Source organism: Agrilus planipennis, unplaced genomic scaffold (genome assembly GCF_000699045.2).
Source record: "Agrilus planipennis isolate EAB-ADULT unplaced genomic scaffold, Apla_2.0 scaffold30, whole genome shotgun sequence".
Classification (NCBI taxonomy): Eukaryota; Metazoa; Arthropoda; class Insecta; order Coleoptera; family Buprestidae; genus Agrilus; species Agrilus planipennis.
The window spans coordinates 195,599-260,493 of record NW_020438923.1 but is presented as its reverse complement, the minus strand read 5'-3'; the positions used below and the strand labels follow the sequence as shown (position 1 = coordinate 260,493).

At 36.0% G+C, this 64,895-nt stretch overlaps 3 protein-coding genes across 3 annotated transcripts; all 3 read left to right on the top strand.

The window, feature by feature from the left end:
- Positions 1-4,189: 4,189 nt before the first annotated feature.
- Positions 4,190-35,306, top strand: LOC108732359 (apyrase-like). The gene is made up of 9 exons (XM_018463121.1): positions 4,190-4,422; positions 19,423-19,645; positions 22,888-23,085; positions 27,383-27,590; positions 28,789-28,989; positions 29,744-29,898; positions 31,201-31,288; positions 32,797-32,925; positions 34,905-35,306. Exons 1-9 carry the CDS (start codon positions 4,280-4,282, stop codon positions 35,294-35,296), a joined length of 1,737 nt encoding a protein of 578 aa, XP_018318623.1. The 5' UTR covers positions 4,190-4,279; the 3' UTR covers positions 35,297-35,306.
- Positions 35,307-37,069: 1,763 nt separating this feature from the next.
- On the top strand, positions 37,070-48,695 carry LOC108732365 (apyrase-like). The gene is made up of 8 exons (XM_018463130.1): positions 37,070-37,245; positions 39,174-39,396; positions 40,890-41,087; positions 42,660-42,867; positions 44,131-44,328; positions 44,392-44,549; positions 48,117-48,198; positions 48,606-48,695. The coding sequence occupies exons 1-8, from the start codon at positions 37,118-37,120 to the stop codon at positions 48,629-48,631; spliced, it is 1,221 nt and encodes a 406-aa protein (XP_018318632.1). The 5' UTR covers positions 37,070-37,117; the 3' UTR covers positions 48,632-48,695.
- On the top strand, positions 48,636-50,733 carry LOC108732367 (collagen alpha-1(XVII) chain-like). Its single transcript, XM_018463131.1, has 2 exons — positions 48,636-48,737; positions 50,119-50,733. Exon 2 carries the CDS (start codon positions 50,145-50,147, stop codon positions 50,553-50,555), a length of 411 nt encoding a protein of 136 aa, XP_018318633.1. The 5' UTR covers positions 48,636-48,737; positions 50,119-50,144; the 3' UTR covers positions 50,556-50,733.
- Positions 50,734-64,895: the final 14,162 nt, after the last annotated feature.

Here is a 64,895-nt window from a genome sequence, read left to right as displayed (position 1 = left end):
AAAACAAATATTTATTTGACACTGTTAGAGCTGAAGAAGAGTAAAGTAAATGAAGGTTGATTTAGAACTGAAGAATATAGAATTTGAATAATTTAGGAAAGTTATGAAGGTGGAGCTAAGGGTTGTAGATAAAAGAAGGGAACCAATAGTAAGAAAATATGATTTGAAAACTGCTGAAGATAGAAAATATAGAATTAAGTTGTTGAACCCAAATCACCGAAGAAACCCCTCATAAAATAGCAATTAGGACGGATAGCAAAGTACAGACGTCATGCGGTTAGTACGCGAAGTTGAAATGTTAATAGGGATTATAGGAAAGTACAGTAATAAAAGTTATTGGAACAGATGGATAGAATACAAAAGCTTTAGAAGATAATGTTGAGAAATATTTACACAGAAAAGGAATATCATACAAAAGTTTTACATATTTATACAACGATATTATATGTACAGGGTGCTCTAATTTATGTTGGTCGCTACACATTGAATTTCTTTCAAATTATCTCATTAATTACAATGATTATACATTAGCTCGATGATTCTGCGGCCTATACTCTTAGATACGTGGCGTCGCTGTTGGTGCTGTTAGCCCCTTGTATCATAGTGGTATATTACTAGTATGTAAAACCAGGGGGCTCGGGTTCGATTCCCAGCAAGGGAGCGACAGCGATAACAATTTTTCCTCATTAATTAGAGGTTATCTGTAGTGGGTAAAACTAATTCAAAAATACATTCAATTTAATGAAGTGAATTAAAGAAATGCGATTTTTAAGGAAAAATGAGGAAGTTTTGATACGTAGGTCAAAATCGCTCTTGTCCGATATTATTCTTAGTGGAACACGTTCCGCTTGTGGACTCTTAATATAAATGGAAGTAGGTACTAATTATACAATGAAATTAACATTTACGAAAAAATTATTCAGTAATAGTTAGATAACGGTCTTGTAAATCTTGTCGCTTCTGTCCCAACTCGCCGAGTCAAACGAATCTCCAAGAAAGTCTCCAACGGTACCTGCTACATTCCATATTTGGTCACTGGGTCATTGACTTTCTGTTGTTCCACTTCTCAAAAGATGATTGTAAAGAAAAACAACTTATCACTATTAGCAAGGTCAAATGTTCTGTCTTACCTGCCTATACTCCGTCCACATTTAGAATTGATCGTCAAACTTAAACAAACACGCTCGCACCATCACAGAGTAGTAGGTACGTGGACAACAGTCTTTATTGGTCAGTCTACGCATACCGAAATTTTCCAGGATCGCATTCAGTCGTTAAGGGCATCTTGATATATTTTCTAATAGTTATGATATCACTGGTGCGACCTTTAAAGTCCACACGAAAAACTCCCAGTACAGGAGGCAATTACCAATTGCTAGTACAGATATACAATATCTGTTATTGGACAAAAATATCTATTTTCATATAGTACCTAACCTAATCTAACCTAAATATCTTATTTATTTCAAAGTATCGAGTTATATCAGAACTAATTAGACCAGATCAATATTTTTCAAAAATTTCCAGAATTTACTGATTTTCAGTCTTTTTGTTTAAACAAAAGAACGACTCGACTGAATTTTATGTAATCCTTTTCGAATCATATTGCCGTTAAAGTAGTTGTCTTGTATCAATGATTTTCTTAGAAAATTTTTAAACTTTGCACAAATATAATTTTTGCGTACAATGGTGTACGGAGAAATTTTTTTGATCGTCTAGAACCGAAGATCGAGTTGCAAGCCGAAATTTCGAGTTGCAAGTCGAACTTTCGAGTGACAAGTCGAACTTTCTAGTTACAAGTCGAAATTTCGAGTGACGAATCGAGTGACAAGTCGAAATTTCGAGTTACAAGTCAAAATTTCGAGTTACAAGTCGAAATTAGAAAAAAAATATGTTTGGTCCTTCTACGCCTTCGTATTTTTGAGTTATAAAAAATTTTTGAAAAAAGCCCGCATTATTACGTTTTTAAATATTGTCAGGTGTTCTATTACATCAATAACGATATTTTAATTTTATTTTACATTCATGAAGATTATCAGATAATTGTAAAGAAGATTAGTCGTCTTTCCAACCAAAGCTATTAGAATCTGCTTCTGATGAACAAAACAAAATTCAGGTGAATAGAAAGCTATATATACACATGAATATTAAAAATACAATGCATAGGTACGAGATAGCTAGTCATCCAGTAATATCGCGATGGTACTTTAGAAATTAACTGAATAATCCGCTATTTGCCAATTTTCAGAAAATTCGAAATATCTCGAAAACTACTAATTTTTAAGATAGAGTTGTATAATTAAAGTCGATTTAAAAAGGTTCGCTGAATCTAAAAATTTCATAAAAAATATAGCATTCCATTTAAGATAATTTGGTTGATGTCGACTTCCGGTATAACCGGAAGTGACCCACCATTGCAATCTGATGATATCTTAATTAGGAAGAGAGTTATCTTTTAGGTTATTTGCTGCATTTCCAAGTCTCTAGTGGTACTTTTAGTTTAAAAACTTTTAATGAATGGGTTAATAAGTGAATAACCGTACCTATATATTTATCTAAATGACCTGCTTGAAATAAATATTTATATATAGGGTGTTCCACCTAAGGCGGCATCGTCCATAACTCCGTTATTATACATTTAATAAAAACCATGTTCTTATAAGTGGTCCGGAATCATATGGTGCATATACAGAAAATATTTTTAATCATACAGGGTGTTCCATATCTTCTGAACGCTACCTAACTTCGTTATTTTAAATGGAAAACCTTACACATCTGTACATTTTTGGTTTCTTTGATTAATTTTAGGTCAACTTTATTAAGGGTTACCTATACCCATCTCTCGAGTCGCCTTCAATAAAACGAAATCACTTCTATGCTCGGGGACGGATAATTTAGAATTTCGAAAAAGATTGTTAAAGGTGTACATACCTTTGCAAAGGCAGAATTTTCATTTGGAGCGCAGCTGTACGGGTGCGAAACATGGACGGTGGGCACGGCGGAAAATAAAAGGTTAGATGCATTGGAAATGTGGTGTTCCAGGTGAATGATGAGGATACCGATAGAGAAGGTTAGAAATATTAGAAAGAATAGGAAAGCAGAAGACTCTATGGAAGTCAATATGAAATAGCGCGATAAGTTGGTAGCATGAAGATCTAGTCAGAGAATTCTCGTTTTAGGGAAATAGATAGGAAAGAGTGAAAGTGCGTGTCCAACCAGTCCTAGGACTGACAACCTTATGATGATGATGATGCCACCCATCTCTACTAGATTTTGAGATATTCAGCTGTTTCATTTTTAAAAAACAGGATTTCAGCTTTCTGAATGAGACCAAACAGCATCTAAACCATAAAAGCTAAAAATATTTACCTCTAATAATTTTCCAGAAAACAGATTATTCTATAATTAAAACCTTATGTCAATAGAAAGGGCTTTTAATTTCGTATCGAATGGCATCTTTTAATATGGGTCATTTCATTTGAAAAAAAAATCTGTCAAAAGTAAGTTTGAGCTTTGAAGTTCTGCATAACGTAAGCATTTTAGCTCATAGCAAAAAAGTTACGATAATTCATGCTAAAACAAACTGCAAGTTTTTAGCTTTTATGGTTTAGATGCTATATGGTCTCATTCAAAGAGCTGAAATCGTGTTCATTTTTTTAAAAAACATTTGAATACCATCTCAAAAACTAGTAGAGATGGGTATAGGGAACTATTAATAATAATCTAAAGTTAATCAAAGAAACCAAAATTTAAAAATATATAAAGTGTTCCATTTAAAATAACGTATTTAGGTTGCGTCCAGAAGAAATGGAACACCCTGTATAACTGTAAATATTTTCTGTATATGCATCATATGATTTCGGACCACTTCTATATAGACATGTTTTTTATTAAATGTATAATAACAGAGTTATGGATTAAACCGCCTTAGGTGGAACAACCTGTATATAATCAAATCGATAATTTTTATGCAAACATGAAAATTCCATTGTAAGGTAAAGAAAATATAGAAAAGTACTTAATGGTGCTATAAAAATATTTCATCGTGCTACCTTTAACAAACAATACCTTTTTAAATTATGATAAGACGTCAGTATAGATAAACAATTTATTGTGTGCGACAAATTCCTTCTGGATATTGTTAGTTTCTTATCTGCATATAGATAAACTATATTTTCTACTTTTCATTATCAGTTAGGTGCACTTCCAGTGATACATAGTACGCACCAGAGTAGGTTATGTGACAAGTTCATTTTTCGCGATTTAAATAACGACCAACATGTCAATTATAAACTTTATATTACAATTAGTATTGGTGGTACCAGTTCTTAGTCATGTGGTAAAGGTTCCCTCTTCGCTAACTAACAAAATCGACGAAGGCTTTAATATATCTGTCATTCATCTTAACGATTTTCACGCAAGGTATGACAAGTTCTTTTTAACCGACGAAAAAAGGAGGAGGTTTTTTTTATATATGATGACGCATAACTTTTTACAGAGTAGTCCGATAATGATATTTTTTTTTATCGGAAAGGGTATACCCCAAGTTTGATCCCACATAAATTTGGAAAAAAAATTCCAGCCCTAAGGGTAGGAAAACAGGGGATGATTGTTGATTGTTGTTCACTCACTGATTGTAATGTACGACCACGCATAACTTTTGACAAAATAGTCCGATCTTGATAATTTTTTTTTATTTGAAAGGGTATACCCCGAAGTTGGTCTCATATAAATTTGGAAAAAAATTCCAACCCTAAGGGTAGGAAAACAGGGGATGGTTTATAGTAGGGAAATAATAGTAGTAGTAGTAGTATTAATAGTGGTAGTAATTAGTAGATAATAGCCACAAAAAATTATAAAATAAAAACTTTTTAACAAAAAAAATTAAACCGCCGAAAAAGCTGAAAAACACAAAATAAACGTTTATTTTATTAACCTTAATAAGTAAGTTCTTCAACTAATGTATGTATACCTAAGTAGTGCTGAGTCGGTGCTAAACAATCAATAAACAAAGATCTCTAAATTACCTTAAATTTAAAGAAATAATCAAATAAAATTAACAATGCAATGGTTCCCTGGGTTCCTACATTTCTACTTTTACATCCAAAATAATATTTATATTGGCTTGTATTTTACTGGTCAGTTTTTTAACCTTTTCTTTTGTCGGTTCTTAAATATTAATTTCCAATATTTATATACGAAAGCTGCAGACAGCCTAACCTTACCTTACCTAAGCAGTAAATAGTTAATGGACTAAGCAAGATGAAAGAGAGGGTTTTCTAGTTCCTCAAAGATTGAGTAGCGAATCATTCAAGTAGTATTCGTTTCAGGAAGTTAGAGATATGCCCCTTCCCTCTATTAGGATGCGCCGTAGCATAATTCAAAATTCAATCATATTTGTCTGCGGAGCTCATTTCTCCACCGATCATCGAGAGCGAGAACTAGGCCAAATTGTACAGTACCATTTGCAAAATTATTTAAACTGCCTCGTTAAAATTTAAGTATATGCTTCATTTAATAGAATATTTAGCCAAAAATAATAACAAGTGAATTAACTTAACGTTCTATACACCTATAAAACTTTTGCTTTGTTATCTATTGTTAATTCATATACATTTTTGTTTTAAGAAATTGCTAAACATTTTCGTCTACTACTGTACAGTTCTAGCCGATCTCCTAAGACCGGCCATCGAGAGCTCTCCTCGTTCGAGCTTGTTCCAACTATTTCTGTCTTGCTCACGCCTAGTGTGTATTCTCCGATTTTCGTGCAGATTCATTCAAGGTTACAATTCTAACAAATTGAAATGGACTATATTAATTTTGGATTGTAGCGGAAAGGTATTCAATGATTGGTTAATCGTTTTACGTTCGATAAGGCTGATCAATAAAAAAAATTGACAATTATACCTGTCGTACTTATATAAGTATAGGTTGAATTTTGTTTCTGTCTGCTGGGTTTGCATACCACGGGCGTTGCAACGTATTGACGATTTTTAACTAATTTATTTAGGAAACAAGACGTCTAGAGAGATTATAGTGATAATAAACATTAACTTGAAACTAACCTTCTATTCTCTACATACGAGATCTGTTCAAAAAGTATGGCGAATTTTGTGTTTTTGCAAAAATTATTTACTTATTCAAGAATATCTATTTTGTACCCTTTCAAGTAATCCCCACCCGATATTTTACACTTCTGTCAACGTTTTTCCCAATCTTCGAAGCACTTCAAAAAATCATTTTTGTGATCTTGTTCAGCTCTTCCTTCGATGCCGTCTTTATATCTTCTTAATCGTAGCGTAGCGTCGTCCTCACATGGACCTCTTCAATTTTGGGAACAAGAAAAGTCACAGGGGGCCAGATTTGGGGAATGCGGTGGCTGTACCATTATTATTGTGTTGTTTTTGACCAAAAATGCGCATACAGGCAACAATGTGTGGGCAGGGGTATTATCATGGTGCAAAAGTAAATTTTTATTCATCCACAAATCCGCGTTTCTGCACGCCCCTGCAATTGAAGAAAACTGTAAGCAAAATCTTCACATTCGACCTACTATAATTTGATGTGCTTTTTACGATCTTGGCTCGTGCGGCACCTTCCATTGCGATAATTGAGCTTTGGTTTTCACGTCTTAACCATAAACCCATGATTCGTCACCAGTTATGACCCTCTGGAGGAAATTTGGGTTGACAGCTCCTTAGCAATGTTAGTGCGATACTGTTTTTGGTCGAAATTGAGCAATTTTGGTAAGAATTTCGCGACAACCAGTCTCATGCCGAAATCATTGGTAAAAATCGAATGGTAGGAGCCAATCGATAAGTTTATGTCCTCAGCAACTTCTCTAACGGTGCTTCGACGATTGGCCAATACTATTTTCTTCACTTCATCAATGTTTTCTTTGTTGTTGTCGTGCTCGGGCATCTGACACGCTCATAGCCGTTCACATCTTCTCGGCCCTCCTGAGAACATTTTGTACCATCGATAAACGTTGCTTAGGTCCAAAGTAGTTTGATCATGTGTCACAGTTAACAATTGGAATGCGTCCGCGCACTAAATTTTCTTTTTCATACAAGATTTGATACAGATTATTTGGTACGTTTTTTGGAATAGACAAAAATCGAAGCCGAGCCGAAAGCAAAATACGTGCAAGCAATGCAGCAGTCACAAATTAACTGAATAATCAACATGGCCGAACTTGTCGGTATAAGTGAGAGACATGAGTACCAACATGACTCCACAAAAAAAATCGAAACTCGAATATACGTAACCCGCGGAAATTCAAAATTCACGATACTTTTTGAACAGACCTCATATTGCCTCAAATTAAGTTTGAAAAATTGTTGGTACTGTCACAACACTCGCTTGGAATAGAAGCCGCACCCCCTGGTACCAGTACTCTACTGCTTAGCTATGACAGGTCAAGTAGACTTATTTAATGGGGTTCCCCAAAAATTAATCGTCGTACCACAATAACAGTTCTTTCATTCGCCAGTTGTATAGAACAGAATAAAATGGAATTCTGTAGATTAAAACTGAAAACTAAGTAAAGCACTAAAACTTAAAATTCTCCTAAAAACTTTTACGAACCTAAAACACGTTTCGTCATTTTAAAATTATCCTCAGTTAGAGACTAAATTAATCTGCATTTGTATACTCAAAAATAACAGTTATTGTCTCAAAAACAATAGGCATCCTTCAAGCAACCACCAGAATGCATTTAGAATTGGAGATCGCGTGCGAACGTTGCACACTGTAATATAGGTTAAGGACAAAGGTGTAGCAAATTTTTTTTCAGTATTTGCATCCATAAACATTTACAGCATTATTTCGAGTCATCATACTACAATAAAATCTGACCCTGGCCTTCTCTTTTAAAGCATGCACGTTTTCCGTATCCAAGGAACATTGTGTATCACTCAACCATCTCACTTTTTCTTTATAACTTAAAGCTGGCCTCTCGCGCATCCTTGTCTAGTGTATTATCTATAAATAATTGTATCAACACAGGGATAAAAGAGTGGATTTTCACGTAAGGTATAGAGGCACGCCTAATCGAGTGACATGGTTTAGAGCCTAAAGGCTTTAGCATTTAGGGGGACACTGGTTTGATTCCGAGTCCGTCTGCCCTCGTCTAATTTTTTCCATGGTTTCCCCCGATAATTTAGGCAAATCGTAGGGTGCCCATAAATTTTCACTCTCTTCAGTCTTCATTTCGTCCGTCTCGTGTTTTTCACCCCAATCACCATCCACCCATTCCCACGATTACTTAAGAGATGTAATGAGGATCTTCCAGCGTAGACCAGAGATATTACCCGTCCACCAGCACTAGTAACTGATGGGAATAAAACATCCAAAAATTTTAAGGTTTTGAGTTTAGACATGCCTCAATTTAAATCCAAGAAGCCTTGTGCCGAAATAATGATATTGATGTCATCGATTCATTGAACAAACGGTTCTTTATTTTTGAGCATTGAAGTTTATTTTGTTAATAGTTTAACACAGTTTACGTTGATATCTTTAATTTTTAGAACTCAAGAATTTGCTTCTTCCTTCTAGAATTCACATCTTTGTTTTTTTTTTTGAATTTTCAGAATATACCGTACACTTTATGCCGAGTTTATTCCTAAAGTATTAGAGTTTCCTTTGTTAATATGTTTATATTAATATCCTTATCCTTCAACTACCCCTTTTCGACTATTCTCACCACCATACCGATCCCTTCCCTGACAAGAATGCTCTACGACCCCAAATTAGTTCTTGTTATATTACAGCCGCGTAATAAAAATTGTCGTATATAATTTATTCAGGTGTGTCTTACCACCTTGTACTAATTAGGAGCCGCCCCTAATTATTGGACTAACAATCGGATTCTGATTGTTTGGATTAATATATTTTACTTATTTGCTATTCATACCATTTATTTTTAGTTAATTGATTTTTTCATTGGTATGTTATTGTTCAAAAAACGAAAGTAATCTGTCTGTGATATTTATTAATAAGATAGTCTGATGACAGCCCTAGTTTCCATACCCCTCTTTCTTCTCTATCTCCTCAAAATGACGCTGACCATCGTATGGACAGTCAAATCTTCTTTTAATTTGATTTCCAAATACATCAGTAACGCTAAGTTGGTTTGTTAATTTCAGGTTAAGTTGGTTTATATTTATTTAAATGTTATTATGAACAACATTAGAGATTTCGTGAAATTATGAATTAGGTGACATCATTGCGACACGCACATTCTTATTAACTTCCGTAAACAAAATCTTACTACACATATAGTGCAAACAACTGGGATAGGTACCACAAAGTTTTACCTTCCCATTTTCTGTGTGTTACAAATGATTATTGATTTTTCTATTTTCAATTACCAAATTTAAAAACATTCTTCATCATCATCATCATAAGGTCATCAGTCCTAAGACTGGTTGGACACGTACCTCCACTTTTTCCTATCCTGAATTAAACTTCGCATTTCCCTTAAACTAGAACATCCCACATCCTTAACTATTTGTGAACAGATATCTAATCTACCCGACTGGAAATTAGTTCAGAGAACCCGGATTATGACCAGATGCGGATCAGATTTTCCGTAATACGGGCATCTGATCAGTTTCTGATCAGAGTACAGTACTTTATCCGTTGATCCACCGATCTGATCAGTTTCTGATCAGAGTACAGTACTCTATCTGTTGATCCACTGATCTGATCAGTTTCTGATCAGAGCACAGTATTCTATCTGTTGATCCACCCATCTCATCAGTTTCTGATCAGAGTACAGTACTCTATCCGTTGATCCACCGATCTGATCAGTTTCTGATCAGAGTACAGTACTCTATCCGTTGATCCACCGATCTGATCAGTTTCTGATCAGAGTACAGTACTCCATTTCTTGATCTTGTCATCCGATCAGAAATTGATCAGCGCACAGTACTCTATCTGTTGATCCAACCATCTGATCAGAAATTGATCAGCGCACAGTACTCTATCTGTTGATCCAACCATCTGATCAGAAATTGATCATAGTAGAGTATCCTATCCCTTAATCCAGTCATCTGACCAATTTCTTATCACAATCTAATGCTACAAATTCTATTACGGTTTTGGTACAATCTTTAAATCAAGATCGTATCCGATGTTCTGAACTGGATCATAATACAAAATTTATATTTTACCTAATTTATTCTGTATGCAATGGGTCCAGCATGGATCTTTGAAACGGATCCGTCGTGGATTTTAGAAACGAATCCGTCATGGATCTTAGAAACAGATCCGATATGGATTTTTCAAATGGATCCTGTGTTGATCATATATGGCGTGACGATTTGCCATCATACCCGGATCAGAAAGCCTGATTTATTTCTGATCAATCTTCAGGCAATTCTGATCTGCATCGGATCCAATCCACTAACTAATTTCCAGTTGGTTACGTCTACCTCTACCCCTCCTAACTTCCGTTTCTGCCTCTAATATGTCTCTAACTAGACCTTCATGGTTGAGAAGATGTCCTACTAACCTATCTTGCCAATTTCTTATTGACTTCCATAGAGTCCTCTGCTCTTCTATTCTTAAACGTTCTTAAATAAATAATAATAATTATTGATGACACGTGATTGCTAATTCATCGCTACGGAAAATTTCTAGAAGACGATTTGCTCCAGCAAGGCTTAAAGAGAAAGTAGTTTTTGTATTGACATTGCTGAGTAGAAGATATTGAAAAGAACTCTCCAGAATATAATTGTATACAGTATCCATACACATAAACACTCGTTGTGTGTCCGTTTCAAATCATCTTTTGTGTATGCGTAGGTGCGTACCTGCTTGTTAAAATGTCCTCCAAAATAACAGTAAACAATAAATATTAACTAAGAATAACGCGTATCGTCAGCAGTTTTTTGCGCTATTCACGTTGTCTAATTTCGGTAGGTTATTATGTATGACTTGCTTTTTTTCATAGAATTTTTACCTCTGAAACTACTTCTGATAGGTAAAAAATTGTCACCTTATAATATATATCTGCTGTTGTATTTATTTTTTGAAATCGAAATCAAATATTAAAAAAATGATACCTATTGTAAACTTCCAACATTAATTTATACAGGGTGTCTCACAGTACCAACACATTAGAATATTTCGGAAACTATTTCGATTTCAATTTTGAAAAATTTTTACAAATGATTATTAATTTTTGGATCTCATCAGCGCGTCGTAGGCAGCTCCAACAGAACACAGATTAGTTTCAGCAAGTAGATATCCATATTTTTAAATGGACCTTGTTGGAGCATACGTAATCCTCAAATGTAGCATCGTACTACAGATGGCGCTCACCACGCCACTTGTGGTATTTTCTAAAACGCGCTGTTAAGACAGCAGGTAAAGGTTGGTCTGTGTTCTGTCGGGCTGCCGACGACGCGCTGATGAGGTCCAAAAAGATCGAAATCGCGATCTGCGTCTGGCAGTTTCGACAGAATACAGACCACTTCGAATTATTTTGTTCGATTATGGTAACGTGCCTATCACGTTGAGGTGAGCTACGCCGGGATTAGTTTCAGCAGGTAGATATCCATATTTTTAAATGGACCTTGTTAGAGCATACGTAATCCTCAAATGTAGAATCGTACTACAGATGGCGCTCACCACGCCATTTGTTTTTATTATGGTTTTGAATTCTACTTATGATTTTATGTAGACTTTTATAAGGCTTCCCTACTTCTAAAATTTACCCTCAAGCTTCCCGTCTGTGCTTCCAAAGTAGGTTAATTTCTTACAGGATATTAGATGGCGGATTTGATTAACTTTAAACAATCTTAAGTCCATTTTTTCAAAAGATATACCCTGTATGTATTTTTCATAGCCTTATGCAGAATTTTATTCTCTTACGAATGGTACTAGTTTCCCCATATCAATCTCTAATTTTTAAATTATTTACTGCTGTTTGTAAAAGCAACTAAAATCGTTTAATTTTATACAAAGGTGACTGTAAAATTCTTAGCAAAACTTCAAAACAACTAAGGTAACTTAATTGTTGTCACTTAAGCACCCATAGTGACAGTTCATAATTAAGTATTTTGATTCTTAGTGTCAATTATTGAATATAAGATCGAGAGGATTAACCACCCCTACTGTAAAGAGGGAGATATATACATACAATAATAGCAAATAGCTCAATAGGGCATTGAAAAGTTCCCAACTAAACTGCTACGAAATAAAAGAATATGACCTCGACAACATCGACTTCATTCATGTTGCCTTTTCTTTCCATAACCTTTTGACCTTAAGCAACAAACCAAGAAGTCATCGGTTACTACATTTATTAGGCATGTTCTTTGCATATTGAAAAGATTACTGATGTGCGATTTTTTATTAACATTTTTACGTTTAACAATCTCTAAAATTTCATTTCATTTGATTAAAATTGTGATTGCGATTTAATAAATGTTTGGTGTAGTTACAACCAATACAATTTTATTTGGACAAAGTTTTTATTTTATGTTCATTAATTATAAAAATTACTAGAAATTTAGTCCATATAATACACGTAACAAGAGATCATGAAATTTCGTAAATGCCTGATTGATTTTTGTTTCCATCTGCGCATATATTTTTGTTATTTCTATTTAATTTGTTTAATGAATATTGCTGGTATAAAATTCCCCACTGTAATCAGACCTTTTCAGTATTTTTTATATCTATATCTATTTTATCTATTGTGCAATAGGTAAATATCGCATTGAATGTGATCGATTCGTTCTCATCGATATCGTTTATATCTTTGATGGATTTTAAAATAGAAAAAGTTGAATTCCATTTAATTAATTTTCATTTTTAATTTGAAAATGTTAACAACGAACAATTGTTTTAAATACTTCTATTGTCACATGGGTAACCCGTAATAATTGAGAAAATTAATTAACGTAAATTATTTAAAACTGAAAATCAACTAGGTAATTAATATCTATATATTTTTAATATATATTTCTGTAGATTTCTTGTAGATATAAAAAAATGAATTTATCAGAGACGTTAAGAAGTTTGTAAATTGTAATTTTGTAATTAATGTTTAAAAATAACTAGTCGTAATAAATTATAGATTCCTACAACAAAAAATTTAATTGGTTGCCTCTTGCTCGGTCGTCACGTACGCTTTGCCAGACATTGACAAAAACCAATAATGCTTTTAAATCTTTCATGGAATAACCTAATAAATATAGGTGATACTCAATATTTATTTTCTATTAAGCATGTTATTAAAGAGATTGCTTAAAGCTATCAATAAATTGTACGCATGTTGATTTAATTTTCTGTTACCTTGGAAATGTCTGATATATTAGAATTTTTAGATTAAATATATAGATAATGTTCTGTGTTAGAAAGACATCTTCTAGTTTATATTTTAAACGTAAATTCTTACGATTTGCTAGACTATTATTATCCGGAAAAGTATAAAGCGCTTTTTTCGAAATTATTTTTCATTTTTGTTTTATTAAAAAGCAGCTTAAAACCAATTTAGTGAATTCCAGTCTGTTCGAGTCCTATTCATCAATTCGTTTCACTCAAAATTCAGGTTCTTTTTGACGTCTGCTTTTTTCAAATAATAGTTTCTTTCAGAATCAAAATCTTTTGTTTCGATTTCGAGAAGGGTTTCTTTTGTGCCTATGCGTAAAAATAGTGCTAAGGATGGCACTGTAATGAATCTAAAGATTAAAAGAGTACACAAATTGATCAGGGTTGACAGCAAAAAGACTGTCATAAATTCATGTATTGTCTCACTCGGAAGTCTCGGAGACTCTACCAGAGTCACCCCTATTTGTAATGACCAAAGAAGCTTGTCATCCATAATATTTAGGAAGGAACTCCTACACTCCACCACCTTTATTTACATATTCAAGTTTATTTAAGTCGTAGTTTTTAGTTTCTAAGAGAATTCGGATCATTAAGAAGAGATCATGTAATGCGAAGAGAAATCCATATAATTCAAAGACAGATTCATACAATTTCAAACACAGATCACATAATGCAGACAGCAAGATAATTTTATATAAACAAATTGGATGTATATAGTGTAAATTAAGGTATACAGTAGATGTAAGTTCAAGATAAAATTCCAAACAAATTAAACGTCTATGCGTACTCATCTCAATAACGAGTAGCACCGCTAATTAGTTATGGTGATGCTGCTTTATTCTGCACTAAAAATAGGTAGCAGCACAAAGTAAAATACAGTCACATACAATGAATTACAATCTGAACTTCGGACAAATGATAGTTTAGGGAAATATATTCAGAAAACCAGCCATTGTTGTCTTCTATGTAGTATAACGATGGACGCAGACATCGCCGGAGGGGAAAAGCCAGGATTTCAATTCTTAAATGAAAACGAATTGCTTAAAGTAATTTCCAGCTTTTTCAGTATTATTTGCAAGTGCGACGTTTCTTGATTTCCTTATGACTGGCGTATGTATAACACTTACTCCCCGTATTGTGGGTGTCATCTTTACTTTTTGAAATAAACCCAAAGAAGACTAGAAATAGTAGCAGAAAATTACTTAGAGTACTGTAATGTTAGTGGGTTTAACAAAATTTACCTCTAAGACTGATAACGACAAAAACTATTTATTTACACTAATTATTAAAGAACTTAAAAACACTATTAAATTATTACTAAACTTAGGTTTTGAATTTTTCTATTTATTTACACTACTATTGATATATCACTATTCACTGCGCTATTTATTTCACTGCTATCACTGTTAATTTATTTCTAGATTCACTTCTTCTTTATTTCTACTTCTCCCTCGACGATCGTCTCTTCCTTTAAATACTCTTTTGTTTACTTTCGGGAACTTTCTCGAAACGTCCGGAAGAGTTTCTTTTTCGTTGAACTGTTTAATTGTTTTCCCAGAACGCAGGTACGACAGACACATTTACAAATATATGAAGAAAGGCGCCCGCGGCAAGTCGGCGAATCCATAAGCCGCTCACACACACGTATGCCCGATCGCACACAAACACGCTCGTGCTCGCTACAGTACAATGCGCACAAATGTAGTGCACATTTGTTTAAAAAGAAGACAAGAAAATTTTGTTAACATTTTCCTGCCTTCATGCACGCGCACTTTTTAAATGTCAATGTTGTATGTTGTATATTCTCCAATAAGAAATCTAAATAATACCATTTATCAACCCATTTCAAGGTTGAATTTTATTTGCCATTAGTATATTGACGAACCTTACCAATTAATGGTTTTATTGAATATAACAATTCATTAAACGGCTGTCAGATGGTAAAACTGAAAAACGGTTAATAAATTACCTACCTATTATAAACTGTTACATGAATGAAAAGTAATGATTAATGACCAATTATTGACTAATTACACAAATTAATAAATAACATGGTACTACAATACACCATCTAAAAACAAAAAAATATTGTCCGCAACGCACTTTTGCACTTTTCTTCACAAAATTAGGAGACAGGTGGCGCACGAAATTTCTTACAAAAAGTCCCGCAAAAAACTAAGTAAGTGGTTAAATATTTGACACTCCAATCACCTACTTCTTCTTCTTATTTTACTTATGTTTTCTTTCCAATATTTTAACGTAGATGTAATTTGCGTATTTTAGCTTGTCACTTCACATATATAAAAGACTTTTACAACCTTGTACATACGGGCTCCGTTCAAAAAGTATGGTGAATTTTGAATTTCCGCGGGTTACGTATATTCGATTTTCAATTTTTTTTGTGGCCTTGTGTTGGTACTCATGTCTCTCACTTAGACTGACAAGTTCGGCCATGTTGAATGTTCAGTTAATTTTTGACAGCTACTTTCCTTGCACGTTTCTGGCTCGTCTTCGATTTTTGCCTATTCCAAAAAATAAACCAATGAATCTGTATCAAATTTTGCATGGAAAACAAAACTAAGTGCCTGGACACATTCCGAATGTTGACTGTGGCATATGGTGAAGCTACTTTGGCTCGAAGAAACGTTTATAGACGGTAAAATATGTTCTCAGAGAGCCGAGAAGGTGTGAACGACGAAAAGCGTGTCGGACACCAGACGAACACATTGATCAAGTAAAGAAAACAGTATTGGCCAATCGTCGAATCACCGTTGTTGAGGACCTAAACATATCGGCTGACTCCTGGAATTCGATTTTTATATATCATTTGGGTATGAGACGGGTCGTTGCGAAATTCGTACCAAAATTGCTCAATTTTGACCAAAAACAGCATCACATTAACATTGCTAAGGAGCTGTTGGACTCTAACCGCGAAGATCCAAATTTTCTCTAGAGGATCATAACTGATGTCGAATCATAGGTTTATGGTTATGACGTGGAAACCAAAGCTCATTCATCCCAATAGAAGCTGCTGCACGATCCAAGACCGAAAAAAGAGCTCCAAGTTAGGTTGAATGTGAAGACTTTGCTTGCGGTTTTCTTTGATTGCAGGGGCGTGGTGCATCATGAGTTCTTGTCACAGGATAAAACTGTCAATGAGGAATATTACCTGCAGATAATGCGTAATTTGTGCGAAGCAATCAGCGAGAAACGCTCTCGGATTTGTTGAAGAACAAAAATTGACTTTTGGACCATGATAACGCCCCTGCTCACACATTGTTGCTTGTGTGCAAATTTTTGACCAAAACCACACTAATATTGTCGCAGCCATTGTATTCCTCAGATCTGGACCCTCGAGGCTTTTTCTTGTTCCCGAGGCTGAAGAAGCCTATGAAGGGACGACGCTACACTACCATTGAGAAGATAAAGACGGCATCGAAGGAGCTGAGAAAGATCACAAAAAATAATTTTTTTGAAATACTTCAAGGATTGGAAAAATCGTTCGCACAAGTGTGTAATATCTGGTGGGGATTATTTTGAAGGGGGCAAAACAGATATTCATGAATGAATAAATAATTTTTGAAAAAACACAAAATTCGCGATACTTTTTGGACAGACCTCAGAATAGAAAATCAAGGTGACAAGCAAAGACAATTTAGTTGAGCAGTAGATTCTATAGCTTCATTAAGACGTCTATGCTAGGATGCTCTCGCATGTACCTAATGCAAATGTTATAAATATAAGATCGATGCAGATGTTGAAACCGTTGAATTTTGTCATGTTTCAAAAGAAATTAGTGACTTTTGTTTCTTAATACGCTTTAATTTTGTTATGTAAGTATCTAAATGAAACTATGCCCATTAAAATCGAATTTTAATGTTGCTCTTTCCTACACGTTACCATTCAGTAAAAGTAACCGGAAAATTATGTGAAAGTATACGGGTTGTCTCACAAGAATTAAGAAATTGGACACTGAGCCACAGTGTGGTGAAACAGTTGTTGTGTTTACAGTAAAAATATTTATTGAAACCACTTGTGCTTTTAGTTCTGCTAACTAAGGATAACTTTCAACATGTAACAGCTTTAGCCAATAATTGCATATGCTATAGTTAAAACCAGCTTTTAGATAGAATTCGTTTTCTCTAGTTAGAACTACTAGTTTTTACTAAATGCCTTTGTTAAAACTAAAATTAACTGATGCTCAAAATTTAATATCAGTTAAAACTACTTCTTACTAGACAAAACGCGTTTTTCCGAAACGAGTCCGCTAAAACTGTTCCGACTGAAGTTAAAGTTCATCGCAACTTCTTCAGATGGTTGTGTTCTGTTAACTTGTTTGATTATTTTATTTACTTTTAATTAATATTGTCACCTTCGGAACTACTTTATGTCGATGTTCCCTAAAATGTTCCTCTAGTGTACGATTATTATTTTTACTAGGTACATATCTCTGTGTCCTAGATCTTATAATAAATATTTTTAAAACNGGTGGCAAAAGTAGGCAGTTTTAGGTATAAAGATTGCAGCCCTCATTCTTCAGTATTCCTATCAGGGGCGTAGATTAAATATTTAAAAATAGGGATCAGTGAGCAAGTAATAGACAACAAGATTCCTTGAATCACTTAGGCAAATGATGGGACAATAGATAATATCTAGTGTACGATTATTATTTTTACTAGGTACATATCTCTGTGTCCTAGATCTTATAATAAATATTTTTAAAACTATATTTTGTTTTCAATCCCAAATTAGTTTTTGTAGTGCTAATTTTAACTAAAGCTCAGAGTGACAACTAGTTTTATTATTAGAAAATCAAATGTATCAGTGGTAAATTCTAGTTTTGAGTAGGCACTTCTAGTTCTATAAAGACATTTAGTAAAAACTAGTTCTAATTAGGGAAACCGCGTTCTATCTAAAAATAATAAGAAAAATCATAAAGCATCAAACTTTTAATTGATGTAGGGAAATAAGAGAATATAAACGAACTTCTCTTTGACTAGTTATTTACTAGTTTACTTAACAACTATACTCTTCATTGTATTCGATTCGCTCATTTATACGCCTCCGGAATACTCTTGAGCATTTCTTGAAATTTCCTTTTGTGTTCACATTTTTGTCCATTGTATAATAGTTTAGTTGTCCAAATATTTGTAGCTAAATATGAATCTGGCCTCAGAATTACTGCATTACGTCAATATCTCGAGCTAACATAACCCCAAAATCCAAAAAAATACGATTTTTAGTCTCCCCTATAGCAGATAATAATATCCGCTGAAGTCGAGTCTGACACAATTTTTTTTAGAAAATTACACTTTTGAAAAATCTCTGCATCAAAATCCTAAGATGATGGTAATTTGACTTCTTTGGCTTTGAAATACAAATATCTTGACGTTTCTGAGAGTTAAGACGCTTCTCAGTAATCAGCCTAGTGTTACACTCTTAAGCAGTGTTCCTTCTTAAATCCCGCATAATTGATCTTACCTTTAACCTTATTGTTAGTCCAAAGCAGCAAGAACAAAACAAATATTTACATAAAAATAACTGAGAACAGAAAAAGGCAAATAAACCAGCTCGACCTTTCGGCTTAGAACATAGCATAGAATTCGTCAGGACACTGGTTCAATTCCGAGTATGACTACCCATGATTTGCTAAAATTTCCTTGGATCATTTATACAAATGCTGATGATAATCATTCCATTCTTTAGCCTTCATTTCGTCCATCTTGTTCATCTCTTCCTAATCACTACCAACCCATCTCTACGATTCCTGAAAGGAGGTTAAAGTGGGCCTTCTGCCCCACGCTTTCGTTTTTCACTGGAATGTAGGTGGAAAGTACCGTCTGCCCACCAGCGTTAGTAATCGATGATTGTGAGAATAAAAAACGCAAATTCTTGTTTTTACCTGAGGGTCACCCCATATAGCTCCAGAGTCTAACAATAACCCAAGTAGCCAAAACCAGCAATATTATTAAAAACTAATACCAAACAACCAAACATCACAAAAGTGCAATTTTTAATTTTATTAAAGTAATTCGATGGTATCACCATCTTCTCACTAGAAATTCTGTTTGATTTCAGATTTGACGAGGTAAACCAAAATTCTGTGACATGTGCAAATGGAGAAAGTAATTGTATTGGTGGCATTGCAAGAGTGTACTCAGTTGTGACGCAACTACTTCAAGAAAGACCAAATTCAATTTTTCTTAATGCCGGTGACAATTACCAAGGAACGTTGTGGTACAATATTTTTAAATGGAACGTTACTCAAGAATTTCTTAACAGAATTCCAACAGATGCCTACGTAAGGAGCGTAATTGTCTCGTTTTCCCATGTTTGATCAAAATCGAAAATAGAAGTTTATTTAAACTTAAACAAAAAGGTTTAGCGCCGTTTTAGTTCAAAGTTTAAATAATGAGTTATTCAAGAAATAAACCGCTGAACAATGCTTCGTTTTCTCCGGTGCTGGCCTAAGTGGCTATAAAAGAAAAAAACGTTAAATTTATACCCCATAAGCGTTTTAAATCCCGTAACATCATAAATCATATGCACAAAATGATTAAAATTAAAAAATTATTAGGACAACAAGGCGTATGTTTGGAGCGCGGCGCTGTACGGGTGCGAAACACAGACGGTGAGCGCGGCAGAAACGAAAAGGTTAGAAACGTTCGAAATTTGGTGTTACCGGCGAATGATGCGGATGCCGTGGATAAAGAAGGTTAAAAATGAAGATGTATTAGAAAGAATAGGAGATCAGAGGACTGCATGAAAGTCAATAAAACATAGGCGAGATAGGTTGATAGGACAGCTTCTCAAGCATGAAGGTCTAGTCAGACACATATTATAGGCAGAAACGGGAGTTAGGTTAGGTTAGGTTAGTAGAGGTAGATTTAAATTAGATTACTGTTCGCAAATAGTTAAGGATGTGGGTTGTTCTAGTTTTAGGGAAATGCGAAGATTAACTCAAGATAGCAAGGAGTGGACGTGCGTGTCTAAGTCTTAGGACTGACGAGTAATGAGGACAACAAACTACAATTTCAGTAGTTCTGACAATTTTTTGAGAACTAACAGCGATATTATTCATTGGGTTTTAGTGATTAAAAGTGAAAACCCTTTTATCAGAAAATCACATCCATTTTCGTAAAAAAATTACTTTCGCAAAGAACAATAAATAATTTGAAAATACTAGAAGATAAATATAGGGAGCCGCAGTACCATTCGAAAGAAAATAAAATTCAGCATAAGGCAATGAAAATATATACAGGGTGTTCTATTTAAAAAAATAGACTAACGATTGTTTGATGTTAACCAAATCCGCCATTAAATATCCCGATATGTAATTAATCCACTTTGAAAATATGGACGGGTAGCTTCAGGGAATAGGTATCTCTCCCAAGAATATTGTTACATTAGCTTTCTTACTGTAAAATAGGCTCTCTTTTCCGCCACCTACTGCTCTGTTAATTTTTTTTTTAATTAATATTTCAAAAACCCTAAATTTTAGAATTAGGAAAGCCTTATGAAAATTTACCTAAAATAATAAGTAGAAGAAACTGTCATAATATACAAGGTGTTCCGGTATAACCGGAACTGCTCATTTAGTAAAAACTAGTTCTAATTAGGGAAACCGCGTTCTATCTAAAAATAATAAGAAAAATCATAAAGCATCAAAGTTTTAATTGATGTAGGGAAATAAGAGAATATAAACGAACTTCTCTTTGACTAGTTATTTACTAGTTTACTTAACAACTATACTCTTCATTGTATTCGATTCNAATTTTAGAATTAGGAAAGCCTTATGAAAATTTACCTAAAATAATAAGTAGAAGAAACTGTCATAATATACAAGGTGTTCCGGTATAACCGGAACTGCTACATAGATGTCGTTATTTTAATTTAGGAGAGTATACCCAATAAATCTATTGTAAAAATTTTCAAAATTTAAATCGAAATATTCTAATGGGCGGTCACCGTGAGACATCCTGTATGTATAAATTTTGATTCTCATTTTAACAGTGGCTTGCCGTCTTGGTTATTAAATAAGTGAATATTGAATGTAGTTTTCTTTTAAACGAGCATTTCTCACTACCTTTCCAAACATCCTTTAAATGTAAAAATTAAATTTATCAAGAAATTGATAGATACGAACAGACATCGTACGAAGATAGCGGTTAAATAACATAAGTTATGATGAGTAGACCTATTTACTCCAACCTTATGCAACACAATATGCATTGATATTCTATAGTATTCTTACAGTTACAGTAAAATTCAATTTGTTTAACAAATAATAATATTATTTTGCTTTATCGATAAATGCATATACTTTTAAGTACTTGTGATTGTAACTTATCCAGTACAATTGTTATTCTAATCGTAAATTACTACCGCGGCCGACATTTGGAATAGGAATGCAATTACAATATATAATGTACACAGTAGTTTTTATTATTTAAGAAATAACTAACAACCAAACAAGGCATTGGAGCATTTCCCTTTTTTATATTTTAATAATGCAAATAATCTATAACCTATAACCAATAAACCTACATCTCCTTCTAACTTTTGCTTCTTATCCTTCTTATTTCTTTTATATCATAGTTCTACAACGAAAAATCGCTGGAGATACATATAAAGCAAAGATAGCGTGTGTCAAATCGTTTTAAACAAAATGGTTCACTTTTCAAAAATCTAAGAAGATTGTGTGTTATGTATATCGTATTATCATAGCGTTAATGGTGTAAAAGACAATTACCTACTGATATCCTTTTCTCATTTGTTTCTGTTGATATTTTTGTTATCTGTATAATACTCTATCGACTAAATCTCCCCATCTCTTCTATTCTCCATTCTTCACTTAATATTTAACCACTGGATAAATCAAAGCCGGCAGGACTAATTTCTTTTTAGCCTTGAGAAAGACCCGCAATTGAAGGCGAAACATTGGTTGTTGTTTTATGATAAATAAAATACCTAAAGATAACCCCTGTCGGCTTTGATTCTTTTCCTGTGAAAAGTCCTTTCCCTGGTGTAGCAGTCTACCATTCACTTTAAAATTTTCCTAATCTCATTTATCCGTGTATTCGTTGGTCTTTCTTTTTTTCCTGTTTCAGTTACTCGAGTTTCCCATAATTTCCTTACTTGTCTCTTACCATTCATTTCATTCACACATCCGAATCACGTCAACTGATTTTGCTCTATAATATTTTGTACTGGATGTATTCCTAGTTCCTGCTGAATATCTGTGTTTCTTATTCTGCCTAATTTAGTCTCTTTGGGATATCATCTTCATTGTTTGTAACTTACTTTTTTAACATATTGATAAAACTGATTATCTGACTTCCTAAATACTAAAAATCCCACTTCTTCTAATCTTTCGTCTCCTATCTTTACATTCGCTCTTTCCCTACATATAACAACACTTCCCAATATATTATCTGTTTAAGACGCCGGATACTTTTACACTTGATTTCCTATTTCATTAAGTATACGTGTGCCTTTAAAAATTTTAAATATATACGCTTCTAACTTTTATTTATTCCTTAGACGATTGGAAATCATGATTTTGATGATGCTATAGCCGGTTTGGTACCGTTTCTTAAAATGCTAAATGCACCTGTTGTGGTGGCTAATATTGATGCCAGCGATGAGCCAGATATGCAAGGCTTGCTCAATAAAAGTATTGTCATCAATAGAAATGGTATTAGAATTGGCATTATAGGTGTTATCCTACAAACCACTCCGGTAAGTGATTAAATTTTTGTTAATTTGTCTCACCACTTATTAAAGAATATTGTCGCGTATTTAAACACCTCACACTAGAACTACTATTTGCTGTCCAATTAACACTTCTATTATTAATTAGTTATCAATTCACCATTATATGAATACTTTGTCACTTGTTCGCTTTGTATCACCACGTAACTCGAACTCGTACCCCCTAACTCGAATTCGCGGCAACTACTTTTACAAAGGCTGGCCATGTTCTAGAATGATCCAGTATATGCTGTATAGAAACCGGGTCTTGTTTGTAACCTTGTATGTTGGGATGCCTATACGCATGTGACTGTATTATAGGAGGTTCTATCTAAGGGAAAGTTTGACGTCTGTGAACAAAACCTTCATTAATTGTTCAGGAATGTATATTTTAAGAATAATGCTGTCTAAATGTAACGCATCACACAAACGGCACTCATTTAAACGAAAAGTAAAATTCCTCATGGCACTTACACATGCAGTTATTTCGTGATATATATGTTAGGCCCGAAGACCGAAAATGCTCGCGTTCTGGCTGCCTTCGAACGCACAGAACGCGTTTTGGCTGTTTTTAAACGCTCGCAACGCGTTCTGGTAACTGTTAAACAGTCGGAATGCGTTTTGTCAATTGTTGAACGCTCACAACGCGTTCTTAATGTTCGACTCGTATTATTTGCCGCTTTCTACCTGCGTACAATGAGATTTATATTGTAGGTACTTATAAAACAAATGAATTTCAATCCATTTTTCAGTTTTTAGGAAACAATTCAATTATTGACAATTATAATTAGATACCAAAGATGTGTTCGGTTTTTCTCGCCGAATCATTTCAACAATATTAAATTTCTTATAATTGTTTTTCAGTTCTAGGAAGAAAGTTACACTGAACACTTGTATTGTCGAGCATATGATATACGAATGAATGAATGAAAAAGCGAAAAGTTATTCATTAAACAAATGAATTTCGATTTATTTTCTACACATTTAACTATCAATAATTGGTTTTACTTTATCATAAAAAATTTCTTTCGCTGATTTATCAGACATTTTAATGAAAGTGTAACTTTTCAAACGACATTAGTAAGTTGTTTAGTCAATGACAGACTGATCTTCTCGCTACACTGACGAGAACTGTACTGATTTTTTATGTTATTAGTTTAGTTTAGTTATTATATACTCAAAAATCAATACCTCCCCTAGGGATTATTAGATGTAATTTTAATGGAATCTTCTCGAAAAGCTAATTTCTAAACCTCCTTGATCACATAACTCATTGTCATATAGAGTCATCGGTACGTGCATTGTTATAAAATCGCCGAAAAATCATACAAATTACAAATGATCATAAATGTACTGTACTGGAATGATTATAAAGAAAAGTTGTACATTTTTAGTACCTTCAGTTTATAACAATAGCTAATAACCGTACACCTATTGTTTAGGTAAGTTGACAAAATCTTAAAATTACAAAAGGTTATTAAAATTTCCCTCATTCATATATTATATGCTCGGCAATATAAGTGTTCAGTGTAACTTTCTTCCTAGAACTGAAAAACAATTATAAGAAATTTAATATTGTTGAAATGATTCGGCGAGAAAAACCGAACACATCTTTGGTATCTAATTATAATTGTCAATAATTGAATTGTTTCCTAAAAACTGAAAAATGGATTGAAATTCTTTTGTTTTATAAGTACCTACAATATAAATCTCATTGTACGCAGGTAGAAAACGGCAAACAATACAAGTCGAACATTAAGAACGCGTTGTGAGCGATCAACAATTGACAAATCGCGTTCCGGCTGTTTAACAGTTACCAGAACGCGTTGGGAGCGTTTAAAAACAGCCAAAACGCGTTCTGTGCGTTTGAAGGCAGCCAGAACGCGATGTGGCAGTTTTTTCCGGTCACTGAGCGTTTTCGGTCTTCAGGCCTAACATATATATCTTCATTCAGCTGCACACTCCAAAAATGGTGTAACTTTGTAACGGCGGAGTTTGCAATGAGTTTTCACTTTATTATTACGTTGAAAAGCGTAAATATTTTGTGATCCCTACTTTTCTTGCTTCTTAGTTATCTTTCTACACTTTTTATACCAGGATGGTCCCCCGCAGGGTCACAACCTGCTTAACCGCTTCTGGTTTTTTTCATATTTTCCGCCTTCTTTTTCCGATCGATTAATCTCCTCTCTGCTCAACCCTCGTTCGGTAGTAAAGCACCGTACCGCTACTACCAACGTCTACACACAACTTTTACCCCGCTCCAAGGATGTCACTTTAGTCATCGTAATTGCAACCACTACAAGATTCCTTGAATCACTTAGGCAAATGATGGGACAATAGATAATATTCTACAGATAAGTTTTCACTCTCTTCTGTCATCTAAATTACTATCCACCCATTCCCACGATTCCTAAAAGAAGACTGAAGTAGGCCTTGTGTGTTACCCTCCGGCGTAGACTGGATGGACTACCCGCCTTCCAACGTTAGTACCTGGTGGGAATGAAACACATAAAAGTTTTTTCTAATAATATTCTCGCTCACAGAACGCATGGTCCACTCCCGAGAAACGCCCCAACCAATAATTCTTAAGAATAAAGTGCCCGTTTTATGAAATCCTACAAATGGCGCGGTAAACGCCATGTGTAGTACAATGCTACATTTAGTGGAATTCAATATGCTCAACAAGACAGGATCCAAGCGTAGCTCACCACTACGTGATAGTCACGTTACCATAATCGAACAAACAAATTCGAAGTGGTCAGTATTCTGTCGAAACTGCGAGACACGGATCGCGATTTCGATCTTGTTGGATTCAGTAGTGAGCTACGCCTGGATTCAGTTCAGCAAGTAGATATCCATATATTTAAATGGATCTTGTTGAGTATATTGAATTCCATCAAATGTAACATTGTACTACAGATGGCGTTTACCGCGTCATTTGTAGGATTTCATAAAACGCGCTGTGTTAAGGCAAAAGGTAAAGATGGTCTGTGCTCTGCCGAGACTGTCTGCGACCTGCTGATGAGATCCAACAAGATCGAAATCGCGATCCGTGTCTAGCAGTTCGACAGAATACTGACCACTTCTAATTTATTTGTGCAATAAAGTGCCCCTTAAAACAGAATACTTCTACGTTACATAGAATGACCTGTCAAGCCGAAACGAGTAACAGTGAATATTGTTTTAATTTTATATAATAAATGGTGTTGAAATCACATCACCCTTTACCATATTATTTATTTCATCAATCATAGGATGCATGTCACCCAGTGTTAATATTTTATGTATCTACCTATGATACGACAACAAGGAGTACGTAATTCAATAAATTTTTGGGATTACAATGTATACAGGGTTTGTCCGGAAAGTAATAGGTCTGATTTCCTTCCGCCGCGACTGCACTTCGGAGCGTGCACCGACTGGATTCGGTAGTGACGGAGCATTTGAACATGCGCAAGGTGTGCGCGAAGATGGTCTCAAAAGCGCTCACTGACGACCAGAAATTGCGGCGAGTGGAAGTGTGCCAAGAAAATTTAAATATGTGTGAAAGTGACCCCCAATTTTTGAATAACGTAATCACAGGTGACGAGTCATGGATTTTTGAGTATGATCCCGAGACAAAGAGGCAATCTTCCGAGTGGCACACCCCGGCAGCGTCTCCTCGCCCAAAAAAGGGAAGAATGAGCAAATCCAAAGTGAAAACGATGCTCATTGTCTTTTTTGACATGAAAGGCATCGTCCACCATGAATTTGTTCCTCCTGGACAAACCGTCAACGTCAAGTTTTACGTGGAAGTACTCAAGAGACTCAAACGAAGGGTCAATAGGGTCCGACAAGACATCTCAGCCGACTGGAAGTTGCACCACGACTACGCCCCGGCTCACACCGCCTATCTGTGACATCCCAACGCTTCCGCAGCCGCCCTACAGCCCAGATGTGCCCCCCTCCGGACTTTTTTTTGTTTGCTAGCCTGAAAAGGCCGATGAAAGGCAAGAATTTTGAGACGACAGGGGGGATCCAAGCAGCATGCACCGCGGCTCTTAAGGCTATTCCGGAGAATGCCTTCCGTGACGCCTTCAATGCTTAGAAATCGCGCTGTCAGCGCTGCATCGACGCAGAAGGAGCCTATTTTGAACATTTTTAAAGAATTGTAACGATTGGCTCAATATTTTTTTTTAAATAGATTCAGTCCTATTACTTTCCGTACAAACCCTGTATGCTCACAACCATTTGTTTTCCTTTGTTATTTTTACTATAGAAGTATTTAGTAGTTTCGTTTTTTAAGTCCATGGCAGCTACCGAAAACCTCAAGTTTCTGCCAGAATCGGCATCAGTTAATGAAGAAGCTGACAGACTGGTCGCCAACGATTTGGTGGATACCATAATAGTGGTGTCACATTGCGGTTATGAACGAGAAATTGCTATAGCGAGGAATGCCACTTCGAAAATTTCTTTAGTCGTCGGTGCCCACTCACACACATTTCTTTACACAGGTAAACAACAATCCCTCATATTGTTAATAAGAAAATTAAACAAAATTAGATTTAGATTTTCTGAATAATCAATTGAGGTCAGTTTTTGTCAATTTTTATCTAACTCGCATTTGTTGATTTTCATAAGCACTTTGTTAATATTTTTACAAACAATTGGTAACATAGGAATCATTGAATGAAGCGAGATGTTTAATTGATTACCAATTTATTATAAAGCAACGGGGTTAGACAGAAAGTTTTCTTCAGGAATGGTGGAGGTGGTTAGGTGGTGGTAGGGGAAATGACAGAAGTGAGAAATTGTCTGGAATTTTATTATTACCCTGGCATTTTCCCTAAGAGGCCCAAGGAACGTACAGAAAACTTCGAAAAGAGAAGTTGGACCCAGAATCAAACCGGTAGAAAGATAATCAGTGGTCATCTTTTCATTTAAACATAGGTAGAGGCCTGACGCTGGAAGCTGGCGGAAATTTTAAAATGGCGTGGATGCGCGGTAGCAAATGTAGGCAGTTTTAGGTATAAAGATTGCAGCCCTCATTCTTCAGTATTCCTATCAGGGGCGTAGATTAAATATTTAAAAATAGGGATCAGTGAGCAAGTAATAGACAGACAAACAGAAAAACTAATTGTTGATGTTGGTGACAGTGATAGAGATTCCCATGATGAGATTAAATGTGAAAACTAACTACAAAACAAAAGCAATAGGTTAATTTTTTCTTTTTGATAAGTCATGTTTTTACGTTATTTTCCAGTACGCTACTGTCCTATCTGTATTAATACTATAATTTACGCCTACTGAAAGCTTATTTGTCTATCGATTCCAAGTGACTTACCCAAATAGGTCATAAATGGGCAAGTACCTGCGGCACCGCTCGCCAGCTTCCTTCGTCAGACCTGTACAAGCCTGACGCTGGAAGCTGGCGGATGTTTTAAAATGGCGTGGATGCGCGGTGGCAAAAGTAGGCAGTTTTAGGTATAAAGATTACAGCCCCCTTTCTTCAATATTCCTATCACGGGCGTAGTAGATTGTACCCTTTCAACTCACCAACCCGTTTCACCGATCGTGGACTATTTTTAATTTCATTAGCTGTACGAATGGTTGCGTTTCTGAATTATTTGTTACTTCATGTAAAACAATTTGTTTTTTGTCAATTGTATTAATTGAATTTAATATTGAGATAAAGGGTAATTATTTTCACAGGTAACGACAGTCCAGGTCCTGACACTCCCGCTGGCGATTATCCAACAGTAATAACACAATCTGATGGCAGAAAAATTTTGGTAGTACAAGCGTCAGCGTATACGAAGTACTTGGGTAATATAACAGTGTTCTACGACAAGAACGGAGACGTCGTTGAATGGGAGGGAGCACCAATATTTTTGAATGCCAGTTATAAAAAAGGTACACCACCATCCAAACAAACAACACTATTAAAACAATTCGAAGTGGTTTGTATTCTGTCGAAACAGCCAGACGCGGATCGCGATTTCGATCTTTTTGGATCTCATCAGCGCGTCGCAGGCAGCTCCGACAAAACACAAACCAAGTTTTACCTGCTGTCTTAACAGCGCGTTTTAGAAAATACTACAAATGACGCAGTAAACGCCATCTGTAGCACGATGCTACATTTTAGGATTACGTGTGGTCCAACAAGGTCCACTTGTGTGGATATCTACTTGCTGAAAACGAATCCCGGCGTAGCCAACCTCAACGTAATAGGCACGTTAGCTTAATCGAATAAAATGTAGCATCGTGCTACAGATGGCGTTTACTGCGCCATTTGTAGTACATTCTAAAACAACAGTATTCTTTATAATAATAATAAAGGCAGTATGCACTAGTGGTGGAGATGTGTTGTTTAGAAACTGAAATATAAAGCCTGATTTATATTATTGGTCAAGTCATGGTTCAGTCAGGGTCAGATCAAAATATTGTTGCATAATATTCGTGGTTAATTGACTGGACGGTCATTTAATGAATGAATACTGCCATTTGAAATGCATTCTAAAATATTTTACTTGACTATGATCGCGAAAGTGCAAAACTTTGAGCTTTGATTTATGTTGGCAGAAAAATATAAATTGGTCAAAGTTACAGTGTAGGATGGAAAGAGATGAAAAATAAATTGTAACAAATGTAATTAAAAACATTACAGATGAAACAATTGAGAACGCGCTGCAGCCATGGAAGGAAATTATAGACAGTTATGGTAGTGTTGTTGTTGGTGAAACTTTGATAAACTTACCAACCTCGTGTTACTCGGGGGAATGTGTCATGGGAAGTTTTGTAGCAGATGGATACGCTGCAAGTGTAAGTTCCTCGTTACCTATTAAACAAGGAGATATGAATAGGTATAGAATAGAATAGAATAGAATAGAAAATCATAAATACCGGATGATACAATAATGTCCTTATCATGGTTAGGAAGCGGTTCCCATTCGCACATATTACATGAGATCCGTATTTGGGTATAAAATTACATATACTTTCGTGATACATAGTTCGTTGTTCTTATTAAAACTGATTTAATTGTATCATGAAGGGCTAATTAAAGACAAGAGACATAGAAGCAACAGCTAAGAATTACAGAGGTAAACCCAGGCCTAGGTTAGGTTCATCATCATTATAAGGTCGTCAGTCCTAAGACTGATTCGACACGCATCTCCACTCTTTTCTATCCCGAGCTAATCTTCGCATTTCCCAAAAACTAGAACATCCCACATCCTTAACTGTTTGCGAACAATAGTCTAATCTAGGTCCACCTCTATCCCTCCTAACTCTTGTTTCTGCCTCTAATATTTCTCTGACTAGATCTTCATGCCTGAGAAGGTGTCCTACCAACCTATCTCGCCTATTTCTTATTGACTTCCATTGAGTTCTCCGTTCCCCTATTATTTTTAATACCTCCTCATTTCTAACCTTCTCTTCTCATCATTCGTCTGTAACACCACATTTCCAGTGCTTCTAACCTTTTCTTTTCCGCGTCCTAGGTTAGAATACTATTCGCAAATATATAATTAGAGATGGAACATCAACTTGAAATCACTTTTCGATTTTGAACCACTACAAATTTCCTTAAATTAATGAGGAAAATATTCTTGTTACTGTTGTCACCCCCCGCCGGGTATCGAACCCGGGACCTTTGGCTTTACGCACTAATGCTCTAACCAACTAAGCCACGAGAGATGACAACAGCAACCACGACAAACCTGACCTACTAGGTTAACGATCCGTCGATTTTTATTATTAACGTAATTATAAGTATATACTGGATATATGAAACTTCGATTCCCTGCGGGGGGTGACAACAGCAACAAAAATATTTTCCACATTAGTTTGAGGAAATTTGTAGTGGTTCAAAATTGAAAAGTGATTTCAAGTTGAGGTTGCATATTTACATTGACCACTATTAGTAATTAATAAAACAATGTCTATAATTAGAAATGTGGGTTGCTCTAGTTTTCGGGAAATCGAAATACTTATTGGCTCAAAATACCAAGAAGTGGAAGTAAGTGTCCAACCAGTCTTCGGGTTCTCTTTCTCAATCTCAGTTTCTCAGTTAAAAATTGTGAGACACAAACCATTTTACTGACCTACCTTCATTCGTTTCAGTACAAAGGAGCAGATTCAACTCAAGGAAAATATCCGCCGTTAGGATTTATTAATGCGGGAGGAGTACGTGCTTCACTCTCAGCAGGAAGTAAGTTCCCTTTCTCATTTTATGACAGTTGCATTCACTTTTTCAACACCTTTTATTTGCATATTAGCTAGCTTTATTATTCCATCTGTAAAAGATGCAATGCTAATGTTTTCAGTACATGAACAAAAAACAAACTTAATTTCATTCTTTATTCTTAAGAAAAAAAACGAATAATCAAACGGCTTTCGATTAAAAATCGTGTATATATCCCAACCATTACAAAATGTCATACAGACTTCAGAGTAACTGTGTATTGTTGTAATGAGGATGTTTTCGTTTTCAAAGTGAAGGGGTATTTTACGGAGTCGGGTAGGTTATCCAGGAAATCGAGGTATTCATCAGGGAAGTTGGGAGTAGTTGCCAATAATTTGGCAGGGGGGAAGGGAACCTGTTTCTGGCCGGGGCATTGCCTTTGTATTCATGTCCGGCGAGGAGGGGTTGCAGAGCGAGTACCGAGAGGGTGCATGTCAGGAGTAGGGGAGCGTTGGAGATCGCAAGTACCAGGTCTCGAGTGGCGCCTTCCGTGGGGTAGTACGACGCGTAGGAGAACTGCGCCGAAAATGCAGTTTTTAAATAGTCCGCGTTACATTGTATAACTAATTTTCGGAAATGCCTTACGGATTTAGGATTTTGACGTAATTTACAGTGTAGGAGCGTTTTTGGCCAAGAATTATATTTGATAGGATCGTATCTGCAAAAATAATCAGAAAAAACTTTTATTTATTTGGAAAAATCATTTTCATAAACTTTCGATAATTGGCAGGTAATTTGACAGCTACCAGTAGGTACTAAAATATGTTTTAGTGTCTTTTGGTGGATATTATTTGAATACCAAAAAAACACTAATAGTAACAAATAACAATTTATAACAATAACAACGAAAACACAACTAACAAAAAGGCAGAAGGAGTGAAACAAACAAACGAGAACAAAGTGACAAAAAGAACAAGATAATACAACAATAACAATAACAATAAAAAAGACAACAACAATAAAACAGAGTAGATAAAAGCACTTACGAATCTTAGGAGAAGCGGTAGACGAGAGACTGTCTTGAGATAAGAAATTTTGGACTATTTATAGGATAGGGTTGTTAGTAATTTTGATAGAATGTTCTAGAAGGAAAAGTAGTGGGAGAGAAGGTGAAGACAGTAGTTTCTAGGAATACACAGAATTAGATAGTACAGAATTCAAGAGAAACAAATTAAGGGTAAAACCAGATATTAGTATGGGAGTGCATGCAGATATAGTTGAAGTTGGATTTCCAGGTAAAAATGATTGAAAGAACAATAGAGTTTAGACTGAAAGGAAATATTACTTGAAATGAAATATTAATTGAAATGAAATAAAATTAGAAAAAATATTTACACACAAAAAAACAATAAGAGTTATTCCCTCACAATGTAACTCATCATACATCCCCTATAATAAAGATGCATATACGTACAATATCCATATTGCCCGAGCAACAGTAGATACGTAATACATGTAACGAAGATTCATTGCAGGAATAACATACGCGAACGCTGCTGAAGTTCAACCCTTTGGAAATACTTGCGATTATGGTCACATTCGGGGAAGCGATCTTCAGAGAGCTCTGGAGCAAACAAACAGAGGTGGATTTCTTCAAGTGTCAGGTATGTAAAATAATCACTTTGTATCGTGTCCTACTTTTAGTATGACTAAACTTAGCTACTGAGGTAACTAACACATTAATCTGGAAAAAGTGATCTACAAAACATCTTTTACAAACCGTGTTTCAGACAAGTTGGCCCAGTTGCTCAGAAAACAGAATTTATGTCAAAAAAGAACACTTTTTTGTTGGTAATTGTTCATTTTCTTTAACATTACCTATTTCATGGGAGGTTTCCAAAAAAGAACATCCTTTCGTTATTTCGGCTAACTGTACCGATACAGGTCTTTTATATATGTGATAGATACGTAATCCACTATCAAATGTGTTGGTTCCCATCAGCGCAATCAAACAAGATGTCTAATATCAGAAAGAGGGAGTGTGTTACGATATTCGCTGCTAGCTGTAGTACCTACTATAAAAGCCTTGGTCCAAGTTTTTCTGTGGTTTCCCTGGATAAGTTAGGCAAATGCTGGGGCAGTAATATTCCACAGATAATCATTTATTCTCTTCTGTCTTCATTTCGTCCGTCTCATCTTTCTCACCCGAACCACCACCCACCCATTCCCACGATTCCTGAAAGCAGGCTGAAGAGGGCCTTCTTCCCTACCTTCCGACGTAGTCCGGATGGACTGCCTGCCCACCATCATTAGTGGCTGGTGGGAATAAACCACAAAAGCTTTTCTTTCATCCCAGGAAAAATGAAATTGCGTAATTGCAGGTGGAGACAAGAAAAAGTATAGATAAATACGCTCCTAGGTACTAGTAATACCCCAATTCGATCTATCAGAGATTGGTAGCGCTTAGCGCTATTTCAATGGTACGTTTATCGAATTACAGGCTACAGTCGTATGTCATTTATTAGTTCACTATTCTCCTCATAGATCCATATCCGTTCATTCTTTCGTGGGATAGGTGATATTTGCCGAGTCGAGTCTATGGGCCGCGCGATTTCTTCTCCCAATGTGCTATTGCACCAATCTGAGAGTCGCATTTACGTTATGATGTGGAGATGTGTGACGGAACTAAAATATACTAAACGTTTTTGGGGTGTAGTGGTGGCTGTTATTAACTTGAGAACTGAATCGAGTATAGAGGTACTTCAGTCAGACTTGTAGAGGGGGTTTAGTCGGTAAGTCCAAGGACTTCTTCCTCGGGAATTCGACACTACCCAGTCGTACGGACGGCTGGGTGTCTTTTGAAGATTTCCCCTCTTCCACGAAAACATAAAAAAAAGACGTGTACAAAATATACGTTCAGTGAGAGACGCGACATCATTATCATAAGGTCGTCAGTCCTAACACTAGCTGGACACGCACCTGCACTCCTTCTTATCCTGAGCTTATCTTCGTATTTCCCTAAAACTGGAACAGCCCACATCCTTAACCATCTGCGAGCAGTAATCTAATCTAAGTCTGCCTCTACTCCTTTTAACTTCTGTTTCTACTACTAATATGTCTCTGACTAGACCTTTATACCTGAAAAGGTGTCCTACCAACCTATCTCGCCTATTTCTTATTGACTTCCATAGAGTACTCTTTCCTTCTTCTGCTTCTTCTTAATTTCTGACCTTCTCTAGCCACGGTTTCCTCATCATTCGCCTGTAACACCACATTTCGAATGCTTCTTATCTTTTCTCTGTCGCCGGGTCCACCGTCCATTTTTGGCAACCGTACAGTGCCGCCCACCAAACATAAACCTTCAACAACCTTTTTCGAATTTCTAAATTAACCTTTCGCGAGCATATTAGAAGATACTTCTTTTCATTGAAGGTGACTCGACCTTCCTCTGTTTTATATCTTTACTACTTCTTCCATCCTGAGCTATCTGACTTCCTAGATACCGAAAATTAACCACTTCTTCTAATTTTTCGTCTCCTACGATTACATTCGTTATTTCCCAACATTTTATTCCCTTGCATACCAGTATTTTCGTAGTACAAAAAATGATGTTCCCGTAACCTTTTTTCTTAATTTATTTTAGGCTTGAGGTTGAATTACACTTCTTCCTCTGCACGCAATCTACTTTCAGCAGAGGTGTACTGTGCACGATGTGAAACACCTGGTTACGTACCTTTGGATTATAATGAGACTTACATTGTAGTTTTTCCGTCCTTTTTCAAAAATGTGGGAAGATTCAGTGCACTTTACAGTAATATGGAGGATTATACAATTGGTGAAGAAGATATAACAGCGTTTGTCAATCACATCAACAATAGCAGTCCAATAACGAATGTAGAAGCGGGAAGAATTAATTTTGTTTCAGATTGGGATTCAGGATCTGGATCTAGGATCATGCCATCGACGGTCATTATTTTTCTCAGCAGCTTTGTGATATTTATTGTAAGAACTTTTAGTAAAAGTAAATCAATATGATAAATCTAACTATATTTTATTTTTTTTATCTTTTACAAAAAAAAACGAGTTAATAATGTGGGCATGAATGAAAATGTTTAATGTAAAACAAAGTGACCCCGTTGGCGTGTATATAATGATTAATTTATTAAACAAATTAGTTATGTCTTCGTATTATTAGAAATAGAGTGGTGTTCGGTGCCGATATCTTTTTAAAATAGAATATTTTGATGTTTTGTGCTTTAGCAAGACGGTAACTTTAGGAAATACCACAATCGGCGTGGTGAAAGCCATCTGTGACTCAGTGCACACAGTGGCATTCAGACTGGAAGGAATAGATAGGGTGATGCGAAAGGGTGACAGTTTGGGGTCTGCAAGCGCTATGGAAGTAATTATGGGAATGATCCCGTAGAAGCCAGAGACAGAAAGACGTGCGCTCATCTGAGATATTGATGGAGCCCGATGACGTAGTCAGTGATGATGATATTGACTTCCTGTCGGCGGTAGGAGTGCGCAAAGGGATTGAGAGAAGGATCTCATTAAAGTGTCAAGACTGGTAAGACCTGTCGGTAAACGGCTCTCACACACTGCTTCAATCCCGATGTTTTTACCGTGGGGTCAGGCGGATGGTTTGATTTGAATATGGCGGCAGGGTCTTCTCTTCCTTGCTGGATGCTAATACTGCTGTAGATCTAAGCACACTAATATTTGGCCCCTCTATAGCTATCCCTACAGTTGTACTGTCTTTGATGATGTTGATCGCGTCTGTATAGATTAAGAAGTAGCGGTGACGGTGTGCATCCTAGTCTGACTCTTTTCCTAATATTTAATTCTTTACGTTACGGGTAAGACCTGTCGGTAAACGACCTAATCACACATTGCTCCATTCCCGATGTTTGTATCGTGATGTCAAATGGATGGTTTGATCTGAGCATGACGGCAGGGTAGGTACTTGATCACCAAACATAGTAGCATTAAAGAATTCTTGTAACCGAGAGGATTGACAAATAGTGAGGCGTGTTTATCTAAAACCCCGTCAAAAGTTAGACCACTTACCAATAGAAATCTGTTGGTTATCGAAGGATTGTCATTCGATTGTTAAATTCGTTGATCCTTTCAACAGGATTAAAAGATGTGCGGAATTTTTAAAGTGGGGCCCAAAAACAGATCAGCTCTAATCATCTAAAATAAATTCAATCCATAATTGTGTATTGTTACGTCATCAGAGTATGTCAATGAATTTTGATACATTTCCGTATTCATCAAACATCGTATACAATGGTGGCGAACTGAGAAGTAAACATGAGGATATTACAATCTATTACATGAAATTCAGCCATCTTTTCATATAAATAATAAAGTGCTTTACATAAGTCGAAAATATACAATGTTAAACTTTGAACTTTCTTACGTTTTGTTCAAAAGATTTTCAAAGTTTGATTAGATTAGGACAGATTTCAGATAAGCAGGTGATACTTTTAACAGACTTTTCCAGACTATTCCAAACTCACCTCCTCTCGTGCATCACAAAAAGAATGCCAATAAAACAAATATATAATTTGCAGGTTCAGTGAATCTTTTGCTTAAAGCGTGTATTATAATTATTTATAAGTATCGCCCTTAGGAAAGCAATTTAAAGATAAACAAAACGATTAGGTAATTAAAAGTCTGAGTGCCTACCTAATACCTATCCACACAATGCTAGAATTTGATGTCAGAGATTATTTTATCATTTAATTGTCTGTATCATTTGAGATATGATACGTTTTATGAACCCGCTGGATTTCAAGATAAATAAAACCTTAAACAATAAGCACTAACTGTTGTTCTGCTCCTATCATAATGAAGCTACTGTTCACTATTTCGTTGTTTTGCGTTATTCTAAATGTGCACAGTCTTCCGGTAGACGTGAAACAAACGGATAGCAGTTTCGAAATTTCAGTTATACATTTAAATGACTTCCATGCAAGGTAAGTCCTACTTAATCTTCCTTTATCGACATAATTATGTTGCCTATACTACCACGCATCGTTTCTGTTAGAAATATTGTCAGTATTGGAGTTATCGTTCCTTGAACGACATCAAGTGATTGAGTAACATCGCAGTGACTTTTCCGGAGCAGTCATAGATGGGAATTGTTACAGAAAAATCACTATTCATCGCTTCTCTATTGATGAACCGTTATTTTATTTACGTCTATTTAAAAAATATTTCACAAAAAGGCTGCCAATGATCCTATTGTTAAATTGATGATAAAGATCTTCTGGGCTTTTCTATCGTGGTCGATTTCTAATCGCAGACGTTTCGCCATCCTTATTAGATGACATCTTCAATGCTTCACGATTTATGATTGGCCGGTGAATGGTTAATGTGAGATCTTGAGATGCATTTATATTAGTCTCGTGGTCACGTTTGACTGGTATTACATTATTGTCATGTTTCGTTCCACTAGGTTGCACCCTTGTTGGTTTGTTTCTTACAAGTGGTTTCCAAGCTCTCTTTATATTTAATCCATCTTCCTTGTTAAATTATCTTGATATTGTGCAATTTCTAAGTCTTCTCTCCTAACTAAATTGTAATAGCCTGACGTGTGTATCTTCGAAAGAGATTCTTCGTCCTTACTTCCAGCAATGTTCTGCTAAAGCGGATTCTTCTGGTTGGTGTAACCGTAAATATCTTTCGTGTTCCTTTTTCCTTGTTGCGATGGTGCGTTTGGTCATGCCCACGTATATCTTGGAACAATCTCCGCAAGGAATCAAGTAGATTCCTGGTCATGTCTGCAATCAGAATTCGACCACACCAGAATATCCCAGAAGCAGAAGAAGTCTTCTCTCCTAGCTAAATTGTAATAGCCTGACGTGCGTATCTTCGAAGGAGATTCTTCGTCTTTCCTTCCAGGAATGTTCTCTAAAGCCCATTTTTCTGGTTGGTGTAACCTCAAATGTCTTTCGTGTTCCTTTTTCCTTGTTGCGATGGTGCGTTTGGCCATGCCTACGTATACCTTGGAACAATCTCCTCAAAGAATCAAGTAGACTCCCGGTCATGCCCGCAATCAGAATTCGACCACAGCAGAATATCCCAGAAGCAGAAGAAGTCTTCTCTCCTAGCTAAATTGTAATAACTTGACGTGCGTATCTTCGAAGGAAATTCTTCGTCCTTCCTTCCAGGAATGTTCTGTTAAAGCGGATTTGTCTGGTTGTTGTAACTGTAAATACCTTTCGTGTCCCTTTTTCCCTGTTGCGATGGTGCGTTTGGTCATGCCTACGTATACCTTGGAACAATTTCCGCAAGGAATCAAGTAAACTCCTGGTCATGTTTGCAATCAGAATTCGACCACAGCAGAACATCCCAGAAGCAGAAGAAGTCTTTTCTCCTAGCTAAATTGTAATAGCCTGTCGTGCGTATCTTCGAAGGAGATTCTTCGTCCTTACTTCCAACAATGTTCTGCTAAAGCGGATTTGTCTGGTTGTTGTAACCGTAAATATCTTTCGTGTTCCTTTTTCCTTGTTGCGATGTGCGTTTAGTCATGCCTACGTATACCTTGGAATAATCTCCGCAAGGAGCCAAGTGAACTCCTGATCATGTCTCCAATCAGAATTCGACGACGGCAGAAAATCCCAGAAGCTCTTCATCATAAATTAGACATCGGCCGTAAATGCCTACGAACTACTACCGACTGTGAATATTGGATTTCATCTTAAATTTATAAAACGATTCCAGACAATCGTACCTACTTCTTATATTTAAAATTCAGATTAGCTTAAGTGTAGATAAATCTCTCAGATAATGATTCAAACGGTTTGAATTAAAATTGTCTTTTCGTGGTCACGCATACGAAAATGTCACTATACGATGCAACTCCTTTTCTCGGGTTATAAAACTAACGTACACATTCCAGGTTTGAAGAAATAACTGAATATTCTACCACTTGCAAAAACACTGATGCCAAATGTATAGGGGGAATAGCTCGGGTGTTTACGGCTGTAACTGAATTGCTGAGAAATAGACCTAACTCAATTTTTATAAATGCTGGTGACAATTTTCAAGGGACGTTGTGGTACAACATTTTCAAGTGGAATGTGACACAAGAATTTTTGAACAAATTTCCTACAGATGTATATGTAAGTTTAGATTTCATAAAAAATGCAAAATAATTTATAAAAATTGGTAATTTACTAAAATACCAGACAGCATCTTCAACAAAGTCCCCTAAAAACGATCAATAATTATCATGTTCTTCTGGAGTATTTTGTACTAATTGCTAATGAGTTGTTTTATAATAATTACATGATTCATTAGAAAAATTACTATTAAAAAGCAAGAAAAGGTATTATGTCGGTCGGAGACTAGATCTAGAACGCACTCAAATCTAAATCCGTGAATGATTTAGTGTCGACTGCGCTGTGGTTGATTCCGACATATTGCGTTGTGATGTTGAAACCGGCAGATGGACGGATAAACAGATAAAGACAAAAAAACGCATATACCGAAACTGTCAAGATTCTTAGTTAGCTGCAGTACCCAAAAACGGCAAAGCTTACTTTCGTAGTTAAAACAATATTAATTTAAAATTTCTAATAAACTGCAATATCTGAGACGCTGATAGAATGTTCCAGATAAGCAATTTTTTGATAACTTTAACAGCAATTACGTAGATACACTAGAAATAGAAGATAGAACCTATTCATTCGAATCGTATTGAAGAGTATTATATAAAGTTCCTTGAAATCAGTTCTTTAAAAAAAAAATACCCACAAGGGATAGATATAGAGGGACAAAGGATTAGTATGCTTAGATTTGCAGATGATATAGCAGTATTAGCATCTAGCAAGGAGGAGTTAGAGATAGCTTTAAATAAAATGGAAGCGGTATTGACGAAACAGTATTGTATGAAAATTAATAAATGTAAAACAAAAATACTGATATGCAAGGAACGAAAAAGTGGGGAAAGAGCGAATATAAAGATAGGAGACGAAAAATTAGAAGAAGTGATCGATTTTAGGTATCTAGGAATCCAGATAAGTCAGGACGGAAAGAGTAGTAGAGATATAAAGCAAAGGATAGAGTAGGATCGAGTCGCCTTCAATAAAAAGAAGTCACTTCTATGCTCGCGAACGACTAATTTAGAAATTCGAAAAAGATTGTTAAAGGTGCATGCTTGGAGCGCGGCGCTTTACGGATGCTAAACATGGACGATGGTGGTAGCGGAAAAAATGGTTAGAAGCGTTCGAAATGTGGTGTTACAGGCAAATGATGAGGATAGCGCGGATAGAGAAGGTTAGAAATGAAAAGGTATTAGAAAGAATAGGAGAACAGAGGACTCTAAGGAAGTCAATAAAAAATAGGCGAGATAGGTTGGTAGGATACCTTCTCGGGCATGAAAGGCTAGTCAGAGACCTATTAGTAGTAGAAACAGGAGTTAAAAGGAGTAGAGGTAGACTTAGATTAGATTACTGTTCGCAAATAGTTAAGGATATGGGTTGTTCTCATTTTGGGGAAATGCGAAGATTAGCTCAAGATAGGAAAGAGTGGAGGTGCGTGTCCAACCAGTCTTATGACTGACAACCTTATGATGATGAAATGGACCTAATATTTCTGCGTTCGTATGTTACAGACTCTTGGCAACCATGAATTCGACAATGCCATTGAGGGTGTGGCACCATTTATCAAAAGCCTGAAAGCGCCGGTAGTTGTAGCAAATATTGATGCTACCGACGAACCAGACATTCTAGGATCATTTAACAAAAGTGTTATAATCGAAAGGAATGGAATAAGAATTGGAATTATAGGAGTTTTGATATCCACTACTCCAGTAAGTTTTATTTGTTGTAGTATTATGTCGAAGTCGAAGGACGATATCAAAATATCTTCTGAAGATTCGCACTACTCAATTATACGTTGCTACTTTTTTTATATGTTTCTTCCGAATTGGAATAACTGACTCAAGTCATTTTAACTTAATTGATTCAAACTCAAATCACCCCAGTTAAGGATAATTCTGTGAATAAGGCGTAATAGTATCATATTTTATTCAATTAACTAAATATGAACAAAACGCATACACCGGCACAGTTAGGGGAGCATAAACAAAAGGTAATTTTAATAAGGTCGGTATCACTCGAAATGAACTGGCCAGCGCATTCACCGGATATGAATCCGATCGAACATGTCTGGGATTATCTAGGCAGAATGGTTCGACAATGAAATCCAGCCCCTAATAATGTCGAAGAAATGCAATTGGCGTTGGTGGAATAGTGGGACAACTCATCTCAAGAAATTATTGATAGCGTAATTCAAAGCGTACGAAATCGTATACAGGCTTTAATTAGAACCCCCGCGGCGGCAATACAAGGTTATTATTAAATTTTTTTTGTGCTTGTCGAAACATTATACAGTTCTAATTTTTAAAGAAAAGTTTGTTCGGCAGTATTTTACCTTTTTTGTGTACATTATTACTAATTCCTGAATGTAGTAGTAAGCAAAATTNTAGAACCCCCGCGGCGGCAATACAAGGTTATTATTAAATTTTTTTTGTGCTTGTCGAAACATTATACAGTTCTAATTTTTAAAGAAAAGTTTGTTCGGCAGTATTTTACCTTTTTTGTGTACATTATTACTAATTCCTGAATGTAGTAGTAAGCAAAATTTAACATCGTATTTATTTTCAAATATTCCGATTTTTTCCTCTTTTATTTTTGAAGCAAAAAAAATACGTCCTTTAAGCCAAATAAAATAACATTTTATACCTGATTTTATGATAGTTTGAACCCTCAGCCTTGAATGTGTATGTATCTTAACGGCAAGATTCTAAGAATTTCATCCCCATTAGAGATTTTTGTCACCAAAGGAGAAAGTTGGAGTACCAGTTTTTACCAGTTAGTAAGTACTTTTTAGTGAGTGACCAACCTGTCTCGCCGAGGCAGTACCAACCAACCGACCAATTCTTACCGCCAATTAATTTCTGCATATATTTTATTAAGTAAATACTGATTATCTTTAATTAGAGACATCACATTCGGAAATTATTGAAGTGACCCAATTACCTATTAAGTTTACACATTTGATAATTTACAAAAAAACAAAGTTCGATTTTCATTTTTTGTAATTTTGGTTTAATTCCTCAAAAAGAAATGAGTAAGTTACACTAGGATATATTTTAGATAATTTGAGCACAACTGATTATTGTATTAATAAAAAGTATATATAGAACATAAATTTATTTAAAAACCCGACCTTTATTGCGTTCCCCTAATTGTACTGGTGTGTGTATTTATAATAGGTACGTACCATTTAAAAGAGAAATTAATGTCTTTATTTTCTTTTGTATAATTTAATTATATCGATTTTTACATACATATACATATATTTTTATTTGTTAAAAAAGAAAATGGCCGAAACAGAGAACCTAGTTTTTCTGCCAGAATCTGCGTCCGTAAATGAAGAGGCCGATCGCCTAGTGGCCGAAGAAAACATTGACACAATTATAGTTGTGTCTCATTGTGGATACGATTTGGACAAACAAATTGCTGCGAATGCATCCAGGAAAATAGGGCTCATTGTTGGTGCGCATTCCCATACGTTCCTCTTCACAGGTTTGTTTTCAATTTTTGAAGTATTTATGCTCTAACAACTAAAAGAAACAATTTATTACCTGTTTCAAGAACATTAGGTTTTTGGCCAGTAATTTCGGTATCAAAACTACCACATTGGATTGCAATTTCTAAAAGGCCCTAAAACTGTTACAACGAATTGGTCAAAATGTATTTGGAAAATATCAAAATAGGGACCATGTAGGGACTAATTTGAAGCCAAGATCAAAAATTAGGAACTAATTGCTATATCTTCTCCAAAAGATTATTCATCATAAGGTCGTTAGGCCTAAGACTAGTAGGACACGCACCTCTACTCCTTCCTATCCTGAGCTAATCTTCACATTTCTCTAAAAGTAGAACATCCCACATCCTTAACCATTTACGAACAGTAATCTAATCAAGGTCTACCTCTACCCTTCCTAACTCTGCTTCTAATATGTCTCTGACTAAACCTTCATGCCTGAGAAGGTGTTCTACTAGCCTATCTTGCCTATTTCTTACTAACTTCCATAGAGTCCTCTTCTCCTCTCCTATTGTTTTTAATTTCTCTTTATTTCTAACCTTCTCTTCTGTAACATCACATTTCAAACTGTTCTAACCTTTACTTTTCTGCCGCGCTCACCGTCCATGTTCCGCACCTGTACAGCGCCGCCCTTCAAATGAAAATTTAGCCACTATAAGGGTATAGGGTTTATTGTTAAACAATGACTTACTTAGTTTACTAAGTTTTTAGTATTTTATCAAAACTGCCAGGCGGATTTCGATGTTTCTCTCTCAACTTAACAGACTTCTTTAGGGTAAGTTTCCTAGTTCAGTTTTACGGAAATTAACTAAGAAGCCTGTCCTAAAGAAGTGTCATCTTAACTTGAGTGGAGAACGTCGGTGGTGTTTTTAAGGGTTAGGTTGTAGTTACCTCAGGGTACCCTCATTCACTTCTCATAACCTAGCCCACAAGAGATCAAATAAAAAAAAAAAGTAAAAAATCAGGTAACATAAACTGTAAGCTTCAAAGCTTCCACCTTGACGTCAAATTACCCTCTAAAAGTCCCTAATTTCGACATTTTCCATATTCATTTTGCCAGTTTACGTAAATGTTTATGTTTATGCAGGCCGGGTGGCGTCAACCCTAACTTTGACTTTCTTTAACTCATTCTAAGGCATCATTGTTACCTTTATCGTATTGCTATGTGTTTTTAATAAAATTTACTGCACAAATAGCGCATGTTTCTTATATCTTATTCTACACAATTTTTGGATACATAGGCGATAATCCACCGGGTCCGGATACTCCAGCTGGTGATTATCCCACGGTAATAGAACATCAAGACGGAAGAAGAATCCTCATCGTCCAGGCGTCAGCCTTCACCAAGTACCTCGGTAACATCACAGTATACTACAATTCCAATGGCGATGTAGTCGATTGGTCTGGTGCTCCGATCTATTTGGACAATTACACGAAAGGCAAAATAAGAACAATTTACTTTGTAAAACAAACGTAAACTATTTTTTTAATTTTTTATTCAGAAGCTACCATTGAGACAGAACTTCAACCATGGAAGGAAGTTGTTGACAGTTATGGGTCTGCAATTGTCGGTGCAACAGAAATAGATTTACCGCAGAGAACTTGCTATGTTGCTGAGTGTCTAATGGCAAATGTCATAGCAGATTCAATGGCACACAGCGTACGTATCAAGTAAATGACCTATTTTATAATTCAAACGAGGGTTTTTTTTAATTTTTTTAAATATCATATATTAATGGCTGAAAAGATTTAGACGAAGCTTGGAGAAGTGATAACCATTAATCTGGATAAGCCCATTTGCTACTGTTACGGAGCGTGGCTCGCTTGGCGAAAGAAATATAAAAACTTATGCATCTTCCGTAGGTGTACTGCTGTACCACATCCCGAGTAGAATTTATTTTTTTATTTGGGGACCCAAATGGGATACCCAAACGGTTCCCTATTGGAAATGTAACGCTTTCCCCATCTGGGACGCGGTAGGGAAAGCTCTAATTGGAAAATTTAGGAAAATTCCAAATGAATTTTTATTTTTAAATGCATTGAAAATTTAATGAATATATATATAAAAATGAAAATAATACATGTATTATAGAGAAAAATATTTTAAGTATAATATGGATAGCATATCATATGATAGTATAATATAATTTCTACTGAATAACTACATTTTCCGCTAGACTATAATCGTTGGTGGGTTTTTTGCTGATATAATCCTTTTATGCCGAAATCCATCCGAATCTCTTACATCATAAAGAGAAGATGCAATAGCATTAACACTTTCTGCAATTGAATTATTAAACGTTGTATCACTTTTACCATTCTCACCAACAACATTTTCATGACTGAATATTATCTAACCTCAAATTTTCTTCTTTTTTCTTTTCTTTTTACCAAATCTTCTATCACGTAAACGTGTAAGATCACGACGTCTTTCTTGCGATGAATTTGTTGGCATAGTACATAAATAAATTGTTGAAAATATCGATATCGATACAAGAAAAAAAAAAAGATATCACCGAACTGTTTTGTAAACTACTAGTAGTTATACTGGTTATGAACGCACGCTACCCCCACTTGATCTTCAAAATGTCTTCCTGGGTTACAATAAAATGAGTCTAAGATATGGTTAGGAAAATCCCAATTGGGTCCCAATGAATACTTTCCAATAAATGGCCAACTGTTACATGAAAGTATAAAAAATAATTATTAATAGGATAGAATAAATAAAATAACTATTTATTATTTATAAATTAAATAATTATTAATTATTCTTCAATAAGATTATAGTTGGGAAGTGCAGTTTGGGCAAAGTTTGGGATTGCCCTAAAATACGCAGAATAAAATTTATTGGGTATAGGTGGGAAATTCCCAACTTGGGCAAAGTTTGGGCTTTCCCTAAAATACGAAGATCAAAATGCATTGGGCATAGGTGGGAAATGCCCAGTTTGGGCAAATCCAACAATCTCCAGTAGGGATCCAATTGAATTTGATGGATCTGCTATGACTCTGAAATCTGAACTCTGAACTGTTCTGTCTTTTTGTATCTGAAAACGATTTCTCCCACTTGTATCACTTCTGATTATGGAATTTTCCCTGGTCACTACCCCCAACGTCACTGGTCACGTACACCAAAAGGTTCGTAGTTAGGCAGCACACAATTTAATTTAGGGAAAAACAAATCACAAGAATACAACGCCGATGCACTGCAAATGTACCGAAGGCGGCATTTAGAATAATTCGAAGAAGTGCGCAGGTATAAAATCTTAACACCTACTATTCCGGAAAAATGCATGGCTCTCCTTAGGGAATATTCTGAACGACTGATACACTTTTTTCGATTAGAGTTCAAATGTCTTTTTTGTTATTTTTTTACCGTGAAGTAACTGTAGACGTGCTTCCATTCATGTGGGATCAACATATGGAAGTACACTACTGATTCTAAAAATTGAATAGAAAGCTATTTCAATTTAATCAACAGTTCAGTTGAATATTGCTAAGTGTTACCAATACGTTTAAGACTATATGAAGACAACCTCATAACTTAAGCGTTTGGTCTAATTTCATAGAGAACACTTCCTCAGTCTTGAAACAACTGATCAGATGAAGACAAAATCAAAAAGCGTCTCCTCTCTTTCACCTCTTTGTCAGGTTTCTGCACCAAATATATAGTAATGGCAGAATGTCGCTCACTTCGTTTCCCATCATGAATGTCCGTGCTACCATCTTAAAAAACTCTATTAGCCATTTTACGTGTCATTCTGTCGTTAATAATGTTTCCTCTATAAACTCTGCCGATGAGACGATGAATATTCGCCGTTATCGTAGATTGAGCATTAAGACAACGAATGATCAACTAATGGAGATTTCACGTGCGACCCCTTACCATTTGATAACGTATCCACACGTCAAACCAACACAGCTGAGCTATGATGGAATGAGGGTCACCTTGGGGTCTCCCCTCCGTCAGATGGATTGGTCCCTGGAAGCCACCGATCCAGTGCCTGAGGATTAAAGAGACGAGTAACCCCCAACTCCGAGCCTATCCAAACCCTTAAGCGTTTAATGCAGGGATTACACAACGAACCGAGCGATCTGCTCTACATCCCCCTAACCAAGCATGCGGGCTGTACCCAAATGCAGGGACTACACAACGAACCGGGCGATCTGCTGCACAGCCCCTTGACCCAGCATGCGGGCTGTACCAACTACCACCTCAAGTCCAACACCAGTTGGCGAGCTGGAATCGAAGCTAGACTCCTGTGGGATCCCGCCTCCTGAGTACCAGTATAGGCTTTCTGGTAGCCATTGGCTACTCCGAAGCACCCCTCACTGGGTAAGGTCCGTTTTGCTGTACTCTTGCTATCACCGGACATCCTTCAGCGTCCTGGCTCGCCCAATCTACTATGCTTTTAACGCCCTAATGGGTCAGGCTGCATATCCGATCCATATATGGTTACATGGTTATCCAACATGTTTATGTCGTAAACCCCGCTAATGAGTCAGGTTACCCTCTACTCTGTGACCTCTACAGATGCGCACCACTAGCTTGGACACTAGCTTCGACCTCAGACATGAGTCAGAGGACCGCTGGCTTTTCGGCGCCTGTCGAGGTTTCCATGCGATTGTCATTGCAGGTGTTGATGACCGCACCGGGAGAGCCTCCCTTTCGACGTGGCAGGCTTTATTACAGGGGGAAAACTGGGCCCCAGCGTTAGCCTACCACGTCTATGCTGGGCTTATACCTCGTTTGAATGCCAGCTTGTCGCGTTCCTTCCCTCTAGGACTTTCACGGCTCTCTATGGCACAGCAGATGGGTGCTTCCGGATCTTAGCCTGTGTCTGTCGGTTACTTTCCACAATCACTTTTGCTTCCAGATCCCTGGGAGTCTTTTACCTTGACCAGAAGGTGCATATGGGTACTGAGCACCTCATCGCGACAAGGTGAGGACCCTGGGGGACAACGAATGATCAGACAAATCCACGTAAAGCGAGTATGCGCGGAATGCCGATTGTAGTCCTACATCAACCAAATTCGAAATCGGTAGATAGAATGCATTCCTCATAATTCTCCTCATTTATGTCATCATTAATAATAATAATAATTTAGTACGCAGACTATTCTTATATGTATAAATACCTAAATACACAGATACATTTACCTATTTATTTTCTGCTTCTTTTAATGCGCTTCATTTCTATTAATTGTTAATGCAAAATGTATTTTATAGTATCAGGGAAGCAACGATTTACAATATCCGCCGATCGCGATAATAAATGCAGGAGGAGTTCGAGCTGGATTAACAGCTGGAAGTAAGTAGTTATTCATGTTCTATTAATGACTTCTGTTTTTGTTTCATGATTTGAAAAAATTAAATAAAGTTCTGTGAGCTAGACTAATTGTAAATAAAACCTTACTATTGAAAACTCCACAAAATTTTGGATAATAGGTGTTTCATATATGATTGTTCGTTAAATCTTAAACCGTGCAAAAAGAATAAGCACTTTTGCTTTACTTTATTTGAATTTTATTTTGTTGCTTATGTTATTAATTCTTCAATAAAATTGAAACGAATTTTAAATTAGTTTAAACAATGCTAAGTAAGTTAAAGTAAAGAATAAAAAGGAAATGTTTTTGATTTAATTTGACAATTTATTTCCTAAACAAGTTCATTAGTTAAATTTTACATCAATTCATTAAAGAAGCATCTTTTTTACAGATATAACCTATGCTGATGCTGTGTAAGTTATTCCATTTGAAAATACAATTCAATTCGGAATTTTACAAGGAAAATATTTACTTCAGGGCTTGGAGCAGACTTCCGATGATTCAATTTTACATTTTTCTTACGGTGAGTTTTCCGCAAATTTAAAAATATAAATACTCAATTATGCATAAACTAACGGGACGATTACCGCAAGGTCGGCTTATGATTCACATTCATGTGTTAGTGGAATTGCTTTTGATTGGACATGATACAGTTTTTCTGTGTAGATTGTACAGTATAATTGCCGAAAATTTATATTTAAAGAATAATCACTTGGAAATAACAAACGTCATCAAACCACAAGGCGTTTTATAAATTTTTATTGAAATATATCTATAGGCGCTACAGTATATAGGTACGTTGTAAATTAGAAGTAATCAGTGAAATCTGACTACAAAATCTAGAAGATGGGAGATGTAAGGCATTGAAAAATCAGAGGTTTATTAAGGTTCCAGTCAAAAATTCATCTAAACCACTAGACGCAGAACGCTATTTCGATCTTATTAGATCTCAACAATGTCCCACAGACAGACTCGATAAATTACTAATGGTTTATCAAAATCAGAACTGATCTATCTTTAGCATTTTAAATTAAGAATCTAGGAAATTCTGACCTTATTTTGTACAAAAGGACTAATATAAGTAATCAGTAAGGAATAGAACTACAGGAAGGATGTGAGATTAACTTCCGTATCTTATCATATACGCTTTTGACGTAGGTAAATCATTTTATATCAGGCTATGAAAGCTTCGGAATTGAGAATAAGCTCGTCTAGCTCACAAAATCTGTTAGATTACATTTACTGAGGAAGGGATGAAGAGTGTTAAGAAAATGTAAATTAAAGAATGGGAAAAACAATATGTTGGTAAAGGTCTAGATGATGGCCCCCACCCCCGAAGAGGGTGGGGTGGACGGGATCGAAAGAGGAGGTCTCCTCCACTGTACCATAAAAGTTTGTGGCGGTCTCACCCCCATAAAAAGTTATGGAGGTTCAAAGTTAATAATATGCCACTTTTTATACATTTCTAGGCATGTAAATATTTATATAGTCATTCTTAAACAACATTCAAAGGTAAAACTAATGAAAAATACATAAAAATATTGAGAAAGTTATATAAAACATTATTTAAATATCTTTATCAGTAGGTTAGGTTAGGTTAGGTTATTGGGTTTTGTTCAAGTGACCACCCTCTTTCGATCCCCCACCTCTACTCGCTTGAAAATAATTATTTTATTGAATTTTATTTGAATTATAGTGTATGAAAATTGTCAAAATAATCAACTATCAACCCCCATAACTTTTTACGGTACATGCAGTGATAGCGAAGACCTCTTCTTTCGCTTTCAACCATCATCTAGACCTTTACCAATGTTTTACATAATATGGTAAATCTAGCTTAGAATTTCATAAAGAACGCCTCTTTCGAATATTGTTTCTAAAATGTTACCTAACCTAACTTTCAGGTCTTCACGTCAACTATTCTTCCGATATGAAAGTTTTATCCGCCGAAGTTTACTGCTCAGGTTGCTCATCACCGTCCTTTGTTCCCCTCAGGGAAGACGAATCGTATTTGGTGATGTTCCCAGATTACTTCAGTAATAGTGGAGTATATACATCATTATACGCCAATATGACCGATCTAACTTCTGGAATGGAGGACTCTGAAGCATTAGTTGGTTATTTAGCCGACAACTATCCCATTAGGTCAGTAGATACTGGTCGATTGACTATATTGACAAATGAAGGAGATGGGGAAAGTGGAGGAGGGGGAGGAGGAAGTGATGGTGGATCAGGAGGGAGTGATGGAGAAGGTGGAGAGTCGGGTAGTAGTCAGCAGAAGTCGTTCATGTTTGTCTTACTTCTTGCCTCAATCAATTACGTTTGTATATATTATATGTAACTCATACTAAAATATCAAAAAATAAATTATATTTCAATAAAGCAAGTTCCAATAATTTCTGCGCTGTCTGTGAACGTATAAGTAACTTTAGCAGAGTGGCATGCATTCTGAAAAATTCTGCTTATCCCTTTTCAGACAGTATTAGTTATTGATATTTGTGGAACAATAATAAAACAAATTGTCAGTTGTAAACATTAATTTGTAGGAATCAATAATATCTGGCACTGATGCTGGGAAACGTTGAATAAAAATGGATACCACCCAGAGGCGGATTAAATGTCGAGAGTGCTCTAGACTGGCATCTCATAGTCGCCCCTTTTTAACCTTGCGCCCTAGGCGTATGCCTACTTTGCCTTATGGATAATCCGCCACTGATACCACCTCAATCTGCATCCAGCTACATGGTGTAGCGGTTTATTAGACCTTTGTTTAGCATTCGATTCCGGGTCCTCCTGTTCTTGTCCAAATATTCTTATGGTTTCTTTGGGCCACTTACGTAAATACTGGGGAAGTAATAATATTTCACGGACAGCGTTTTACTTGTCTTTGGTCTGTATTTCGTCCGTCTCATTCTGCTCACACTAATAAGGTTTCGACCAGGTCGGTTTCCATTAACAAAGCCGGGTTCCGGTCAGCACTCAAAAAAGACCGATATTACTACCATTCTCCAGGCAATGGATAGTTATTGAATTCAGAAAAGCAACTGATACCAAGAAATCAGAACATGACCTGCCATCTGTTAACGAATAGTGAAATTTACTGCATACTTATTCTACAGGATGATGGTATAGTTGAAACAATCAAAATTGGCATAGTCCGTGATAAATTATCTGTGAGAATGGACATATCTTCTTTCTTTCTACTTGGGTATGTAGTCATTTGAGCCGTTTCGAACACACCCTTGTTAAGTTAGGAAAAGCGGAAAAACTACCTGGCTGGAATTATATCTTTAAACAAGGGGTTTCGCTTACCTAAATTACTGAGAATATTAAACATTCTTTAAAGTCCGATTCTAGCAATGTTCTCAAACTCTGCTTGTCTGCAGCTCTTTCTGTTATACGAGGTCGTGAATTTTGTTTTTTCAAAAATTTTTTATTTATTCATGGATATCTATTTTGTCTCCTGCAAATTAATCCCCACCAGATATTATATACTTGTTCCAATCCTCGAAACACTTTAAAAAATCATTTTTTGTGATCTTGTTCAGCTCCTCCTTCGATGCCGTCTTTATCTCTTCAATCGTAGCGTAGTGTCGTCCATTCGTGGGCCTCTTCGGTTTCGGGAACAAGAAAAAGTCACAGGGGGCCATATCCGGAAAAAAGGGTGGCTGCGGCATTATTAGTTTGTTGTTTTGACGTGACAACGTCTTATAATTCGATGGAGCGGGCTGCACGCACGAAAAAACATACAATAATACATTTCCATTTACCTCCTTCTCTATATCCATGCAAAATATCTATCAAACAAATAAAATTAAAATTTTCTTTTGAAAAATGAAACCATTCCATCAGTATTCTCTTATGACGTTGTCACGTTCAACTATCGTCAGTAAACCGACTTTACAGACAACCGATTTTTTTGCCAAAAATTCGCGCACAAGCAACAATGTGTTAGCTGGGGCATTATCATAGTGCAAAAGCCAATTTTTGTTCTTTCACAAATCGGGGCATTTCTGGCGGATTCCTTCGCCCAAATTGCCCATAACTTGCAGGTAATATTGCACATTGACCGTTCTACCTTGTGGCAAGAACTCTTTAGCAGAACATTCGACATAATTTGGCGCTTTTTTCCGTCTTGCCTCGAACAGCAGCTTCCATTGGGATAATTGAACTTTGATTTCCACTCCATAACCATAAACCCGTGATTCGTCACCATTTATGACCCTCTGGAGTAAATTTGGGTCGTCGCGGACAGAGTCCTACAGCTCCTTAGCAATACGATGTATGTTTTTGGTCGAAATTGAGCAATTTTGGTATGAATTTCACGGCGAACCGTCTCATGCCTAAATCATTGCCAAACACCGAACGGCAGGAGCCAATCGATATGTTTAAATCCTCAGTAACTTCTCAAACGGTGTTTCGATGATTAGCCAATACTATTTTCTTCACTTCATCAAAGTTTTCGTTTGTTGTTGACGTGCTCAGGCGTCCGGCATGCTTTTCCTCGTTCACATTTTCTCGACCTCGGAGAACGTTTTGTACCACTGATAAACGTTGCTTCGGTCTAAGGTAGCTTCACCATATGTCACAGTCAACCATAGACATATATTAATATACGTGCCTTAGGCGTATGTCGTTGTAATAATTTCTTGTCTCGAAAAATGAGGGAGATGGCGTCTGGTTTCGGACATGCCTTAGCGGTCTGAATCGTGGTACAATAAAAGAAAGAGATGGAACGAAGTTTCGGACAATATCCATCTCTCTCACGATAGTGCGTGAGCGTGTCATGAAAGAGATAGCACTAGTCCGAAACCATACGCCATCTCCCTCACTTTTCGAGCCAAGTAATTATTACAATTTGATTTGATCTATTTTTTGGAATTGGCAAAGGTCATAGACGAGGCAAAACATGCATGTAAAGTAGTTTTCAAAAATTAACTTTACTTCAACATGGCGAAAAAAATCGAAAATCGAATATGCGTAATCCTCGAAAATTCAAAATTCGCAATACTCTTTGAACAGTCCTCGTACATCAACTGGTGTAATGTTATTCCTTCTTCTTTATTAGTGTCCGCTGCAATTGTTACCTGACATCTCTTTTTTATGTTGACGATATTCCCTACAACGTCTGTCGTGAGTAAAAGTTGACGTTATGTCAGCAACTGCTCTAATCTAGTTAGTAAATTGAAGGAAGAATGTAAATGCGACAGTTTTATTGTGGACTGTGCTAATTTTGAACAACCCAAGTATAATTTTATATGCGTACTTTCCGGGATTCATCTATATTAGTTGTACCCACTCTTACACTAGTATGTATAATTTAGGTTCCTTCAGAAAACAATTTTAGTAAAATGTGTTGTCCCCAAAAATTACATCCAGGATCGGTTTTTGATAAATAGAAGGTGATAACTACACCCTAACCACCTGGACGCTATCACACAAGAAGAAGGTTGTAAGAAACCTTTCGCCCTTCCCGGTATAATCAAGATGGTCCGCCCCGCCCACCAGCATAAGAATGTCCAATGTCCCTATTCTGTGATTTTTCAAAATATACGCCCAAACATTGACGTAAATAATTTACCATTTCCTGTGGTTGTAACTCACTAATTAGGATTCAACAATCATAGTCGAAAGCATTTAATTCTCCTGTTGTTTGTTTTGTCGTTCGTACGTCTGACTAGTCCTGGATTTCCTCCAAAGAGGACCTACCAACCGAAATCCCTGTACCTCAGGTCATTCCAGGGCCGTTTGATTAGTTCCTCTTCAGCCGGCAGCTCTGTGACATATACATATCCTCTTTATCAAAGCATACACTAACTTTCCAAAAACAAACAACATATTAATTTTTTCAAAACTTTATGATTCATGAACAAAATTCAGTGAAACTTTTTTGGCAAATTTCATTGAACTCTCAATATTTACAAAAATGTTGTTTATTTTATTTTGATAGATCATGCAAAAAGCGATTCGCTTCTTTTATATTAGATAAGCATACGTTTTTGGTTGTACTTGAAATCTAATTGTTACTGGTTCATTATTTTTACGTGCCTATACGTAAATCCAATTGTGACAATGAAATCGAAAGAACGCTTCGACCTTGCCCCGCTAAAGTATAGCATTCATTGCCGCTTAAATAAATTTCGTTTTTTGCATTGCTAATTGTCTCTCTATTTAAATTCAGAAATCAAAATACAAACCGATTGTTTCTTTCTCAAAATAAAATTTATTAAAATGATATAAATAATATGTTACGTAACTAACGAATTCATAATAACTTTTAATTAATAATTGAATATATATTGTTAGTTAATTAAATACGTCACTAAGAAAATAAAGAATTCCTTGTCCATTTAATTTACATACCGACAAATCTAGATGAAACACTATTACAGAGGCGGCCCGTGCACAGCAAGTGAAAGAAATTTAATGCAATAAACGTATATACAGTCTATTTCAATTTGTTAGAATTGTGACCTTGAAGAAATCTGCGCGAAAACAGAAAGAATACACACTAGGCGTGAGCAAGACAGAAATAGTTGGAACAAGCTTGAACGAGCAGAGCTCTCGATGGGCGGTCTTAGAAGATCGGCTAGAAATGTACAGTACTAGACGAAAATGTTTAGCAATTTCTTAAAACAAAAATGTATATAAATTAACAATAGAAAACAAAACAAAAGTTTTATAGGTGTGTAAAACGTTAGGTTAATTAACTTGTTATTATTTTTGGCTAAATATGCTTTTAAATAAAGCATATTCTTTAATTTTAACGCGGCAGTTTAAATAATTTTGCAAACGGTACTGTACACTTTTGTCTAGTTCTCGCTCGATGATCGGTGGAGAAATGGGCTCCGCAGACAAATATTATTAGGTACGCAAAAAATCAGGGTCGGCTTTATAACTGCCTGGTTAGAATATTTAAACAAGCATTTTTGCATTCCTAAATTCCTGAGAACGTTGAACTTTCTTTAAAGTCCGATGTACATGCTCAAATTCTGTTTGTCTGCATCTCTTTCTGTTTGACATCAACTGGTGTAATGTTATTCTTTTTTCTTTATTAATGTCCGCTGCAATTCTTATCTGACATCCCTTTTCTATAGTTACGATATTCCTACGTCTGTCGTGAGTAAAAGTAGACGTTCTAACAGCAACCGCTTTAGTCTAGTGAATAAGTTGAAAGAAGAAAGTAAATGTGACAGTTTTCTTGCGGATTATGCCAATTTTAAAAGTCCCAACTATAGTTCGTTAGGGTGACTTTTGAATCGATATTATTATAAAGAATTTAATTCCTTATAAAGTGGCCTATAGCACATTTTCACGTTTACGTGAAATGTAATGTAATAGATGGCACGGTGACATCGTTATTATGTGTTATAACCTTAACTGGTCAGGTTAAGGAAATTTTAATGTGTTTTACTAACAAATAAAGTTTACAGTTATATTATTACTGATCAGTTTTAATAACAGTTTAGTGTGGTGTCTATCAAATCCTGCCCATACCAGAGTAATAGGCACTGAGAAGGTTTCCTTAAACTGCGATTAAATTAGGTTAGGTTTACAATATAGCTAAACGTAAAAATTAAGGAGACTGTTAAGAAAGAAGAAAGAAATATTTGACAATTCAACTGAACGTTTTGAGGAACCGCAAACGATAGCAACACTATTTTCTCAGTTATACCTACTTAGTCGAAAGTTGCTAAGTTTGTCATTCTTATAGATGAAGACCTTTCCCCCCAAGCTACAGTTACAGGTGTAGTGATCAATATTCGGATACTGCTCTTTTACAGGAGTACCTAATCACATTCTAATCAGTCAAAAAAGATTTTAGACTTATGGGTTCATCACACAATATAAAAGAATCTATATCTAATTTAGAATCTACAGTTAATTTTAATTGGAGGTCACACAGAATCTGAGAAGACCTGTTTTTTCGGAATTTCTTTATATTGTACAAAGAAGGTCAAGATTCCGAGTATTCATTTAACTGTTCAAATCTTTCATTGAGTAACTTTATGGTAGTGTCCAAAAGACAGTTGAAAAATATAACTTAAAATTTCTTTTCTGGAGAAGTTATAGGCTCATCACGTGCAGTTTCGTCAGCTTGGCGTTTAATAATACGGCGAATTCTTGTTGTCTCTCTAAAAACTTTTGAATGTTTCATTCCCACCAGTCACTAATGCCGGTGGGCGGGCAAAGAAAAACTTGGAGCCGGTTGTCGCTCTAAACGCAGGTTCAATTTAATGTTCTTCAGCCAACTCCTAGGGTCGGCTTATGGTCGGGGATTCCCAGTAATCGAACGCTGCAGTCTATTATAGTATTGCCATCGTAACTTTGTAGCTAGATTTAGGAAATTTACTATTAAGTGGGACTCGCCCAATGAACAAGTGGATATAAAGAGGAGCCTGCGGCGCCCCTTCAAATCTAGCGTCTTAGGTGGTCGTCCAATCGGGCCCTATCCTAGCGCCGCTACTGACGCATAGCATGTTGATTTTGCTTCAGGTTAAGTTATTGCTTCATTAGTATCATTAGTATTCTTGCGCGAAACGTTATGCTAAAAGAAATATTTGACTGTCATTTTTCATTCACCTTTATGTATGTATGAAACATATTTTAGCGTACAGGTTATGAAAAAAAAGTAGTTTATATTTAAAAAGACACATATATTTGCATATATATTGTTATGATGAACCACGATATCACATTTTGTGCATCAGTGCCACTTAAAATTTAAACAATAGAATTTTGTCGTTTGCGTTAAACAAAATTTAATGTAATATCAAATTAATGGCCCCATTTTATGAAAGCTTTTAGAATTCCATCATAATGTTGGGACATTTATGGCTAACTAAAAAAAAGCAATTACAGATATAAAGCATTTTAAAAAACTGGCACAATTGAATGGCTACTATTGAAAATAGTTAAGGTAACGTAGAAAATTGTATGAAAAAAATAATTACTGCCCTATACATGCAGGTGCATTTATTAGAGAAATTAAGAAATTTACATACTTAAACAAAGAACAAACAAAATAGCTCAAACCCTAACGTCAAAATACGACACTTTAGTTGTCAGAAGTACTTTTCGGTATACTTCGTTTACTTTCTCCAGCGATTTGCCCCTTCCAATGTCTTGGATGCGCGCTGGCAAAATCGTAGGTAGGGAGAAAAAAGCTCATTATACTCTCGGCTCTTGTTCATTAAACATACTTTTTTGTACAGTACTGGCCAAAAATATTGTTCAATCATGAATAGTAGTGCGAGTGGAAAATAAGCTTTAAAGCTTTTAATATGTCTTCAAATATAAAAAAACATCTCGTTGATATTTCCAGTAGTAATTGGTACCAATAACAGCACATTCGAGCAATGCAATTTTAGTGGATAAAATGGTCAATTTTTCCGTACAGTACTGTACGGATTATACGCTCCTCACCGGTTGACAGTTTGGCTGAGAGTTGTCTCCATCCTTTTCTGGCCTAGTGCTGTTCTTTTCTATTTGCACCGGTCAAACTGAAGGTCACATCGCTACAGAAAGTAAACGAAGTATAACAAGGTTACCTTCTTGACGGACTGAAGTCCCTGTGCTTCGGACAACTAAAGTGTCGTGTTTTGGCGTTGGAGTTTGAGCTATTTTGTTTGTTCTACAACAATCGCCAAAGCTTTTCCAGTCTTCATATTTCGTCATGGCTTCCCGGTCATCGGATTTAAACATACTTAAATAAATTAAGATAATAAGATTAGATCTTTTGTTATTTGGAAATAACCAGATTGTCGAAATTTATCCTTTATATGTTTAGAGAGACCAAGGAACTTTCGACCGTCGACTCCTATCAACTGTCAGATCTGTCGCAAACGATTTTATTTTTCTAGAAGTAGATAAACGACTCAAGTAGTAGGTACTTTTAATACTAAACTAAAACGCCCTTCTCGGCGTTTCTGGGAAATCAATCTACAGAAGTTGTCCTTTCTTTTGCTTAAGGGATTGTGAAATTAAAAAAAAATCTTTTTCCTAGGTTAGGTTATGTTTGGATTAGTTTAAGTTTCCATGGTCATGTTTTTTGCGCTCAGCATATACCTTAATTCTTCTTCAACGTCTTCATTCCACTAAAATTTTAACAAAATTGCAGAGAGGTCAGACCAATACTTGTGTAGTCGTTTCGGATGAAGTAAGTCGACTGATAACGTATATTACTGGCTATGATAAGAACCTGTTAAGTTAAAGTAGCATCTGATGAGATTATCGAAGGATGCATAGTAGCATCAACAGCAGATGATATGATATGGTACTTATTAGATTTATTGGGTATTTTTTTACAGCTATTTTTACTACATTTATTTACATGTACGAAAAAAGTCAGTCAGCATATTACACCTGTATACGTAAATGTCTCTGACCTCGTCGTTGCACTGTGTCGCCAATTGCTATACTTTTAAATTATAATATCAATATATCGAGCGTTCCCATACTTACAGTAAAACACATTTCTGTATTTCTATTCATAGTGTACTCCACAAGTTTGAAGATATTTCTATATATTTTAAACGTGCAAGCCTAATTAAATAAAACTTAAAATCATCATGGAAGCGGTACTGACAAAACAGTATTGTATGAAAATAAATAAAATTAAAAGTAAAATACTGGTATGCAAGGGAAAAAAAAGGGGGGAAATAGCGAATAGGAGATGAAAAATTAGAAGAAGTGGCTGATTTTAGATATCTAGAAAGTCATATAAGTCAGGACGGAAGGAGGGGTAGGGATATAAAGCAGAGGATAGCGCAGGGTAGTGTCGCCTTTAATAAAAAGAAGTCACTTCTATGCTCGCGAACGGTTAATTAACAAAATTCGAAAAAGGCTGTTAGAGGTGTATGTTTGGAACACGGCGCAGTACGGGTGCGGCGGAAAAGAAAAGGTTAGAAATGAAGAGGTACTTGAAAAAATAGGAGAACAAAGAACTTTATGGAAGTCAATAAGAAATAGGCGAGATAGGTTGGTAGGACACCTTCTCAGGCATGAAAGTCTAGTCAGAGACATATTAGAGGCAGAAGCGGGAGTTAGGAAGGTTAGAGGTAGACCTAGATTAAATTACTGTTCGCAAATAGTTAAGGATGTGGGCTGTTCTAGTTTTGGGGAAATGCGAAGTTTGATCAGAATAGGAAAGAGTGGTGATACGTGTCCAACCAGTCTTAAGTCTTAAACTTATGAAGATGATGAAAATCATCTAAAAATAATAAACTAGTTAGACCATAATAAATTACTTATGTTTTTAGTACCTACATATACCAAGGCATGTATATGGTTATACACTGCTAACAACTGTAATTGTTTCCGCATACTGCTTATCATATACAATCATAAATAGAAAACAACAAAAGGTAATAATTCAAGTAATTTTCAACCGTTAGTTTAAGGCAGTAGGTATGCGAAGTTGTTGTATTTTAATTTCTTTCAAAATTTCCTTTATACCGAGGTCACCTAACAAAAACCGGCATTACTTTGTTACTATTACTTGAACTATTAGGGGGAGATCAATTAAAATAAAACTACCGGCACTGCGAAGAAAAAATAGAGAAAGAGCGAATATAACAATAGGAGACGAAAAATTAGTGGCCGATTTTAGGCATCTAGGAAGTCAAATAAGTCAGGACGGAAGGAGTTGTAGGGATATAAAGCAGAGGATAGCGCAGGGTTGGGTCGCCTTTAATAAAAAGAAGTCACTTCTATGATCGTGAACGGTTAATTAAGAAATGCGAAAAAGGCTGTTAGAGGTGTATGTTTGGAACACGGCGCAGTACGGGTGCGGCGGAAAAGAAAAGGTTAGAAATGAAGAGGTACTTGAAAAAATAGGAGAACAAAGAACTTTATGGAAGTCAATAAGAAATAGGTGAGATAGGTTGGTAGGACACCTTCTCAGGCATGAAAGTCTAGTCAGAGACATATTAGAGGCAGAAGCAGGAGTTAGGAAGGTTAGAGGTAGGCCTAGATTAAATTACTGTTCGCAAATAGTTAAGGATGTGGGCTGTTCTAGTTTTGGGGAAATGCGAAGATTAGCTCAGGATAGGAAAGAGTGGAGGTCCGTGTCCAACCAGTCTTAGGACTGACGATCTTATGATGATGATGATCAATATATCAAAAGAATAAAGGTATTCATGATAAAACTCTATTCTCGTCACCTGTGCCGTATCATCCGACATGGTTGGGTGAGTTGGTACAGTTACTATGGGTGTGATGATTTACTAGAAACGCCTCGCATTTAATGATTTTTGCGACATAAATCCTTTCCGCACATGTCACAATTTTGACATACTTTGTCGTCATCCGTTGTTGACTCATTTGTAAACGCTTTCTTCATTACCTCTCTCTTTTTCTTCATGAGTTTAATCTTCGTCACTGGTGGATGCGAAGTACCAGGAGTTGTGTTTAAGGCTTGGACACATATTGACGAGACTATCCGGACACAGCTGTCTTGGTTCAAGTATTTCTGTAATTTCCTTGAATCACTCAACCAAACGTTGGAGCAGTAATAATGTTCCACAGATTGTTTTTCACTTGTCTTATCTTTATTTCGTCAATCTCATCTTTCTCATCCCAGAAAAAAAACTTTTGAGTGTTTCATTCCCACCAGCCAGTAATGCTGGTCTGCGGGCAGTCCCTCCAGACTACGCCGGAAGGTAGGGCAGAAGGCCCTCTTCAGCCTCCTTTCAGTAATCGTTGGAATGGGTTGGTGGTGGTTCGGGTGAGAAAGATGAGACGGACGAAATGAAGACAGAAGAGAATAAAAGATTATCTGTGGAATATTACTGCCTCAGCATTTGCCTAGGTGATCCAAGGAAACCACAGAAAAACTTGGACCAAGGCAGACGGACCCTGAATCGAACCGACGTGCTCCCGAATGCTAAGAAATGGTCTAAACCTCTAGGCTATGCTGCTCGGTCTCATCCCAGATCACCACCCACCCATTCCCAAGATTCTTAAATGGAGGTTGAAGAGAGCCTTTCAACTTACCCTCCGGCGTCCACCCCTTTAGTAACTAGTGGGAATGAAACATCTATATCATCATATGTTAGGACGTTCAAAATTTCCATAGTCCACAATAAAACTGCCGCATTTACTTTCTTCTTTCAACTTATTAACTAGACTGGAGCGATTGCTAACAAAACGTCTACTTTTACTAGGACAGACGTTGTAGGAATATTATAAGCATAGAAAAGGGATGTCAGGTAGGAATTGCAGCGGACATCAATAACGAAATTACACCAATTGATGTGTAACAGAAAGAGATACAGACAAGCAGAATTTGAGCATGTAGCCAGCATCACACTTTAAAGAAAGTTCAACATACTCAGGAATTTACGAAAGTAAAGACGCTTGTTTAAAGATATAATTCCAACCAGGCAGTTATAAAGTCGACCCTGATCTTTTGCGTATCTAAACAACTTCTAACCGCTTCATCGCTTCCCATTATTCGGTTATTTCTTTTCGTTTTGTCTGTACTACTCATGAAGCATTTCCTAACTTAACAATGACTTGTCCAAAATGCAGCAAAAGACTACAGTACCAAGTGGAAACAAACCAAAGAAGATTATACGTCCATTCTCACAGATAATTTATTCTCGACTGTGACAATTTTGATCGTTCCAAATACGAATTTTTTTTTATTGACGAGACAGGCACGAGACGTCTGCTAGACGAGTGTCTTACGAGATATGAATGCTTATCGTTCCGTAGAACGTAGATATCGACGTCAAGCGAGCCGCGTGTACGTCCGACTCTTGCGGTATCCTAATATGTATTGATATGTTTAGATGTGTCTCCAAATTTTACAAGCATTGATTAAACTGATTCATGTGAATAAAAATCGGTAGCCTAATTAGGGATGTATTGAAAAGATCACTAATAGAACCACAATTTGTCTGGAAAGCTTTTTATGTAGGTACCCAACAGGGGCACAAGAACCTTACAGTTTATCTGGGTGCTTCCATCATAATACTGTAAATATTTATATGCTGCGGGTGTGTATAAGCTGAAAAGAACGAGTTCGGCTAGTCATTTACAAGCTTGAACTATGGGTTGTTCGAAAAGTCATTTCGTTTTTTCCCGACAGAGGATTTAATTGTATTCTTTTGCACCCAACTTCACATTTAAGCCGTATAATTTTTATATGCTTTGAGAGCTCATATAGCAAGGCTTGTGTGTAAAAAATTCCAATTAATTCTACGCAGTAGTTTTTGGTTGCTGCCCTTTTAAATATGGAGAGCGATAAGCAGCATTTTCGACATATCTTACTGTTTTACTACAGAAAGGGTAAAAATGCTGTTCAAGCCAGAAAGAAATTGACTGATGTGTATGGAGAAGGTGTATTGACAGTACGCCAGTGCCAGAACTGGTTCGCTAAATTTCGATCCGGCAATTTTGATGTCGAAGATGCACCACGTTCGGGAAGGCCGGTTGAAGCTGATAAAGACGCGATAAAGGCATTAGTTGATGTGAACCGGCGAATAACAACACGTGAGATCGGATTGAGGTTAAATTTATCAAATTCAACAGTTTATGACCACTTGAAAGGCCTGAGATTATCCTCGAAGCTCGATGTATGGGTTCCCCATGTTCTCACAGAGAGAAATCTGTGTCGCCGCATTGACGTCTGCGATTCGCTTCTCAAACGTCACGAAAATGATCCGTTTTTGAAGCGCATCATCACTGGGGACGAAAAATGGGTTGTATACAACAACGTCAAATGCAAGAGGTCATGGAGCAAAAAAGATGAACCGGCTCAAACGGTTTCCAAAGCCGATATTCACTAAAAAAAGGTGATGCTGTCTGTTTGGTGGGATTTTAAAGGAATCGTTTTTTTTTGAGCTTTTACCGGATAACACAACGATTAATTCGAAAGTCTACTGTCATCAGCTGGACAAACTGAATCATGCACTTCAACAGAAAAGGTCAGAACTAATCAACAGGAAAGGTGTAGTGTTTCACCAAGACAACGCGAGACCTCACACAAGTTTGGTCACTCGCCAAAAGCTTTTACAGCTTGAATGGGATACAATGCTACCAGACCTGGCACCATCGGATTATTATTTGTTCCGGTCACTCCAAAATTTTTTAGACGGTAAAACCTTCACCTCAAATGAGGAGGTCAAAAACCTCCTCATTTGAATTTTATGAACGTGGAATTATGCTACTACCAGAAAGATGGCAAAAGGTGTTGGACCAGAACGGTCAATATATAATTTAGTAAAGTATTTGTTTATTATACGAAAACTGTCTTTCATTTCCACAAAAAAAAACGAAATGACTTTCCGAACAACCCTATATTTGAATCGAACTTTCAAGTTGGGTTGTTATCAGAATCGACCGGAATTGACTGAATGCCCAGGCACCCGTGGGCCCCCCTTTGTTGCGCCCCTGGTACCTAATTATAAGTGCAGAATATAATGAAACACATTATTCCCAGATGGCAGTCAACCGTTTTAAAAATGCCAGTTTTGAGATCTCGTGCAGACAATAAATGTCTATATTTCCGATAGGTTAGGTTAGGTTTATTTCAACCAAAGTCTACTGATTGATTCATCTTAGGCGATACCCAATAAACAGTAATAAAGTATTTGTTTAACAAACTAAAAAATGTATTTACAATTTTTGTACACGCGGGTAAATTTATTAAAAAAATTATTATCATACATTTTACATGTACAAGTAACGACTTCCATCACTCCCGGACGATAACTGATCATTCGCACAAATCGGTTCTGTGTTTGTGGAGGATACCTAACGTGACCATACGTCCCATTTTGAACGGCACCATCCCTTTTTTAGATTACCGGTCTCATTGTCCTCAAAAACTGCTTCGGGACACACAATTGTCCCGTTTTCAGAAACCGTGCGAAAATTTTGAAACTCGCTGCACGCGTCAGTCAATTTGGCTTAGAAATAGACCAATCACTTTCTTCCATTTACGGTTCATAGTTTAATGGTGGGATTGAAAGATAATGGCACCGATATTAATAAAAATTTGTGATAATACGGCTACAGAATTTTGTAAGATAAGCCGTGATTATCTGGAACAGTGGGGTCACTCTCTTACCGAAGTAAATGCCCGTATGGGAAGAAGTTCTGATTGAAAAGGGACATATTGATTCTAATAAAGATACAGAAGTACTTGACGAATTTTAATTAATTTCTATGCACATCAGATCGCAAAAAATAACTGAATGGAATAATCTAAATGTTTCCACAGAAACTTGTTGCGTGCAAGTATTCGAATACTTTCATACCAACAATCTTTAACATGAAAACTTTTGTATTTTAATTGAATATGCTTTGTGTTTGCCTGCCACAAATGCCTCAGTAGAAAGAGTATTTTCTTTTATGGACAAATTGTGGACTTAAAAATTTACATTAAAAATTCCAATTCTGAAGGCGAATTTTCATTAATTTCTAACTACATTACATCGAAAAAAATAACCGCAAAAAATATTCTAAATGTTTCCACAGAATCTCGTTGGGTGGAAGTATTCGAACACTTTCACGCCAACAATATTCAACATGAAAACTTTTGTATTTTAATTGAATATGTTTTTTGCTTGCCTGCTACAAATGACCCAGTAGAAAGAGTATTTTCTTTTATGGACAAATTGTGGACTTAAAAATTTACATTAAAAATTCCAATTCTGAAGGCGATGTTGAT

Coding starts and splice junctions, on each gene's coding strand:
- LOC108732359 (XM_018463121.1), top strand. CDS start 4,280: ATGTCAATTATAAACTTTATATTACAATTAGTATTGGTGGTACCAGTT. Junction 28,990..29,743: donor GAATGCCAGTTATAAAAAAG/GTACACCACCAT, acceptor AAAACATTACAG/ATGAAACAATTGAGAACGCG. Junction 31,289..32,796: donor TGCTTCACTCTCAGCAGGAA/GTAAGTTCCCTT, acceptor GATTCATTGCAG/GAATAACATACGCGAACGCT.
- LOC108732365 (XM_018463130.1), top strand. CDS start 37,118: ATGAAGCTACTGTTCACTATTTCGTTGTTTTGCGTTATTCTAAATGTG. Junction 39,397..40,889: donor AATTTCCTACAGATGTATAT/GTAAGTTTAGAT, acceptor CGTATGTTACAG/ACTCTTGGCAACCATGAATT. Junction 42,868..44,130: donor CCATACGTTCCTCTTCACAG/GTTTGTTTTCAA, acceptor TTGGATACATAG/GCGATAATCCACCGGGTCCG.
- LOC108732367 (XM_018463131.1), top strand. CDS start 50,145: ATGAAAGTTTTATCCGCCGAAGTTTACTGCTCAGGTTGCTCATCACCG.